The sequence below is a fragment of the Coregonus lavaretus genome (genome assembly GCF_964263955.1).
Source record: "Coregonus lavaretus genome assembly, chromosome: 8".
NCBI classification, from domain to species: domain Eukaryota; kingdom Metazoa; phylum Chordata; class Actinopteri; order Salmoniformes; family Salmonidae; genus Coregonus; species Coregonus lavaretus.
In genome coordinates, this window is record NC_139995.1 from 43341406 (window position 1) to 43413494 (window position 72089).

The 72089-nt window shown below is 44.1% G+C and overlaps 3 protein-coding genes across 6 annotated transcripts; 2 read left to right on the forward strand and 1 right to left on the reverse strand.

The window, feature by feature from the left end:
* Positions 1-20414: 20414 nt before the first annotated feature.
* Positions 20415-35823, reverse strand: LOC311134361 (ADP-ribosylation factor-like protein 8A). Its single transcript, XM_084168013.1, has 7 exons — positions 35364-35823; positions 24584-24664; positions 24342-24415; positions 24045-24138; positions 22865-22932; positions 22697-22767; positions 20415-22594 (listed from the first exon to the last, which is right to left on the reverse strand). The coding sequence occupies exons 1-7, from the start codon at positions 35484-35486 to the stop codon at positions 22539-22541; spliced, it is 567 nt and encodes a 188-aa protein (XP_084024139.1). The 5' UTR covers positions 35487-35823; the 3' UTR covers positions 20415-22538.
* A 470-nt stretch (positions 35824-36293) lies between these two features.
* On the forward strand, positions 36294-42771 carry LOC311134390 (bombesin receptor-activated protein C6orf89 homolog). Of its 2 annotated transcripts, none has more exons than XM_084168069.1 (8): positions 36294-36400; positions 36910-37199; positions 37561-37726; positions 37848-37996; positions 38208-38356; positions 40325-40460; positions 40569-40735; positions 40867-42244. In XM_084168069.1, exons 2-7 carry the CDS (start codon positions 37011-37013, stop codon positions 40725-40727), a joined length of 948 nt encoding a protein of 315 aa, XP_084024195.1. In that variant the 5' UTR covers positions 36294-36400; positions 36910-37010; the 3' UTR covers positions 40728-40735; positions 40867-42244. The 2 variants fall into 2 exon arrangements, with proteins under 2 accessions (XP_084024195.1, XP_084024194.1); XM_084168068.1 differs by having other exon boundaries at positions 36297-36400; positions 40569-40692; positions 40867-42771.
* Positions 42772-49304: 6533 nt separating this feature from the next.
* On the forward strand, positions 49305-57658 carry znf76 (zinc finger protein 76). Of its 3 annotated transcripts, none has more exons than XM_084167310.1 (13): positions 49305-49353; positions 52507-52606; positions 52735-52818; positions 52936-53013; positions 53213-53403; positions 53634-53819; positions 54158-54359; positions 55064-55243; positions 55685-55888; positions 55987-56075; positions 56333-56494; positions 56624-56737; positions 56842-57658. In XM_084167310.1, exons 2-13 carry the CDS (start codon positions 52534-52536, stop codon positions 56929-56931), a joined length of 1653 nt encoding a protein of 550 aa, XP_084023436.1. In that variant the 5' UTR covers positions 49305-49353; positions 52507-52533; the 3' UTR covers positions 56932-57658. The 3 variants fall into 3 exon arrangements, with proteins under 3 accessions (XP_084023436.1, XP_084023434.1, XP_084023435.1); XM_084167308.1 differs by having other exon boundaries at positions 49311-49353; positions 55984-56075; XM_084167309.1 differs by lacking the exon at positions 49305-49353 and having other exon boundaries at positions 52468-52606; positions 55984-56075.
* Positions 57659-72089: the final 14431 nt, after the last annotated feature.

Consider the following 72089-nt stretch of genomic DNA (forward strand, 5'->3'; position numbering starts at 1 on the left):
TTGGAGTGTTCTGGTGACCCACCAAGTGAACAGGTTCTAGCCAGCTAGGAGCCAGTCTGCATGGGAAACAGCTTGGGAAAACAATATGGAGATGGTTCCTCCTAGCTCTCCAATAGCTCAGAGTAGAGATTCCACCATAGAGCTTTCATCTAATCAGTGCTTTCAGATTAGCAAGGGTACAAAAGAAGAGCATGGTTTCAGTACAGACTTCTGAAATTGAATAGCCTAACAGGACAGGACAGGTGAAAGCATGGTGGGATGCCAACTGTCAATGTGCTTTCCCCCTGTCCAGCTCTTTCTCGTCAGTGCAGATTAAGGAAAGGAGATTAGAAGAGAAAAACGGTTTAGACCATTGAGATGCAGTCAGTGTGGAAATATGCCATCTGTGTTTAGAAAGGCCACAGATCCCCACTGTATCACAATAAGGCTGCTTCTCAGCTCAGAAGGGAGAGATTGTGACTGAGACACGTTCAATAACACAAGCTGTCTATGAAGTTAAAGCGGGGTCTTTGTTGGGACACACATCTGTCCACTTATTTATGGTCCTACTCACATGTGTATGTATTTTTGGCAAGTTTATGTACATTTATTCATAGTCGTGAGAGAGAACGGATGGGAGACAATAATATATAGAGTGAGAGGGAGAAAAAGATGGAAACAGAGAGCGCAAGAGTGTGTGTGTGTGTATGTGTGCTCAGCCTCCCCCTATGTGTACTGACAGTGTTAAGGCCCTCTGTTTGTCATGTTCCCTCCAGGCTCAGCAGGCTCAGGAAATACATCCTCTGATCAGAGCCCTATCTACACGTTGCCATGGCTACAGCCTAGCAGCCAGCTCCAGAACGCTGGAGAATGCCAACAGAACCAGTTCTGGGGGTCCAGTGCTCTGCAAGCCTGGGGATAGAATCCTGCAGAGAACCCTGGACCCAGTTCCCAGAGGGGGCAGAGGTTCTGGACTTCTCCGTCTCCATGTGTCCCTTCTGTCAGCAGAACACAGAACCAGCCCAGTCCGCTCTGTCACTGTCCTGTCATTGTCACGGCTGGGGGTGGAACCGGACCAGAGTCCGGACAGCAGGGGGGAACTATATGTGAGTGACTGGGGTTGTTTTTCACTTAGGACTAGTACCAGTGACGGACCACCACAGGACACTTCCTCTGTGAGGGTGTTTGGCTTTGGTTTTAAGGGACATGGGAAACATCAATAAACCTCTGAAGACAACACTGAGATCCCTTACTATCCCAGTTCAAACAGTTATTTCACTGGCTCTATTCACTGGTTCACAGGTTTACATAGTAAGGCCTCGGAAAACCAACATCTATTGAGAGAAAATCCAACAAACAGGCCTTTTAAGATTAGACTGTTGTGGATTAAATGGTGAACAAGTGACATGTTTTCTTTGCTAAATGCCTCTACAAGGCATCTCATCAGCACCCATCTGTGTCGGACATTTGTAATCTTGATGTTCCTTCATTCTCTTGCTCTTGGTTCCAGTGCCAACTAGGCTGGACCCATAAACACTACTTAATGAGTTTGGTGAGTCTATTATGTATGTGAATGTGAGAGAGAGAGAAAGAGAGAAAGAGAGCGCGAGAGAGAAAGTCAGAGAGACAGAGCGAGAAAGAGAGAGAGAGAGAGAGATAGAGAGAGAGAGAGAGAGAGAGAGAGAGAGAGAGAGAGAGAGAGAGAGAGAGAGAGAGAGAGAGAGGGAGAGACATGTTTTCTATTGGCAGTAGTACTGTAGACTACTTTATCACTGACCTCAACCCAGAGTCTCTCAGAGCGTTCACAGTCAGCCCACTGACAGCCCTAACACAGACCATAGCAAAATCACAGTCTACTTGAACAGAGCAATACTCAATCATGAGGCATCAAAGCCAAAGGAACTGAATAACATTAAGAATGCTATAGATGGAAGGAAAGTAGTGTCAAAACCTACCAAAAAAATATTAGGCAACAACAAATTAAATCCCTTTTAGACAACTTCCTGGACAAAAAGTTCCACTGTAATAGTGAAGGTGTAAACTTGACTGTAGAAAACCTAAACAGTATATTTGACCTCTCAGCTTCCCTATCAAATCGAAAAATCTCTAACAGAAAACCGAAGAAAAGTAACAACAATGACAAATGGTTTGATGAAGAATGCAAAAACCTAAAAAATAAATTGAGAAACCTATCCAACCAAAAACATAGAGACCCAGAAAACCTGAGCCTATGCCTTCACTATGGTGAATCACTAAAACAATACAGAAATACACTACGGAAAAAGAACGAACAGCATGTCAGAAATCAGCTCAATGTAATTGAAAAATCCATAGACTAACCACTTCTGTGGAAAATTGGAAAACACTAAACAAACAACAACACAAAGAGCTATCTATCCAAAACGGAGATGTATGGGTAAACCACTTCTCCAATCGTTTTGGCCCTATAACAAAGAACAAACAGCACAGAAATATACATGATCAAATACAAATCTTAGAATCAACTATTAAAGACTACCAGAACCCAATTACATTGAATGAACTACAGGACAAAACACAAACCCTCCAACCCAAAAAGGCCTGTGGTGTTGATGGTATCCTCAATGAAATGATAAAATATACAGACCACAAATTCCAATTGGCTATACTTAAACTCTTTAACATCATCCTTAGCTCTGGCATCTTCCTCAATATTTGGAACCAAGGACTGATCACCCCAATCCACAAAAGTGGAGACAAATTTGACCCCAATAACTACCGTGGGATATGCGTCAACAGCAACCTTGGGAAAATCCTCTGCATTATCATTAACAGCAGACTAGTTCATTTCCTCAGTGAAAACAATGTACTGAACAAATGTCAAATGGCTTTTTACCAAATTACCGTACGACAGACCATGTATTCATCCTGCACACCCTAATTGACAAACAAACAAACCAAAACAAAGGCAAAGTCTTCTCATGCTTTGTTGATTTCAAAAAAGCTTTTAACTCAATTTGGCATGAGGGTCTGCTATACAAATTGATGGAAAGTGGGGTTGGGGGAAAAACATACGACATTATATAATCCATGTACACAATTGGCAAAAAACACACACATTACTTTCCACAGGGCCGTGGGGTGAGACGGGATGCAGTTTAAGCCCCACCCTCTTCAACATACATATCAACGAATTGGTGAGGGCACTAGAACAGTCTGCAGCACCCGGCCTCACCCTACTAGAATCTGAAGCCAAATATCTACTGTTTGCTGATGATCTGGTGCTTCTGTCACCAACCAAGGAGGGCCTACAGTAGCACCTAGATCTTCTGCACAGATTCTGTCAGACCTGGGCCCTGACAGTTAATCTCAGTAAGATAAAAATAATGGCGTTCCAAAAACGGTCCAGTTGCCAGCACCACAAATACAAATTCCATCTAGACACCGTTGCCCTAGAGCACACAAAAAACTATACATACCTCGGCCTAAACATCAGCGCCACAGGTAACTTCCACAAAGCTGTGAACGATCTGAGAGACAAGGCAAGAAGGGCCTTCTATGCCATCAAAAGGAACATAACATTCGACATACCAATTAGGATCTGGCTAAAAATACTTGACTCAGTTATAGAACCCATTGCCCTTTATGGTTGTGAGGTCTGGGGTCCGCTCATCAACCAAGAATTCACAAAATGGGACAAACACCAAATTGAGACTCTGCATGCAGAATTCTGCAGAAATACCCTCAGTGTACAATGAAAAACACAAAATAATGCATGCAGAGCAGAATTAGGCCGATACCCGCTAATTATCACTAGTGGCCGGGGACTTTAATGCAGGGAAACTTAAATCCGTTCTACCTAATTTCTACCAGCATGTTAAATGTGCAACCAGAGTAAAAAAAAACTCTAGACCACCTTTACTCCACACACAGAGACGCATACAAAGCTCTCCCTCGCCCTCCATTTGGCAAATCTGAGCATAACTATATCCTCCTGATTCCTGCTTATAAGCAAAAACTAAAGCAGGACGCACCAGTGACTCGGTTAATAAAAAAAGTGGTCAGATGACGCAGATGCTAAGCTACAGGCCTGTTTTGCTAGCACAGACTGGAACATGTTCCGGGATTCTTCAGATAGCATTGAGGAGTACACCACATCAGTCACTGGCTTCATCAATAAGTGTATTGATGACGTCGTCCCCACAGTGACCGTACGTACATACCCCAACCAGAAGCCATGGATTACAGGCAACATCCACACTGAGCTAAAGGGTAGAGCTGCCGCTTTCAAGGAGCGGGACTCTAACCCGGACGCATATAAGAAATCCCACTATGCCCTCCGACGAACCATCAAACAGGCAAAGAGTCAATACAGGACTAAGATTGAATCGTACTACACCGGCTCTGACGCTCATCGGATGTGGCAGGGCTTGAAAACTATTACAGACTACAAAGGGAAGCACAGCCACGAGCTGCCCAGTGACACAAGCCTACCAGACGAGCTAAATCACTTCTATGCTCGCTTCGAGGCAAGCAACACTGAAGCATGCATGAGAGCACCAGCTGTTCTGGATGACTATGTGATCACGCTGTGTGTAGCCGATGTGAGTAAGACTTTTAAGCAGGTCAACATTCACAAGGCCGCAGGGCCAGACGGATTACCAGGACGTGTACTCCGAGCATGTGCTGACCAACTGGCAAGTGTCTTCACCGACATTTTCAACATGTCCCTGACTGAGTCTGTAATACCAACATGTTTCAAGCAGACCACCATAGTCCCCGTGCCCAAGGACACTAAGATAACCTGCCTAAATGACTACCGACCCGTAGCACTGACGTCTGTAGCCATGAAGTGCTTTGAAAGGCTGGTCATGGCTCACATCAACACCATTATCCCAGAAACCCTAGACCCACTCCAATTTGCATACCGCCCCAACAGATCCACAGATGATGCAATCTCTATTGCACTCCACACTGCCCTTTCCCACCTGGACAAGAGGAACACCTACGTGAGAATGCTATTCATTGACTACAGCTCAGCGTTCAACACCATAGTGCCCTCAAAGCTCATCACTAAGCTAAGGATCCTGGGACTAAACACCTCCCTCTGCAACTGGATCCTGGACTTCCTGACGGGCTGCCCCCAGGTGGTAAGGGTAGGTAACAACACATCCGCCACGCTGATCCTCAACACAGGGGCCCCTCAGGGGTGCGTACTCAGTCCCCTCCTGTACTCCCTGTTCACCCATGACTGCATGGCCAGGCACGACTCCAACACCATCATTAAGTTTGCCGACGACACAACTGTGGGAGGCCTGATCACCGACAACGATGAGACAGCCTATAGGGAGGAGGTCAGAGAGCTGGCCGTGTGGTGCCAGGATAACAACCTCTCCCTCAACATGACCAAGACAAAGGAGATGATTGTGGACTACAGGAAAGAAAAAAGAGAACTGAGCACGCCCCCATTCTCATCGACGGGGCTGTAGTGGAACAGGTTGAGAGCTTCAAGTTCCTTGGTGTCCACATCACCAACGAACTATCATGGTCCAAACACACCAAGACAGTCGTGAAGAGGGCACGACAAAGCCTATTCCCCCTCAGGAGACTGAAAAGATTTGGCCTGGGTCCTCAGATCCTCAAAAAGTTCTACAGCTGCACCTTCAAGAGCATCCTGACTGGTTGCATCACAGCCTGGTATGGCAACTGCTCGGCCTCTGACCGCAAGGCACTACAGAGGGTAGTGCGTACGGCCCAGTACATCACTGGGGCCAAGCATCCTGCCATCCAGGACCTCTATACCAGGCGGTGTCAGAGGAAGGCCCTCAAAATTGTCAAAGACTCCAGCCACCCTAGTCATAGACTGTTCTCTCTGCTACCGCACGGCAAATGGTACCGGAGCGCCAAGTTTAGGTCCAAAAGGCTTCTCAACAGCTTCTACCCCCAAGCCATAAGACTCCTGAACAGCTAATCATGGCTACCCGGACTATTTGCACCACCACCCCATATTTTTACGCTGCTGCTACTCTGTTAATTATTTATGCATAGTCACTTTAACTCTACCCACATGTACATATTACCTCAACTACCTCAACTAGCCGGTGCCTCCGCACATTGACTCTGCACCGGTATCCCTTGTATATAGCCTCCCTACTGTTATTTTATTTTACTTCTGCTCTTTTTTTCTCAACACTTTTTTGTTGTTGTTGTTTTATTTTACTTTTTTATTAAGAAATAAATGCATTGTTGGTTAAGGGCTGTAAGTAAGCATTTCACGGTAATGTCTACACCTGTTGTATTCGGCGCATGTGGCAAATACATTTTGATTTGATTATCAAAATCCAGAAAAGAGCCGTTAAATTCTATAACCACTTAAAAGGAAGTGATTCCCAAACCTTCCATAACAAAGCCATCACATACAGAGAGATGAACTTGGAGAAGAGTTCCCTAAGCAAGCTGGTCCTGGGGCTCTGTTCACAAACACAAACAGACCCCACAGAGCCCCAGGACAACTACACAATTCGACCCACCCAAATCATGAGAAAACAAAAAGAGAATTACTTGACACATTGGAAAGAAATAACAAAAAAACTGAGCAAACTACTGACAACTGTGACTGACCCAAACTTAAGGAAAGCTTTGACCATGTACAGACTCAGTGAGCATAGCCTTGCTATTGAGAAAGGCCGCCGTAGGCAGACCTGGCTCTCAAGAGAAGACAGGCTATGCACACACTGCCCACAAAATGAGGTAGAAACTGAGCTGCACTTCCTGCCAAATGTATGACCATATTAGAGACACATATTTCCCTCAGATTACACAGGTCCACAAAGAATTCGAAAACAAACCCAATTTTGATAAACCCCCTTATCTACTGGGTGAAATACCACAGTGTGCCATCACAGCAGCAAGATTTGTGACCTGTTGCCACAAGAAAGGGGCAACCAGTGAAGAACAAACACCATTGTAAATACAACCCATATTTATGTTTATTTATTTTCCCATTTGTACTTTAACTATTTGCAATGAGAGAGAGAGAGAGAGAGAGAGAGAGAGAGAGAGAGAGAGAGAGAGAGAGAGAGAGATAGAGATAGAGAGAGAGTCAGAGAGAGACAGAGTCAGAGAGACAGGGAGAGACAAAGAGAGAGAGAGAAAAAGAGTGAGTGTTTAATGAACAAAGTTCAAGGATGAGAAGAGAGAGTTCCACCCATTTGACTTTTCCCAAGCCTCTCCCTCCCCTAATCACGCTGCCTCTCCATCTGAAACCTGATCCTATACCTCCTCCTGCTGGCTCTAGTGGAGAATTACATCCATTGCGCAGTAAAATAACTGTTCTCATCTGTGCAACACATACTGTTGGCTACTGGACAAGTGAAAGCAAATGTAACTGTACTTACCATGGAAAATATATTCCGACAAAGAAACTCCAGATTCATTTGTAGAGGGTCTGCACTCAAAAAATAAGTTGTAAGTTCCCTGCAGTCGAAAAGATGACAAATAGTTTAATCTTGTTGCAAACATATAATACAATATAGTCATATGGCGGGGACTAATGTGCAGATAATGTTGTGTTTCTGTTAAACAGAATAAATAAAAGGGAAACAGGAGGAAACGGTTAAATTTGTCACAGGCGTCTTCCTCTGTTGTTAAGGGAGACACAAACTGTCCTTTTTCACGCTCAACAGTTTCCCGTGTGTATCAAGAATGATCCACCACCCAAAGGACATCCAGCCATCTTGACACAACTGGGGGAAGCATTGGAGTCAACATGGGCCAGCATCCTTGTGGAACACTTTCGACACCTTGTAGAGTCCATGCCCGACGAATTGAGGCTGTTCTTAGGGCAAAAGGGGGTGCAACTCAATATTAGGAAGGTGTTCCTAATGTTTTGTACACTCTGTGTATAGGGTAAGTGTAAGCCATGAAGGTGTGGTAAGGTGTGGATGGTAAGTATGAAGGTGAATAGGGCTTGAAAGGTGGTGGGATGTAGTGAGGTGGGAATTCCCAAACTGGCATAGGTGGTGCTCCATAAACCCCCACAGTATTAACTGCTGTGTGTGGTTGGAATGAAGGCTGGCCTAGGAACTGGTATGTCAGTGGCTGAGTGGGCCTTCGGTCTCATGTAGATCTTCTGACTGGGTAAGTCTGAGGGTCATTTGTTGGGGGGATCAGTGTTAGGCTGTATTCCTGTGTAGGTCGGGTATCTTCTCCTCGGTTGCTCACTGGATCGGACAGTGCTCGCTCAGCAGGCAAGTATTCTTCCACTGATTCTCTCCCCTCAGCTTGTTCCAGGATTTCTCTGGATGCTCTTCTAGGGATTTAATTAATCTGTTGTCTACTGGTAGGTTGTGAGTGTTCTGTTCTCTCTTCTCTCCTTGCAGGTATCCTTAGCCAGCACTGTGTGCTTTCATTTTCAGAGTCTGTTGTATCCCTGTTCTGTGTTGTCTCCCTTCCCCTTCTGACTCTCATGTTTCGGTTTCTCGTCCTTCTCTCTCTGGGTGGTGTCTTCGTTGACTGCAATGCAGCAGGCTGTGCAGGTAAGTCAACAGGTAGGTCGTTAGCAAGGTGGTGCAGGTTTCGATGGAGAGTGTGGATCTTCGTGCCACCAGGCTCTGGACATACTTTGTACACAAGGTTGTCACTCACTTGCTCTTTGACAACATAGATGGTTCTTTCCCAGTAGGACCTTACTTTTCCAGGACCACCTCCTTTCGTTCAGGACTCGATCACCTGGGTGGAGCGCTACACCTTTCATCTGTCGGTCATAGTACAGTGATGTTCTTGAGTGACCCACTCCTGTCAGTTGCTGCAGGGTTTTGATAAGATTGTTCTCAAATTCTCTACCCTGGTCTTGGTGTAGCTTCGAGGGGTATCCAAACCTCTGTATGAAGTAGAGACCTTCACGAAATTGACCTGGGGCTTTCCCATCCGGACCCGATATGCATAAATACATAAACAAATATATAGGGACCTGTGCCGAATGGACCCGAGGACAACTAGACCCGTTCCATATAGATCTGGTTGGATCCAGACACTGTCCGATCCGAGTGAGAGAAGCAACAGGAAAGTACATTTTGAAGCTAATTTATTAACCAGAGCTGATAAAGCGCGAGGGAGAGGAGGTAAAAAGGTGACGCTCTAGCAGGGGCCGTGCTGTGTGTAGGCTACTGTGAGTGTGAGCGAGTGACCGGTGACATTATTTAGAATTCTGGATCCGGACCTGCTCGGTTCCCGGATCAGGTCTCAGTTATTCGTGTAGAGGTGGAGCCGTGAAGACCTCTAGTATGGTTTCGTTGAAGATTCTTTCAGCCGCTGTTTTACCGGACTTGTTGTTTGTCGGATAAGCCTGGGCGAACCTTGTTAAGTGGTCTACAACCACCAGGATGTATTCAAAACCACCTCTGCTGGGTTCCAGGTGCCACATCTTTCCTTTTTGCTGCTTGACTCCCTTCCCATGTTGCACGGACCATTTCACCTGGCAGCTCTTTGGTGCATTCAGCCACGTACTTGGTGATATCCAAGGGACAACGAGAGAGGGTGTCTGCGTCGACATTGACTTTGCCTGGTCTGTATCTGATATCGAAAAGGAAGTCAGCGAGTTCTCCAACCCATCTGTGGCCCACTGCGTTCAGCTTGGCTGTGCTCATGACATGCAGTACCAGTCAAAAGTTTGGACACACTTACTCATTCAATGGTTTTTCTTTATTTTCACTATTTTCTACATTGTAGAATAATAGTGAAGACATCAAAACTATGAAATAACACATATGGAATCATGTGGTAACCAAAAAAGTGTTAAACAAATCAAAATATATTTTATATTTGAGATTCTTCAAAAAGCCACCCTTTGCTTTGCACACTCTTGGCATTCTCTCAACCAGCTTCACCTGGAATGCTTTTCTAACAGTATTGAAGGAGTTCCCACATATGCTTAGCACTTGTTGGCTGCTTTTCCTTCACTCTGCCATCTGACTCATCCCAAACCATCTCAATTGGGTTGAGGTCGGGGGATTGTAGAGGGAAACGAACCCACAACCCTGGCGTTGCAAGCGCCATGCTCTACCAACTGAGCTACAGGGGACTAAAATAGCCCTTACACAGCCTGTTGAAAAACAAATGATAGTCCCACTAAGCCCAAACCAGATGGGATGACGTATCGCTGCAGAATGCTGTGGTAGCCATGCTGGTTAAGTGTGCCTTGAATTCTAAATAAATCACAGACAGTGTCACCAGGAAAGCACCCCCACACCATAACACCTCCTCCTCCATGCTTTCCGGTGGGAACTACACATGCGGAGATCATCCGTTCACCCACACAGCGTCTCACAAAGACACGGCGGTTGAAACCAAAAATCTCCAATTTGGACTCCAGACCAAAGGACAAATTTCCACCGGTCTACTGTCCATTGCTCGTGTTTCTTGGCTCAAGCAGGTCTCTTCTTCTTATTGGTGTCCTTCAGTAGTGGTTTCTTTGCAGCAATTTGACCACAAAGGCCTGATTCACACAGTCCCCTCTGAACAGTTGATGTTGAGATGTGTCTGTGACTTGAACTCTGTGAAGCATTTATTTGGTCTGCAATTTCTGAGGCTGATAACTCTAATGAACGTATCTTCTGCAGCAGAGGTAACTCTGGGTCTTCCAATCCTATGGTGGTCCTCATGAGAGCCAGTTTCATCATAGCGCTTGATGGTTTTTACAACTGCACTTGAAGAAACTTTCAAAGTTCTTGAAATGTTCCAGATTGACTGACCTAAATGTCTTAAAGTAATGATGGACTGTCGTTTCTCTTTGCTTATTTGAGCTGTTCTTGCCATAATATGGACTTTGCCTTTTACCAAATAGGGCTATCTTCTGTATACCCTTATCCCTTTACCATTATCCAATCGAGTGTCGATGAGCCTCTCAAGGAATGTCTGGTGTTCCTCCGTCCATCTCACTGGAGTTCTGGATAGCAACTGGGTACCTTTCCCCTTCTCCTTGTGTGGCTTAACAGCTGACACTTCTGCTGTGTGACCTTTCACTTGGAGTAGTTCATAGAGGGGTTTTGCTACTCTGGAGAAGTCCTGGATGTAGCTCCGATAGTAGCTTAGGAATCCCAGCAGTTTGCGAACACCTCCGATGGTGTTGGAGGTTTGATCTCTAAGGGCTTGAACTGCCTCCATGTCTTTTGGGTCGATCCTGACTCCATCTGCAGACACTAGTTGTCCCACGTATCTGATCTCCCTCCTAAACAGCTCACACTTGGTTGGTCTTAGCTTCACCACATGGCGTTGTAGTGTTCTCAGAACTCCACATTCCCTCAACATGATCTTCAAAGGACTTGAGCTAGCAGAAAACGTCATTCGGATAAGGGATACAGCACTCGTCTCACAGTGAGTCCAGCATCTCCTCCATGCTCCTTTGGAATGCTACAGGAGCGTTTGTCAGCCCAAAGGGGATCCTCACCCACTCATAGAATCCCCACGGTGTAATGAAGGCAGTGAGATGGTGGGAGCCTTCAGCCATGAAGCCTTGGTGGTAGGCCTTTCCTTGGTCCAGATACAATAACACTCCAGAAAGCCAAAGTTGGGTTTACAGAGTGGGACATGTTTTATTTCATTCTTCATCTCAAGATAACAATAGCCACATATACAGAGTAGTAGACACTGACAGACAGACAGAGACATTTAGGTAAAGTCACTCGTGTCCTCAGAGAAACCTAGACTTTGTGTTTTATCCGACCATGTCGACCACATCGACAGTTATCAAAGAATACAGTGCCTTGCAAAAGTATTCATCCCCCTTGGCGTTTTTCCTATTTTGTTAAAATTTCAACCTGTAATCTAAATGGATTTTTATTTGGATTTCATGTAATGGACATACACAAAATAGTCCAAATTGGTGAAGTGAAATGAAAAGAATAGCTTGTTTCAAAAAATTCTAAAAAAGTATTAACGGAAAAGTGGTGCGTGCATATGTATTCACCCCCTTTGCTATGAAGCCCCTAAATAAGATCTGATGCAACCAATTACCTTCAGAAGTCACATAATTAGTTAAATAAAGTCCACCTGTGTGCAATCTAAGTGTCACATGATCTCAGTATATATACGCCTGTCCTGAAAGGCCCCAGAGTCTGCAACACCACTAAGCAAGGGGAACCACCAAGCAAGATCAAGGAGCTCTCCAAACAGGTCAGGGACAAAGTTGTGGAGAAGTACAGATCAGGGTTGGGTTATAAAAAAATATCAGAAACTTTGAACATCCCACAGAGCACCATTAAATCCATTATTTAAAAAATGGAAAGAATATGGCACCACAACAAACCTGCCAAGAGAGGGCCGCTCCCCAAAACTCACGGACCAGGCAAGGAGGGCATTAATCAGAGAGGCAACAAAGAGATCAAAGATAACCCTGAAGGAGCTGCAAAGCTCCACAGCGGAGATTGGAGTATCTGTCCATGGGACCACTTTAAGCCGTACACTCCACAGAGCTGGGCTTTACGGAAGAGTGGCCAGAAAAAAAGCCATTGCTTAAAGAAAAAAAATAAGCAAACACATTTGGTGTCAACCAAAAGGCATGTGGGAGACTCCGCAAACATATGGAAGTAGGTACTCTGGTCAGAGGAGACTAAAATTGAGCTTTTTGGCAATCAAGGAAAACTCTATGTCTGGCGCAAACCCAACACCTCGAGAACACCATCCCCACAGTGAAGCATGGTGGTGGCAGCATCATGCTGTGGGGATGTTTTTCATCGGCAGGGACTGGGAAACTGGTCAGAATTGAAGGAATGATGGATGGCGCTAAATACAGGGAAATCCTTGATGAAAACCTACTCCAGAGCGCTCAGGACCTCAGACTGGGGCGAACAGGACAACAATCCTAAGCAATGATTACTTTATCCTATCCCAGGTATTCCTTAAAGAGGTGGGGTTTCAAATGTCTCCGGAAGGTGGTGAGTGACTCCGCTGTCCTGGCGTCGTGAGGGAGCTTGTTCCACCATTGGGGTGCCAGAGCAGCGAACAGTTTTGACTGGGCTGAGCGGGAACTATGCTTCCGCAGAGGTAGGGGAGCCAGCAGGCCAGAGGTGGATGAACGCAGTGCCCTCGTTTGGGTGTAGGGACTGATCAGAGCCTGAAGGTACGGAGGTGCCGTTCCCCTCACAGCTCCGTAGGCAAGCACCATGGTCTTGTAGCAGATGCGAGCTTCAACTGGAAGCCAGTGGAGTGTGCGGAGGAGCGGGGTGACGTGAGAGAACTTGGGAAGGTTGAACACCAGACGGGCTGCGGCATTCTGGATGAGTTGTAGGGGTTTAATGGCACAGGCAGGGAGCCCAGCCAACAGCGAGTTGCAGTAATCCAGACGGGAGATGACAAGTGCCTGGATTAGGACCTGTGCCGCTTCCTGTGTAAGGCAGGGTCGTACTCTCCGAATGTTGTAGAGCATGAACCTACAGGATCGGGTCACCGCCTTGATGTTAGCGGAGAACGACAGGGTGTTGTCCAGGGTCACGCCAAGGCTCTTCGCACTCTGGGAGGAGGACACAACGGAGTTGTCAACCGTGATGGCGAGATCATGGAACGGGCAGTCCTTCCCCGGGAGGAAGAGCAGCTCCATCTTGCCGAGGTTCAGCTTGAGGTGGTGATCCGTCATCCATACTGATATGTCTGCCAGACATGCAGAGATGCGATTCGCCACCTGGTTATCAGAAGGGGGAAAGGAGAAGATTAGTTGTGTGTCGTCAGCATAGCAATGATAGGAGAGGCCATGTGAGGATATGACAGAGCCAAGTGACTTGGTGTATAGCGAGAATAGGAGAGGGCCTAGAACTGAGCCCTGGGGGACACCAGTGGTGAGAGCACGTGGTGCGGAGACAGCTTCTCGCCACGCCACTTGGTAGGAGCGACCGGTCAGGTAGGACGCAATCCAAGAGTGAGCCGCGCCGGAGATGCCCAGCTCGGAGATGGTGGAGAGGAGGATCTGATGGTTCACAGTATCAAAGGCAGCAGACAGGTCTAGAAGGACAAGAGCAGAGGAGAGAGAGTTAGCTTTAGCAGTGCGGAGAGCCTCTGTGACACAGAGAAGAGCAGTCTCAGTTGAATGACCTGTCTTGAAACCTGACTGGTTTGGATCAAGAAGGTCATTCTGAGAGAGATAGCAAGAGAGTTGGCTAAAGACGGCACGCTCAATAGTTTTGGAGAGAAAAGAAAGAAGGGATACTGGTCTGTAGTTGTTGACATCAGGAGGGGATAGGGTCAAGCGGGCAGGTTGTTGTGCGGCCTGCAGTCACAAGTCGCAATATTTTATCTGGAGAGAGAGGGGAGAAAGAAGTCAAAGCATAGGGTAGGGCAGTGTGAGCAGGACCAGCAGTGTCATTTGACTTAACAAACGAGGATCGGATGTCGTCAACCTTCTTTTCAAAATGGTTGACGAAGTCATCCACAGAGAGGGAGGGGGGGGGGGGGGATTCAGCAGGGAGGAGAATGTGGCAAAGAGCTTCCTAGGGTTAGAGGCGGATGCTTGGAATTTAGAGTGGTAGAAAGTGGCCTTAGCAGCAGAAACAGATGAAGAAAATGTAGAGAGGAGGGAGTGAAAAGATGCCAGGTCTGCAGGGAGTCTAGTTTTCTTCCATTTCCGCTCAGCTGCCCGGAGCTCTGTTCTGTGAGCTCGCAATGAGTCATCAAGCCACGGAGCTGGAGGGGAGGACTGAGCCGGCCGGGAGGATAGGGGACATAGAGAGTCAAAGGATGCAGAAAGGGAGGAGAGGAGGGTTGAGGAGGCAGAATCAGGAGATTGGAGGGAGAAGGATTGAGTAGAGGGAAGAGATGATAGGATGGAAGAGGAGAGAGTAGCGGGAGAGAGAGAGCGAAGGTTGCGACGGTGCATTACCATCTGTGTAGGGGCAGAGTGAGTAGTGTTGGAGGAGAGGGAGAGAGAAAAGGATACAAAGTAGTGGTCGGAGACTTGGAGGGGAGTTGCAGTGAGATTAGTAGAATAACAGCATCTAGTAAAGATGAGGTCAAGCGTATTGCCTGCCTTGTGAGTAGGGGGGGACGGTGAGAGGGTGAGGTCAAAAGAGGAGAGGAGTGGAAAGAAGGAGGCAGAGAGAAATGAGTCAAATGTAGACGTAGGGAGGTTGAAATCCCCCAGAACTGTGAGGGGTGAGCCATCCTCAGGAAAGGAACTTATCAAGGCGTCAAGCTCATTGATGAACTCTCCAAGGGAACCTGGAGGGCGATAGATGACAAGGATATTAAGCTTAAATGGGCTAGTGACTGTGACAGCATGGAATTCAAATGAGGAGACAGACAGATGGGTCAGGGGAAAAATTGAGAATGTCCACTTGGGAGAGATGAGGATTCCTGTGCCACCACCCCGCTGACCAGATGCTCTCGGGGTATGCGAGAACACATGGTCAGACGAGGAGAGAGCAGCAGGAGTAGCAGTGTTTTCAGTGGTAATCCATGTTTCCGTCAGCGCCAAGAAGTCGAGGGACTGGAGGGTAGCATAGGCTGGGATGAAGTCTGCCTTGTTGGCAGCAGAACGGCAGTTCCAGAGGCTGCCTGAGACCTGGAACTCCACGTGGGTCGTGCGTGCTGGGACCACCAGGTTAGAGAGGCAGCAGCCACGCGGTGTGAGGCGTTTGTGTAGCCTGTGCGGAGAGGAGAGAACAGGGATAGGCAGAGGCATAGTTGACAGGCTGCAGCAGATGGCTACAATAATGCAGAGGAGATCGGAATAAAATGAACTAAACATCTGGGAAAGGAGAGAGCGGGGCCTCCCTCACCACAACTCCCAAATATAACTCTCCCAACTTCCACCTCAGAAACTATACTTGTTGTAAACTACAGCGGTTCAATGTTTTCTATGAATAGACTAACCTAGTTTATTCAGCTAGCTAACTAGGTGCAGTATTATTCCGTGAAAAACGTCCGGGCACCTCGTCATAAGACGCCACAGCCAGCTAGCATGCCAGTCTCCAACAGCAGGGTTTAGCGCCAATACTCAGCCACAACAACCACCAGTGTATCAACACACAAGCAGATCGTTCGTGTCCGTGTCTAACGTTGTGGGTTAGTCCCGACAGCTTGAGCGAGTCCGTCGTCAACTTATTCAGCCAGTTAGTTAGCTAGAATAGTTAGCAAACTAGCTAGCCATTGCTTTCAGACAAAGAAGAACCCCTCCTTTCACGGCACGAACACACAGAGAGAGCCAAACTAACGTTAACTAGTCACCCATGTCCCGAATTCCTTGAGCGACTCGGGCTATCAATATGTAAAAAACAAAACACAAGTGTAGGTTATGACTTACCCCTAGCAGCTACTGTTAGCTAGCCAAGTGCAAAGCTAGCCACTGAATTGACTCAGCCAGTTCGCGTCTGTTCGCTCAGTCGTTCCAGCTATTGTGTACAAGTAGCTATCCAGGTTGCAACAAGCTTGCTAATTTTCAAGCACAGTAGCCACTTGCTGCCTAACGTTAACGGTTCAGACAATGAGGTTAGAAAACAGCTGAATGGTAGGCAATTATTGTATGTAATTATTGTAGGCAGCCAGCTGGCGTAATTACAGGCACTCTCAGGCGTGAAACAACTATACCGTTGCTAATAGCTACTCGCCAGCTAGTCCAGGTGGTGAGTTAGCTTGCTAGCTAGCTTCGTGCTACACCCGGCACCGCCGAATACAATACTAACCTACAATAATTACATACAATAACTACCTACAACTACCTACAACAACCCACGATACCTACCTACAAAACCTAACTACAATCTAAATACATAGTTTAAGCCTTACTCGACAAAGCCCAAGCTATGTATAAAGCCAAACTTACCCGACGCCAAGCTCCAAGCTCTAATGCCATTTACTAAGTTGTAGAAACATCTCAAGGATGATCAATGGAAACAGGATGCACAATGCTCAATTTCGAGTCTCATAGCAAAGGGTCTGAATACTTCTGTAAATAAGGTATTTCAGTTTTTTATTTTAAATCAATTTTTTAAAATGTCTAAAAACATGTTTTTGCTTTGTCATTATGGGGTATTGTGTGTAGATTGATGAGGAAAAAATGTTATTTAATCTATTTTAGAATAAGGCTGTAATGTAACAAAATGTGGAAAAGGGAAGGGGCCTGAATACTTTCTGAATGCACTGTAGATGTTTTTTTGTAGATTCACACTGGCCTTTAGTTCGACTGGCTAACCATGTATTTTGTCCTTAGGAGCGTGGTTCCACAAACAGCAGGTTGGAGGTCGGGTTCCAGAGTTAGATGAATCACTCTCTCCTTCTTATGCTGGGAGCATGGAGTAAAGATTGCTTTACCGTGGTTCACAAGGTTTACTGTAGTTTACTGGTGCTGCAGAGAGATTCATGAACCATGATGGGAATATTTTAATATGTAACAATATGAGATTATATATTCAATGTGTTAATGTAGCCTTATTGGTCTTTTATTTGTGAATTGGTCTGTTTGGTTTCATTTATATTGTGTATTAATACATGTATATTATGTATTAAGAAAGAGAGAGGGGAAACAAACAGTTTTGTGCTTCTCAACGGCAGCAGTATTTCAGATGTACTAGCAACTGAGAAAGATACACCATCCACTCATCAAAAATCACAAGTTCACTCACAGAAGACAGACACAGAGACAACCCATCATCTCACCTACTAAAAATGACATACACTTTATCATAATGCCTTTGTAACAATGTCACAATGATGACATAACAGCTATCATAACAGATTATTGTGGTCCCAGACAGCTGCTGTAAGAAAAGTGTTTGTATTTTTGCATTAAAAGAATGATCGTATTCTTCAGGCCTGATATTCAGGAGAGTTGTTTTGGTTTAAAGCGGCTATGTACAACATCCCATCTTAAAGTATTACAAACACTTAATACATAGAGTTATGTTTCTTAGTACTGATTCCAATTCATGAGGAATATGCATATTCTCCCAAAAAGCATTGTCAGGTGTATTATAAACATTAACCAGAAATTAATTTTAGAAAATACAGAATAGACTAAATAAAGGCAGAGTTAATTCCAGCAGACAGGAATGATATGAGACAGGGTTGGGGTCAATTCCATTTTAATTCCAGAAAGTTTAGGAAGTACACTGAAATTCATATTCCAATTCTCCTCAATGCTTTTCAATTAGTACAATTTGGAATTGGAATTTGGTTAACTTCCTGAATTGAAATGGAATTGACCCCAAACCTGACTCATATCATCAACCCAACACAACCAGAGCCCAGTTTCCCAAAAGCATCTTAAGGCTAAGTTCATCTTTAGAACATTCATGGGAGCATCGTTAAATCTCAGACATGTTTCCCAAAACCAATCATTATTAACGTTGTAGTTGGTTGTTGAAACGCTCATAATCTAACGCCTGCCTCAGACCACTCGTAGAACAGCTAAGTGCCTCGTTAGATGCTTTTTTGTCCTCCCGCGTCACTTTATACACAGAAGATCTATGCTAAACATAGAATCATATGGTTGATCCGTCTCTCTGTGACTGCCGATAACTTCAGAACAAAGTTAACTACAAATACAAAGTTGCCAATGGCTTTTCAATTGATACAAACAAGTGACGTATAACATTGAAATACATTCATTAGGCCCTAATCTATGAATTTCACATTACTGGGAATACAGATATGCATCTGTTGGTCACAGATACCTTTAAAAAAAGGTAGGGGCGTGGATCAGAAAACCAGTCAGTACCTGGTGTGACCACCATTTGCCTCATGAAGCGCGACACATCTCCTTCGCATAGAGTTGATCAGGCTGTTGATTGTGGCCTGTGGAATGTTGTCCCACTCCTCTTCAATGGCTGTGCGAAGTTACTGGATATTGGCGGGAACTGGAACACGCTGTCGTACACGTCGATCCAGAGCATCCCAAAATTGCTCAATGGGTGACATGTCTAGTGAGTATGCAGGCCATGGAAGAACTGGGACATTTTCAGCTTCCAGGAATTGTGTACAGATCCTTGCAACATGGGGCTGTGCATTATCATGCTGAAATATGAGGTGATGGCGGCGGATGAATGGCACAACAATGGGCCTCAGGATCTCGTCACAGTATCTCTGTGCATTCAAATTGCCATCGATAAAATGCAATTGTGTTTGTTGTCCGTAGTAGCTTATGCCTGCCCATACCATAACCCCACCATGGGGCACTCTGTTCACAACATTGACATCAGCAAACCGCTCGCCCACACAATGCCATCTGCTCTGTACAGTTGAAACCGAGATTAATCCGTGAAGAGCACACTTCTCCAGCGTGCCAGCGGCCATCAAAGGTGAGCATTTGCCCACTGAAGTCGGTTATGATGCCGAACTGCAGTCAGGTCAAGACCCTGCTGAGGACAACGACCACGCAGATGAGCTTCCCTGAGACGGTTTCTGACAGTTTGTGCAGGTATTCTTCAGTTGTGCAAACCCACAGTTTCATCAGCTGTCCGAGTGGCTGGTCTCAGACGATCCCGCAGGTGAAGAAGCCGGATGTGGAGGTCCTGGACTGCCGTGGTTACACGTGGTCTGCTGATGTGAGGCCGGTTGGACGTAGTGCCAAATTCTCTAAAACAACGTTGGAGGTGGCTTATGGTAGAGAAATTAAGAATACATGTTCTGGCAACAGCTCTGGTGGACATTCCTGCAATCAGCATGCCAATTGCACGCTCCCTCAAAACTTGAGACATCTGTGGCATTGTGTTGTGTGACAAAACTGCACATTTTAGTGTCCTTTTACTGTCCCCAGTATAAGGTGCACCTGTGCAATGATCATGCTGTTTAATCAGCTTCTTGATATGCCACACCTGTCAGGTGGATGGATTATCTTGGCAAAGGAGAAATGCTCACTAACAGAGATCCTGAGAGAAATAAGGGTTTTGTGCGTATGGAACATTTCTGGGATATTTTATTTCAGCTCATGAAATATGTGACCAACACTCTACATGTTGCATTTTATTTTTGTTCAGTGTATCTCATGATGTGTAACCTTACGTGCATAATGCATTTTTATTGGGTAGCCTAAGCATTAGCATAAGCCGTAGGTGGTAATATCTTTCTTGGAGCTGATTCGTCGTCAGTATTGTGAAATAATTCTAATGTCAAGGTAAGATTTGAATGGAGAAAGCTGATCCAAAAACAGTGCTCCCTTTCTTTTAATCCTATCTGTATTGACACATGCTCCAACCACGCACTTATCAATCATTCTCTCAGCGCGGTGTTTAGCCGTTGTAGGAAAGATGCAAAGTTAAAACACTCGTAAGCCTAAATTCCATCGCTTTTGTGAAACTGGGCCCAGGCCTGTTCAGCATTAGGCAAAATACTCCTGTTTTCAGGCAGAGGAATAAGACGAAGCTGGTCCTTCACTGTCAACCAATAACACTGAAACACATCACTGTCTGTTACTGTAGCAGCAGGGTAGTATGGCAGGTGCATTGTAGAACAAAGTACACCTTTCACTTCATTTTAGAGACAAGACCATTTTTACTTTGCGGGCATCAAGCCAATTCACTCATTGTACATTCTGTCAGGTACAAACATTCAACTTAAAATAACAAATAGCAATACGTCAATGGAGTGGTGTTGAAATGAATGATGGAACTAGGAGGTTGCATCTCAATATTCTGAAGGGGCTTCCTCTACTCATCTCCTCTCCCTCATCTGCACTGATCTGAAAAGACAGCATGTGTGTAAGCAATATGTAGTTCTGTCATGTCTGTGCGGATGAAGGAAAGGAGGAAAGGATAAAAAGAAGAGGAAGCCACTGTAGACTACTGGGAGGCACCCTACAGCTGCATGACACTACACTAAAGGCGAAGCTGAAAACTCAAAATCCAACAGGGAGGAATTATAGAGGAGTCAATGGCTTGATTCATATTTAGGGAGTGAATTATCAGACAAAACCTGCTGAAAACAAAACAAACAAGTTGGTTATTGTGTGCTTTACATAATCTCTGTGCTCCATGAGATATGTTTAGAACATGATTTTAGTACTGCATCTTTTTCGTGGTTATGTTCAAAGTTCAAACATAAAAACAAAGAAAACCTAACACTAACATAGTTAATAAATATGGCCTTATGAATATTAAACATTGTTATATGAGATGGCTTGTGAATGTCAATGCATGCTAATGTCAGGTGACATAGAAATAGCCAATTAGTTGCAGTTGTCATCTTCAAATATCATTAAATAACATTAGGAATAGCTAGCTAAAGTATCTGAGAAACTCTTCGAAGGTTGCAATGGTTACACTTTCCTTGACCCCTCCATCAACCCTCTCCAATTCCATCAGTTGCCATAAGCAAACATGACTGTTTGACATGGTCATGTAGGCCTTCTAAAGGAAGGTTCAAGTAAAAGGTTGCAATTATAGTTTAAACTGATATTGATAAGAATATGTACAACTCAAATCAGCGTCCAAATCTACCCCAAATAACACGATATCAATCGTATATAACATTGTTTCAATTCCAAACGAAAAACAGACTGACTCTGATATGAGAAAATATGTTCAAATAGAGCAGCATTAAGGTGAATAATATGTTTGTTTGGATAAGATGACCATCAAATTGTTTTACTTATTGTTAAGGATATCAAACCTGTATAAAACATTATTGATTTCTGTTGCATCAGTATGGAACAATTCTCTGTGATGTCTTGCAAACTTGTGAGCTGACCTCTATATATGTCTTTCATATTGAAGCGGAATGCATTTCCTTTCAGTTAGGTAACATGCAAGAGAAATGAGAAATGACTGTGTTCAATAAAATATCAAATCATTGGTCAGAGCTTGTCACCTGATCAGGTGAAGAGACAAAATGGCAACCACGTTGCTATGGGAACAGCTGTGAAGCTGCAGGTTAGTAGACAAGAGTGAGTGAGTGTGTGTGAGTAGTTTGCACTTTGAACAACACATTATTCATTTAAGCAAGAGAAAATAGATTACCTCCTTGTCCAAAACCTCATCAAAATCAGACCCACACTGTACAAATATAGTACATATATATTTAAAAAAGAAACAAATCTATAACAGTCAATGAAAACAAGAGTTGCTCGATGGGTGACTGTCAAGAGTCCACTTTATCCAGTCTGAAGTACATGGTGTAAAAAATGCATATAGGTAGAATACAAAACAATTTAAACAGTGCAAATCATAGTTTTTCACACACTCTTTACAAGAACGGAATCAGGTAGAGAGGAGGAAGGGCTGTTTTTAAAGAGTAAAATATAGGGATCACAGATGGGTAAGAAGAAAGGAGAGCTGAGAATGAGAGGACAGCCCCTTCTCCTAGTCTCTATCTATTCCATGTTCACAGATCTGAAAATATTAGATATGTATACATTTGATTTGATTTGTATAAGCATTGTGATGATGGGTCCATATTCTGACATATTGCTCACACCTATCCAACCCTCTCAGATCTGTTAACACCCAAAGGTGTAGGAGATAAAGGAAGGGGCTGGAAATGGAACCAGGGTGATAAGAGAAGGGAGGAGAAGAGGAAGAGAGAAGGAGGGGTAGGGTTGGTCTTAGGGTAGAGGTCCTGGAGGGGGAGGAAGGGGAGACGGGGTCGTCCAGGGAGTTGAGCCCTCATGTTGTTGTCTTCCTGGTTCTGGAATGCTGGATCAGCCACTGTAGTGTGATGTCTGCCAGAGGATATAAAGTCAATTTGTTTCAGATACTCAAAAGAAACAAAAAGTAATTCTCAGGTAATTAGGTAGTTTTGAATTGACCATTTGTTTTCTCACCAATATTGTCTTTTTCCTTACAGGAGATAGAGTAACAGCAGATCTCTCTGTCCTGGATGGCTGACAGGTTCCTAAGTGAGGCATAGAGGGCAGTGTTATAGAGAGGAAAACTCCACACACACGGTCAGCTTCATTTACAAAAGGAAACATCAGAGCGCCCGTACTCACATCCTCTCAATCAGCTCCTTCTCATCCAAGGCACCTGGAACATCTCTTTTGTTCCCTAAAACCAGTACCTGAGAGAGTCCAAGGGAAACCACATGAGTGTTGTCTTTGCCAATGTACCTGCCTGTAGGCTTTTCTCCTGCAAACCCATTCCATTTCAACTTTACATTCCACAGGCTTTATAACACACTAACTAGAGGTGATCATTACTGTTGAAGGCCAATATCTGTTAGAGTGGAGAAACAAAGGCAGTTCATGAGAATTGCTGTGAGTGGGGAAGTAGCTAGCTAGTGTCAGACAAACTGCGTTACTCATCTTCCCTCTCTCATTTAAAATGGTTGACAGCCACACTCCACACTGCCTTAAATAAACATATCTTCACACTGGTCAGCAGTAGCATCTGTAGTTAGGGTGACAGTATGTTAATGCTACTCCTGCCATCCATTCCCTGTGTGTTAGTCTCCTATCATCATCTCAATGAGAGCAGTGATATGTGTTTAGAGTCGTAAGGAGGATACCTCTCCTCTCCCCTAACATTACTCTGAGGATCATCCTGTATGGATCTCACTGCACTGCACAGGCCTGCTAATGGTCTTCCCCCCAGTCACTACACGTCTGGACCCAGACAGACACACACACACACTCCCCTCCCTCCCTCCCTCCCTCCATCCATCTTTCCAGCAATTCTACGGCACTAGCCTTGGAGATGCTAGTAAAACATGAAGCATCTGCAATGCTCAAGCACCGCCCACTGGTTCTCTCTCTCTCCATTCCTCTCTCCCCTGTCTCTCTTAAACCTTTCTTTCTCTACCTCCTTACTCCCCCTCTACTTATGTCTCTCTTACCATCAAACTTTCCCTCCCTTCTCTTTCTGTCTGTCTTTTCCTCCCTCTCCCCTCCATCTGTCCCTCCCTTTGGTTCGATAAATCAGACCCACATCACTCAGACACACATTCATTATTCATGTCTGGGCTACAGAGAGAGGAGAGAGATAGTTTGTGTGTGTGTGTGTGTGTGTGTGTGTTGGGGAGGGGGTTGTAGGGATGTGACAGATGCCACACACCACCATGAGTCTACAGCTCAGCTCAGGGTGAGCCTCTGATGTCCAATACCTCCACTCATATCTACCTCTTCCGTAACATCAACACTCACAACACACCGATAGCAACATAATTGTACTCACTGGGATCCCCTGTAGCTGGGGTTTGTCTAGGAGGTTGTGTAATTCGTTCTTCGAGGCCTCAATCTTCTCTGGGTCTGCAGCATCTACCATGTAACTGAGAGAGAGGAGAGAAAAGAGAGACACATGGTGAGCAATATGTTTAGAACATCGAATCGCAACAGAATTACAGTATCCGATCGCAATACATATAGAATCGTGAGAATTGCAATACATATCGTATCGGCACCTAAGTATCGTGATAATATCGTGTTGTGTGGTCCCTGGCAATTCCCAGCCCAAGTGTGTGCATGTACTTACACAATGGCACTGACACCTCGGCAGTATCTCTCCCACATGCTCCGGAATCGAGGCTGACCCCCAATATCCCACAGCTGGAGAACGACAGAACAAACACACACACCACTTCAGTCTCAAAAGGTAGGCGTACAAACAGACAGACACACATGATCAGCAATACTATCAGCATGAGTACCAAGGATAAGTGCAGCTCATTATCAAAACATTGAGTGTGCACTCATCATCAAGTCTGATGCTCTGACCTTAATGGTGACATTGCCCTTGGTGATCTTCCTCATGTTGAAGCCCACTGTAGGAATCATGTCCTCACTGAACTGCCCTGACTGGAGGAAGGGGGGGAAGAGAGAGATATACTGTTCAGCAGAGTAACAAACACAATCATAATAATGAGTCACCAATTATGTGGAATTCTGACACATTTACATTTTACAGTTACATTTTAGTCATTTAGCAGACGCTCTTATCCAGAGCGACTTACAGTTAGTGAGTGCACACATCATTTTTTTTTTTTTCCATACTGGCCCCCCGTGGGAAACGAACCCACAACCCTGGCGTTGCAAACGCCATGCTCTACCAACTGAGCTACATCCCTGCCGGCCATTCCCTCCCCTACCCTGGACGACGCTGGGCCAATTGTGTGCTGCCCCATGGGTCTCCCGGTCACGGCCAGCTACGACAGAGCCTGGATTCGAACCAGGATCTCTAGTGGCAGAGCTAGCACTACGATGCAGTGCCTTAGACCACTGCGCCACTCGGGAGAACACATGACAACAGGTCACCTGATCCCAACAACGAGCAGCACCTTCACCACACTCACCAGGCTACATCAAAGTAACAAATAATTAAAGAGCAGCATTAAAAATAACAATAGTGAGGCTATATACAGGGGGTACCGGTACCGAGTCAATGTGCGGGGGCACCGGTTAGTCAAGGTAATTGAGGTAATATGTACATGTAGGTAGAGTTATTCAAGTGACTATGCATAGATAATAAACAGAGAGTAGCAGCAGCGTAAGGGGGGGGGGCAATGCAAATAGTCTGGGTAGCCATTTGATTAGATGTTCAGGAGTCTTATGGCTTGGGGGTAGAAGATGTTAAGAAGCCACTTGGACCTAAACTTGGCGCTCCGGTACCGCTTGCCGTGCGGTAGCAGAGAGAACAGTCTATGACTAGGGTGGCTGGAGTCTTTGACAATTTTTAGGGCCTTCCTCTGATACCACCTGGTATAGAGGTCCTGGATGGCAGGAAGCTTGGCCCCAGTGATGTACTGGGCTGTACGCACTACCCTCTGTAGTGCCTTGCGGTCGGAGGCCGAGCAGTTGCCATACCAGGCAGTGATGCAATCAGTCAGGATGCTCTCAAAGGTGCAGCTGTAGAATCTTTTGAGGATCTGAGGACCCATGCCAAATCTTTTCAGTCTCCTTAGGGGGAATAGGTTTTGTTGTGCCCTCTTCAGGACTGTCTTGGTGTGCTTGGACCATGTTAGTTTGTTGGTGATGTGGACACCAAGGAACTTGAAGCTCTCAACCTGCTCCACTACAGCCCGTCGATGAGAATGGGGGCGTGCTCAGTCCTCCTCTTTTTCCTGTAGTCCACAATCATCTCCTTTATCTTGATCACGTTGAGGGAGAGGTTGTTATCCTGGCACCACACGGCCAGGTCTCTGACCTCCTCCCTATAGACTGTCTCGTCGTTGTCGGTGATCAGGTCTACCACTGTTGTGTCAACAGAAAACTTAATGATGATGTTGGAGTCGTGCCTGGCCATGCAGTCATGAATGAACAAGGAGTACAGGAGGGGACTGAGCACGCACCCCTCAGGGGCCCCCGTGTTGAGGATCAGCGTGACGGATGTGTTGTTACCTACCCTTACCACCTGGGGGCAGCCCGTCAGGAAGTCCAGGATCCAGTTGCAGTCCCAGGGTCCTTAGCTTAGTGATGAGCTTTGAGGGCACTATGGTGTTGAACGCTGCGCTGTTGTCAATGAATAGCATTCTCACATAGGTGTTCTTTTTGTCCAGGTGTGAAAGGGCAGTGTGGAGCGCAATAGAGATTGCATCATCTGTGGATCTGTTGGGGTGGTATGCAAATTGGAGTGGGTCTAGGGTTTCTGGGATAATGGTGTTGATGTGAGCCATGACCAGCCTTTCAAAGCACTTCATGGCTACAGATGTGAGTGCTACGGGTCGGTAGTCATTTAGGCAGGTTACCTTAGCGTTCTTGGGCACAGGGACAATGGTGTTCTGCTTGAAACATGTTGGTATTACAGACTCAGACAGGGAGAGGTTGAAAATGTCAGTGAAGACACTTGCCAGTTGGTCAGCGCATGCTCGGAGTACACGTCCTGGTAATCCGTCTGGCCCTGCAGCCTTGTGAATGTTGACCTGTTTAAAAGGTCTTACTCACATCGGCTACGGAGAGCGTGATCACACAGTCGTCCGGAACAGCTGATGCTCTAATGCATGTTTCAGTGTTACTTGCCTCGATGCAAGCATAGAAGTAATTTAGCTCGTCTGGTAGGCTTGTGTCACTGGGCAGCTCGCGGCTGTGCTTCCCTTCGTAGTCTGTAATAGTTTGCAAGCCCTGCCACAACCGACCAGCGTCGGAGCCGGTGTAGTACGATTCGATCTTAGTCCTGTATTGACGCTTTGCCTGTTTGATGGTTCGTCGAAGGGCATAGATGGATTTCTTATAAGCGTCCGGGTTAGAGTCCCGCTCCTTGAAAGCGGAAGCTCTACCCTTTAGCTCAGTGCGGATGTTGCCTGTAATCCATGGCTTCTGGTTGGGGTATGTACGTACAGTCACTGTTGGGATGGCGTCATCGATGCACTTATTGATGAAGCCAGTGACTGATGTGGTGTAATCCTCAATGCCATCGGAAGAATCCCGGAACATATTCCAGTCTGTGCTAGCAAACCAGTCCTGTAGCTTAGCATCTGCTTCATCTGACCACTTTTTTATTGACCGAGTCACTGGTGCTTCCTGCTTTAGTTTTTGCTTGTAAGCAGGAATCAGGAGGATAGAATTATGGTCAGATTTGCCAAATGGAGGGCGAGGGAGAGCTTTGTACGCATCTCTGTGTGTGGAGTAAAGGTGGTCTAGAGTTGTTTTCCCTCTGGTTGCACATTTAACATGCTGGTAAAAATGAGGTAAAACAGATTTAAGTTTCCCTGCATTAAAGTCCCCGGCAACTAGGAGTGCCGCCTCTGGATGAGCGTTTTCCTGTTTGCTTGTGGCTGTATACAGTTCATTGAGTGCGGTCTTAGTGCCAGCATCGGTTTGTGGTGGTAAATAGACAGCTACGAAGAATATAGATGAAAACTCTCTTGGTAGATAGTGTGGTCTACAGCTTATCATGAGATACTCTACCTCAGGCGAGCAAAACCTTGAGACTTCTTTAGATATCGTGCACCAGCTGTTGTTTACAAATATACATAGACCACCACCCCTTGTCTTACCAGAGGCTGCCGTTCTATCCTGCCGATACAGTGTATAACCCACCAACTGTATGTTATTCATGTCTTCGTTCAGCCACGACTCTGTGAAACATAAGATATTACAGTTTTGAATGTCCTGTTGGTAGGATATTCGTGCCTGTAGTTCGTCCACTTTATTATCAAGCGATTGTAAATTGCCCAATATTCAAGAGGTTTTGCTTTAAACAGAATGGAGACATTGAGTTGTTTCAGACGATCGTTATGAGAGTAAGCTGACAAAAACTAACTGAAATAGCTTACAGGTTCCACGCTGAAACACTGTGTCAAATTCCTGGTTGATGTCTCATGCTAGGTGTCACTGTGTCTGTCTGGATCACAGTGTTGTTGAGGCTTTAAAAAGGTTGACATTTTGGTGCAGGGTGAAGTTGCCCCTAGATACTGATCTTGGGTCAGTTTAGCATTTTCCCCAATCCCCACTAATGGTTAAGGTTAGGATTGGGAGAGGGGAGAGGAAGCTGAACCTAGATCTGTACCGAAGATCTGTACCTAGGGGAACTTCTCCCTGGAGCTGACATTTCTGACTAGTCATTAATCTGCAGAGCACTGACACTAGAGGTCAGTCTAGACAGCACTACTAGACCGTAAACTTTTAGGAAAACATTGTATTTAGTTTTTTTAGTATTTTTAGTATTTATTTATCTGATGAGGAAAATATGGAAATGTTCAAATATATGCAGTGTTAATGTCCTTTTAATCTCCCATTCTAAATCAGTTTACAAATATAAACCTTCCTGTAATATCTGATAGTGAAAGTATGAATTGCATTATCAAAGACTCCATTTGAGGCACTTGTAGGTTAACTCAAGAAGAAAGCCTTCATCTTGTACTGTCAGAATGCTGCTACTGTACTGTCTGTGATGAACAACCTTTTCAAGTTGAGAGCATCACGTGCAGCCATTTCCTCTGCTTCCTATTAAATTAACTCAAAAAACGCCTCCGCTGCTGTTGTCCTTGGGCCATAATTAGAAAACAGGTTATTCCACACCATCACCTGATGTACTTCGTTTTCTAAGTCAGTTCTCGAGGCAAGGTTAAAGCAGTATACTAAGCACAAGTAAGACACTGCTAGCCTATACAGCACAAGGCCATATCTCTACTTGACATCAATATTACACTTTCTCAATATAGGCCTTGAGCCTAGTGCAATTTCCTTCCTCCTGGGCCGATGTGTTGCCCTGATCACATGTTGCCCTGATCGTCCTAATATTTATATATTTCTTAATTCCATTATATTACTTTTATATTTGTGTGTATTGTTGTGTATTGTTAGATACTACTGCACTGTTGGAGCCTGGAACACAAGCATTTTGCTACACCCACAATAACATCTGCTAAATATGTGTATGTGACCAATAAAATGTGATTTGATTTGATTTAGAGGTGTTTCAGACAAGACTAATGCACTGGCGGAGCAATGCAACCAGGAACTATCTTTCAGCCAGACACACCGACACTTTAATACCAAAGAACTGTAAAGCCAAGAGAACAAGTCTCTCAGATTTTTAGAGGCAGGTATGGGGTTCATAAGGTAAATCCATTTGAATTCAATCACTTTTTGAAAGCATCCCATTTGATTTAAACAAAACTTTCCATAAATGTTTCCTCATGTAAGAAGTGGTCAGAAAGTTACTTTTGGGACCTGAATGCCAAAACATTCAAGGGAATGGCTCAAAGTTGACCCATTTGGCAATACCCCACCATACCATGAGACATCCATGTCTTCATTACTGGAAAATATACATTGTTGAGTTTGATATAATTTAAAAGCTTACAAACAGGGTTGTGAAACTATTTTATAATGTCTTAATTTTAAAATATTTTTTTAAATAAAAATGACATTTTACCTTTAACATCAATTTGCATACAGTGGGAAAAAGGTATTTAGTCAGCCACCAATTGTGCAAGTTCTCCCACTTAAAAAGATGAGAGGCCTGTAATTTTCATCATAGGTACACGTCAACTATGACAGACAAATTGAGAAGAAAAAAATCCAGAAAATCACATTGTAGGATTTTTTATGAATTTATTTGCAAATTATGGTGGAAAATAAGTATTTGGTCACCTACAAACAAGCAAGATTTCTGGCTCTCACAGACCTGTAACTTCTTCTTTAAGAGGCTCCTCTGTCCTCCACTCGTTACCTGTATGAACTTGTTATCAGTATAAAAGACACCTGTCCACAACCTCAAACAGTCACACTCCAAACTCCACTATGGCCAAGACCAAAGAGCTGTCAAAGGACACCAGAAACAAAATTGTAGACCTGCACCAGGCTGGGAAGACTGAATCTGCAATAGGTAAGCAGCTTGGTTTGAAGAAATCAATTGTGGGAGCAATTATTAGGAAATGGAAGACATACAAGACCACTGATAATCTCCCTCGATCTGGGGCTCCATGCAAGATCTCACCCCGTGGGGTCAAAATGATCACAAGAACGGTGAGCAAAAATCCCAGAACCACACGGAGGACCTAGTGATTGACCTGCAGAGAGCTGGGACCAAAGTAACAAAGCCTACCATCAGTAACACACTACGCCGCCAGGGACACAAATCCTGCAGTGCCAGACGTGTCCCCCTGCTTAAGCCAGTACATGTCCAGGCCCGTCTGAAGTTTGCTAGAGTGCATTTGGATGATCCAGAAGAGGATTGGGAGAATGTCATATGGTCAGATGAAGCCAAAATAGAACTTTTTGGTAAAAACTCAACTCGTCGTGTTTGGAGGACAAAGAATGCTGTTGCATCCAAAGAACACCATACCTACTGTGAAGCATGGGGGTGGAAACATCATGCTTTGGGGCTGTTTTTCTGCAAAGGGACCAGGACGACTGATCCATGTAAAGGAAAGAATGAATGGGGCCATGTATCGTGAGATTTTGAGTGAAAACCTCCTTCCATCAGCAAGGGCATTGAAGATGAAACGTAGCTGGGTCTTTCAGCATGACAATGATCCCAAACACACCGCCCGGGCAACGAAGGAGGGTCTTCGTAAGAAGCATTTCAAGGTCCTGGAGTGGCCTAGCCAGTCTCCAGATCTCAACCCCATAGAAAATCTTTGGAGGGAGTTTAAAGTCCGTGTTGCCCAGCGACAGCCCCAAAACATCACTGCTCTAGAGGAGATCTGCATGGAGGAATGGGCCAAAATACCAGCAACAGTGTGTGAAAACCTTGTGAAGACTTACAGAAAACGTTTGACCTGTGTCATTGCCAACAAAGGGTATATAACAAAGTATTGAGAAACTTTTGTTATTGACCAAATACTTATTTTCCACCATAATTTGCAGATAAATTCATAAAAAAATCCTACAATGTGATTTTCTGGATTTTTTTTTCTCATTTTGTCTGTCATAGTTGACGTGTACCTATGATGAAAATTACAGGCCTCTCTCATCTTTTTAAGTGGGAGAACTTGCACAATTGGTGGCTGACTAAATACTTTTTTCCCCACTGTATGTTGTAGCTTAGACCCTGCTTCACATCATCTGAGGATTTTGTGTTGTGCCCACCATCGGTTGAGACACAACCTGCTCGTTAATACAGGGTTGGTGTAATTTCAGTCATAGAAATATAATTAATAGAATGGACCTATCACCTCAGACCACTGCAATTTAGCTGGTACACCATTGAAATGTAAATGTACATCTTAACTTCTAATTACTACCACAAAAGATGGTGGCCAGTCCACCCACCGTCGAATGTCAACTTAAAATGGTCATGTCTATTCTATTATTTATATTTCTATGATTTCATTAGGTTTCCTATGGAGGATTGGCAGTATAATTTAAAACAGATATTCCCAATAAGTCAACATTCTCTGATGTGTGGACCTCCAACCATCTTTGTGGCACCATTTTAAAATGTTGACATTTCTATTTGATTCCCATTTTAGTACATTTATCAGCCAGAAAACATGTCATCCGCCCTGTATTTAATAGCATGTTGTGTCTCAACTGATGGTGGGGACAACACAAAAACCTCAGATGATTTAAAACAGAGTATAAGCTACACAGTCACTTTCTGAGCAGGTTTCGTTCAAATCAAAAGGGGTGCTGTCAAAAAGTGATTGAATTTAAATGGATTTACCCCATTCACTTGTGTGTATCTGAAGTGTGTGTAGCCTGTTTGTGTATTTCAAATAATAAATAGCCTGATGATCAATTGGGATCAAAATTGGGATCAACAGACACAATGTGATAAGATTTAGGTTATCTGTTGTGTATTTCCTAATGCAAAAGCTGCATATTTCCTAATGCAAAAATATTGTGCTAAAAGATCACATGGAATCAATCAAAACTGTGGTTTTGACCTAAATCCTTATTTCAATGTAAACTTCCATAACAGTCCAAATTGAATGATACAGAAATCACTTTTTTTTTTTTTTTTTTTTTTTACAATTTCTTCAAATGGCAAACATTCCTGGATATATAAACTCAAGCCTGGGAGTCTATGTAGAAGATCAATAGGATTAGCCTACAGCCAACCTATTGATTAGATCATGGAGTGACCCCATATTATCTTGGGAGGAAATAAATGAGGCCTTTGTATCACCTTCATAACCACTGAACAACAACTGACCTTAATATCCCAGAGTATCTAAGTGTATCTCAGAGCATCCCAGAGTATCTCAGAGCATCCCAGTGTATCCCTCTGATCCTCAGGAGAACACTGAAGTAGGGCCATTGTCCTCACAACACGGTATTAACATCACATGAAACTCATTGTTAAGTCAGATGTAATTGTCTGGATATGATGATATAATCAGGGCCCAGAGTTTCCTGACCATGTGACCTGAGTCTATGAACAAGTGCCTATAGTTTTCCCTGGTCAGGTCACATGCTTAGGAAAGACTCAGGCCCCTAGCTATAACATATTGCATTTATATAGCTCTGTTCACTGGGTCCCAGTCTCACATGCTTTACTTGGGGATATGTCACCGCATCTACCCCATCTGATTTAACTATAAACACATAGCCTATAGCCTAGTCTACAGATCTGTACATGGATTTCTGAGCATCAGTGGGAGTTTGCTTCAATGCTTTCACAACAACCTGGACATAGAAATGTAATGTCTAGAATTGATATGGTCCCCTCTCTATTAAGTGGAACCGAACACCATTTCTACTCTATACATTACATCTCTATCTGAACGTGTCATCCCAAAAAGTTAACGCCTTTAAAGATACACATTCCCACTAAGTGGTCCTACTGCAGTCACCCACTAACTCTGCCTACTGCTCAGAGAATGGCTAAGTTAGCCTCTGGGCTTTCAGTTGTGTAATAAAAGCAGACTGCTAAAGGACACTTAACTGCCGCTCACTGGGACTGTTATGAGATGGATGAGACACCAAAACGCCCAGATGGGAGGATCTGACAAACAAGGACGAGTCACTAAGTCACGGTCTTCCCAAATCCCTGTCTAGGACTCCGTTGGGAGCCAGAGCCAGGGCCGAGCCAACAGCCTTCTCATTCTCACTCCTCCAACAAGACAGCACAACCCCAATCACTGCCATCTGTGGCAGCTCAACAGAAACACCATAAGGATCAGTAACTTAGGTATTGGACTGTCTGTGAAACCAGACGGATATGACCCCCAGACAGTGAATTTGAAAGCCATGAACTAAACAGTGGGCCTGGGGATGGGGCCGGGTAATGGGCTGAGGCTGGGGAAGGGGCAGAGAATGGGGCTGGGTAATGGGCTGAGGCTGGGGATGGGCTGGACCTGGGGCTGTGGATGGAGCAGGGGCTGGGTAATGGTTGAGGCTGGGGATGGGCTGGAGGAGGGGAGGAGGATGGTGATTGGGCTCAGGTGGGGCTAGAGCAAGGGCAGGGTCTGAGGCAGGGTCTGGGGATGTGGCTGGGTGATTGGGCTCAGCTGGGACTGGGCAGGGTCTGAGGCAGGGCTTGGGATGTGGCTGGGTGATTGGGCTCAGCTGGGACTGGGCAGGGTCTGAGGCAGGGCTTGGGATGTGGCTGGGGGATTGGGCTCAGCTGGGACTGGGCAGGGTCTGAGGCAGGGCTTGGGATGTGGCTTGGTGATTGGGCTCAGCTGGGACTGGGCAGGGTCTGAGGCAGGGCTTGGGATGTGGCTGGGGGATTGGGCTCAGCTGGGACTGGGCAGGGTCTGAGGCAGGGCTTGGGATGTGGCTGGGGGATTGGGCTCAGCTGGGACTGGGCAGGGTCTGAGGCAGGGCTTGGGATGTGGCTGGGGGATTGGGCTCAGCTGGGACTGGGCAGGGTCTGAGGCAGGGCTTGGGATGTGGCTGGGGGATTGGGCTCAGCTGGGACTGGGCAGGGTCTGAGGCAGGGCTTGGGATGTGGCTGGGTGATTGGGCTCAGCTGGAGCAGGCAGATGCAAGGAGACGAGGTCCAGGTTTAATTTATGTGCTCTGACTGTAAGGTGTGAATTTATCCACAGATGACCTTCTTCTGCACAGCCTGGTTTTATGTGTGTTCTCAGAGGGAATACTCATCAGCACCGGTAGCGGGGTGAACACACACATCTACAGTATTAACACAAATTCTAACAATAAAGATAGGGTAATCATTTCCTTTTCATTCAACATACCATTCCTAAACCTGTAGAATTTACAAACCATTATACATCCATCAACCTACTACCATACTTTATGATATCACTGCAGGGATATCACTACAATCCCACAAATCCTCATCAAGCCAACAGAAGTCAAATGAGGACCCACACTGACTGTCTGGTGAGAGGATTGATACAGTGTTGCAATGGAGCAGGTGGAAGGGATGTTGTTGTCACAAAGTAGTAACAAATGAGGAGGTCTGGGTGATACAATGAATACAGTCAAAGAGGCGGCATGTATTTGAGGCTAATATATGTAGCAGCCCAACTGTAATCTAGGCTACTGAGATAAAATATTGTACGGCCAAGTGTATCCTGCAGCGTGAACACTATGCTACTACAGCCAATGGCCTTGGTCCTTTCTGGTTCCTAGTCTTGGCCTTTTCTAGTTGCTTGTCATACATTCATGTAAGCAGTCTCAGCATCGTAATCCAAGACATTGGCTTGGACATTCCTGAGCAGATTTAGCCTGAAAACATTTTACACTGCACATAATTATCTAGGTTATGTGTAACTCTGGTGTACAATTAAATAACAGTGCCCCATTTCAAGGTTGTAATGCTCGTATTTCATGACAGCATAAACCAAGATGTCACTTGTGATGTCGTCATCATTACTAGCGAGCACATCATATGATGAAATAGCCAGCCAGTCTCCATCCCTCAATAATTCAAATAGGCCAATTAATTTTGCCTACCATCCGTCCTATTCACAATTAAATCTGGATATTATTCACTCCACACACATATAGTCCATTTGTTTCTGACCAGGACGAAAAGGTCCTGATTATAAATAATACTGCGACACTGTAGCAATTAAAGGGAGGAGCGGCGTTTCAAATCACGGGACCGCTACTATGTGCCACGGTCTATTCCCGTCGTAAATCGATGCACATATGATATGAAGACAGACACAGAGCAGGTCAACGGCGAAATTACCGCTATCACGTTCACGAAGGTGGTCTTTCCCGAATACTGCAGACCGACCAGTGTCAACTCCATCTCTTCCTTCCAAAATAGCTGTTTGAACCAGTCCAACAGCTTGTTAAACAGGGCTATCATCTTGAGAGAGCGACTAGGAGCTGGTAGCAAAATATCAGCTGACTGGCTGTCTTCACCGCCACGGCGCTCAGAAGGGAGGAATGCGAAGATGTAGCCCGTTTCAGTCTTTAATGATCGCAATATAAACGGCAGTGTTTTGATTTTACGCCTTTACTGAATGACAATCGCTTTGAAGCCTCTTATTTTCTTGCGGTCCGTATTGCTTCGCTTCACGTCTTTCCTTCCTCATTGGGTGGGGTTTTAGATCCACGCACAACTGATCCGCGAAACAATGAGCTGAGAGGGGCGCTTTGGTGAAAGGAGGTTCAACGGGTCGAGCTTAGTTGTTGCAATTCACTCACGAAAATGCGCCCTCTGCGGGTTGATAAGATGCATATTACACAAAATATTACATTTTGTGACAAGGCAGATTCGTCAACACATTTCTTAAATGTAATAAAATAAAAAATACTGCCAATACAAGAAAAACAAGTGTATAAATAGAGACTAATTTTAATTCATATAATTTTACAAATTATATTGTTTTTTAAATATCAATCTTGAGTTTTGCTACACGAATCTGCTGTTGAGGCTCAAAACGTGAATCTGTCCAACAGCGAAGTCAAGTGACATCGGCAAATTCTGGTTTCCACTAGTTACCACAGCCACAAAGTTGTTTTAAAAAACATTTGGGTTAGGGTTTAATATAAGGTTAGGGTTAGGCATACGGTTAGCAGTGTGGTTAAGGTTAGGTTTAAAATCTGATTTTTAGAAGATCAATTGTAGAAATAGGCGGGGTTGGTTTATGACTTTGTGGCAGTGGTAACTAGTGACGACCGCAAATTCTCAAGCAGCAAGGTGGGAAAAGGTTGCTTGGTCGACACGAAGCTACATATGAACGAGACAATAGATCTGTAAAAAATAAAATAATGACGGTGAGTTCATGATCACTGTTTGAAATATGACGTTTACTTGATCTTATGAAATCTAGCTAGCTATACCTGTTAAAAGAAGCAACGCTAAGTTAGGATCCTAGCCAATTAGCTAGCTAACGTTAGCTTTGTTTATTTGTTTAACCCACTGCTGTCACTGGCACACTCACTTTATGATCATGGTAAAACGAGAAAGTTAGAGTAACATAACTATCTACAATGGTTAGATTGACATCGAGTTGAACTTAGTAACGTTCTCTGCCTGCTTAGCTTCTGTCCAACGTTTTTTTAACCTCCCTCAATTGTTTATTGATGTTATTCACACATGCAAATAACGACTACTTATTGCTTACAGTTCACATGGGCCTCTGAATGCATGTGTTGACATTGACAAGGTGTCTGTTTTGACCACAGTCCAAGGCCAAGTTCAGCCATATAATCAGGATTGTTTGTGTATATTCTGTCTGGGACTTTGAAAGTGCTGTCTTACCAACCTCTTCAACTTCAAACAGGAAAGACAATATGAGTGAACAGCTGCAACCCGAAGACTAGAGGCACTGTCCCCCTAAAATGAACTGTTGACTGAAATCAGTTGGACCACATATTGGTTGCCATGGGCACCACACTGAGTGAGCCTTGCATCTACGACAAGCTGTCTGAGAGCATCGATATTCTCCGCCAGTCGGGGTATCGCTATGGCATGTCAGAGAGGGAGATCGAGAAGTTTATCAAACAAGTCTTGGAGACCAACGAGCCTCGAAGAGACCCACCACAATTCCCCATCCTTCGAGCCACCATCAAGGTAAGATGCACACACACACTCATGTAAGATCATACACAGGGATTGTCTAAAAGGCACTCGCCCATCGGGCAAGTCAGGAGTATTTTTGGGTTGCCCAAAGATTATGATCACTTGCAGAAAAATCTTAGATGGCTATTTTCACCTACAAGGGAGGAACCAGGAAGAAGAGACTACTGGAATTATTTGCATTTTGTTTGTTATCAATAAAACAAAATCACCTGCCCAATGGAGAAACCACAGAGCAGGCTCAACTTCTGCGATTGCTCTGGTCACTTGCCCTGGGCAATAAGGCAACCCTTAATGTCAATCCCTGCATTGATGAACCATCCTCTCACTAGTTCCTCTTCTCTCCATCCTGTAGTTTGTTGTAGCAGTAGGCTTTCTGTTGGTGGTGGTGCTGGCCTTCACCTACCCCCAGACTCGGCCCCAGCTAGGTGTGACGTACACAGGGGGACATAACTGGTCCTCCCCCCTCAGCCACATCAGACTGCTGACTCTGCCCATTGCCAAGAAATACAACCTGCAAGGTACAGTAACAGGGGAAAACACTATTTTAGACACTATCCCTAGTTGTTCACTATAGACAATGGGTCTTTGTTCCTAGCCAGTGTGTGTAACAGCAGTTTCCCTACTGTCTCTCTCCTATAGGTTTCCATGAGTGGTGGAGTGCAGGGGCTCTGCGACAGGGCCTGGTCAACTGTTCTGGCTGTGCTGAGGTATCCTCTGTGCTGGAGGTCCCTGAGACCCTCAGAGAGTCTGCAGTCATGCGCAGAGGACCACAGCCTGTGCTGGTCAAGGTATGACCACCACTAACAATAGAGAAAGAGAAAGACACTCATTGAAGTTTAGACTGAAAAACAACAATTTCCCTGAAAGTGAGGGTCCAGTTTGCTCATCGTTTACAGATCCACCACAGAATGATCTTTATTGAGCTAGTTCATTTAGCTAATATCAGCAGTTAGTCTTGTCTGTGGCTGTGCCTGACATATGTCCTCTGTCTCTGTGTAGGGTGGGGAGTCTCTGTGTCTGCAGAGGCAGCAGCTAGAGGAGCTCTATTCAGCCCACTCCAGCTCCATGAGTATACTACTGGAGGAAGACAACCTACTGTCACATGATGAGGGTTTTCCACAGGGCCCTGCAAACTTTACCCTGCTCTGGTACATTTACATAACATTTGACGTTTTAGTCATTTAGCAGACGCTCATCAGGGTGGGAAATTAGGGTAAAAATATCACCAGCCACGTTGGCGGCTGGTCACACACAGCTTTTGGGAACAGTTTTTTTCAAACCAAAGCCCAAATGTAGAAGTTGGTCAAATTGACCTGAAAGGCTACTAAAGTGTGGCTTTGTCCTCGTGTTTCTTGGCTAGTTGTTCACACGCTAGGTTGTTTTTCAATATTAATTTGAGTTTGCTGCAACTGTCTGACACAGAGATTCTCAATCTCATCTCTGACAGACACTGAGTGCTGTTACCACAGTAATTCTCAAGCAAGCAGCTGAACATTTTTGTGTCACCTAATGACTCAAATATTTGGGGGTACATTGTGCTTGATTGAGCGTGGAACACTGCAAATACCTTTTTATTCATAAACGTTTAGTCATGTCTTATCATTAAAACACTCACATAATTTAATTGTGCTCCTGAATTTATTTGTGTGCTCATAAATATCAACTTATGTACTCCTTGTAAAAACATTCAGCGTTAGAGCCCTGAACTAATGTATTAAAAATAAAATATTTACAGTATTCAGACCCTTTGCTATGAGACTAAACATTGACCTCCGGAGCATCCTGTTTCCATTGATCATCCTTGAGCTGTTTCGACAACTTGATTTGAGTCCACCTGTGGAAAATTCAATTGATTGGACATGATTTGGAAAGGCAAACACACCTGTCTATATAAGGTCCCACAGTTGACAGTGCAAGTGAGAGCAAAAACCAAACTTTGAGGTCGAAGGAATTGTCCGTAGAGCTCCGAGACAGGATTGTGTCGAGGCACAGATCTGGGGAAGGGTGCCAAAACATTTCTGCAGAATTGAAGGTCCCCAAGAACACAGTGGCCTCCAACATTCTTAAATTGAAGAAGTTTGGAACCACCAAGACTTCCTAGAGCTGGCCGCCCGGCCAAACTGAACAATCGGGGGAGAAGGGCCTTGGTCAGTTCCTCTGTGGCCAGACAGAAGCCACTCCTCAATAAAAGGCACATGACAGCCCACTTGGAGTTTGCCAAAAGGCACCTAAAGGACTCTCAGACCATGAGAAACAAGATTCTCTGGTCTGATGAAACCAAGATTGAACTCTTTGGCCTGAATGCCAAGCGTCACGTCTGGAGGAAACCTGGCACCATCCCTACGTTGAAGCATGGGGGTGGCAGCATCATACTGTGGGGATGTTGTTCAGCAGCAGGGACTGGGAGACTAGTCAGGATCGAGGAAAAGATGAACGGAGCAAAGTACAGAGAGATCCTTGATGAAAATCTGCTCCAGAGCGCTCAGGACCTCAGACTGGGGTGAAGGTTCACCTTCCAACAGGACAACGACCCTAAGCACACAGCCAAGACAACGCAGGAGTGGCTTCGGCACAAGAATGTCCTTGAGTGACCCAGCTAGAGCCCGGATTTGAACCAGATCAAACATCTGAAAATAGCTGTGCAGTAACGCTCCCCATCCAACCTGACAGAGCTTGAGAGGATCTGCAGAGAAGAATGGTAGAAACTCCCCCAAATACAGTTGTCCCAAGCTTGTGGCGTCATACCCAAAAATACTTGAGGCTGTAATCGCTGCCAAAGGTGCTTCAACAAAGTACTGAGTAATGGGTCTGAGTACTTGTGTAAATGTGATATTTCCGTTTTTATTTTTTTTTAATTTGCTTTGTCATTATGGGGTATTGTGTGTAGATTGATGAGGGGAAAATACAATTGAATCCATTTTAAAATAAGGCTGTAAATGTGGAAAAGGTCAAGGGGTCTGAATACTTTCTGAATGCACTGTAATGAGCATGACTTGGTAATTTAGAAAACAGGTCTCAAGGAAGGAAGAAAACAAGGACGCATTTTTGTCTGTCATTGTCATCTGACTACATCCCCTCCTCTCGCCTCCCCACCTCCTCCACCCTCCATTCCCTAGGAGGTTTGCATCTGGGGCCAGAGAGAAGGTGTTGAGGTGGCTGTTCCCCAAAGCTGAGCTATGCCCCCTACTGGACAGCGCTGGAACAACACTGCAGCGTTGCCTGGTCACGCATAGTGCCAACTCTCAGAGCAGAGTGAGTCTGGCCTCTAACACAGCCCAAATATACAAACAAGCCTGTTTGTTGTTATGGTTTTGGGTGTGATTCAGCAGTGTGTTGTTAGTGGTATTGTGTGTGTTTTAGGGGGTGCGAGTGCTGGGCTGGCTGGTGGTAGGAGAGGGGCTACCCACGGTTCGAGTGGTCCCTGTCCACCGCTGTCAAAAACACTGTAGCTCCTTCAACCTCTGGCTGGGACCAGGAGATATGGGTGAGAACGAACACACACACTCGCACGTATGCTAGTATACTGTGTAAGTATACTGTGATTATTATTTGAATCAGATGTGTTTGTGCTAGGCTGTAACAAAAGCTTGATTTTAGACCTATACAAGTTTGCATTTAGTTTGACCTGATTGTGACCTTTGTACTTTGATCCTGCCAGTGTATGCTGACCCGCGCTACTGGCAGATGGAGCTGTTCCCCGGCCGAGACCAGAACATTGTTTGTGACGGCTCAGCTTTCTGAGGGAGGAGAGAAACAACTGAACGAGACAGAATTGGAGGAAGAGGGAGAGAGTAAAGGGGAGGAGGATGGAGGGTTTGGACTTGCCATCCAGAACTCTTAAACCCTCACCCCAGTCCAGACTTCATCCTACTTGCTGAGAATATATCCCTTCCTGTGATTGGACCTTTTAACTGTCCATTGCAGGCTAGTCTCGCCCTCCTCTAGGTCTGGTAAAGTACACTTTCCACAGGCACAAAAGAGACTGAAGAGATTCCCCTAATACTACAAGCATCCCTAGCCCCTACCGTTCTCTTGCCTAATACCAAACCAATCCCTAACCCTTACCCCTCTCTGGCCTAATACCAAACTCATCTCTAGCCCCTACCTGTGCCTCTTCGTTGATATCCCGTCACAGATCTGCGACAACTGGATGGTTATAAGCAGGGACGGACCACTCTCAGGCTTGGAGGTGTGTGTCGGTGAGGAAAAGGCTGGAACGTTCTCCCACTCTTGACTGTTCGCCTCACAGATCAAGAGGTGTGTATCAAGCCCAAAGAGGAGAAATGGAGAGAGTGACTGATCAAATTTTTTGGAACATCAGAAGGCCTTTGCCTCTATGCTGTGTTCAGTTGGAATGTTCAAGATGTTTTCGGTTATGTATTTTAGTTGTGATCAAATCACACTGGTACAATGGGACAGTTTTGTGATGCTGCCCTCCCTCATCTACTCACTCTTAAACTGGCCTGTATTCATCATCTAAGTTCAACATGTCGCTGCTAGTGTAACAATGACAGTTGGTTAGGAGGATGTATAAAATTGATTTATACATTTAAGGTGAATTGCTTTTGATAACTGAAAGTGCAGATATTGTATTTTAATATATAGTTGACGGTAAGTGCTTGTGCCATACTTTTAACAGGAGTTAAATGCTGTTTGTTAATGTTCTTTTCACTGACTGTTTTGTCTATGCTTTTTTCCCTGTCGCCCGTGTAAGCACTTTAACTATCCAGAACTTGTTGACGATGTCACAGTGTTTGATGTTGTGTCACACTGTCGATGTTCTGAGATTTTATCCAGTTCTATTGCTCAACATAGTCATGTCAACATAATATTTATGCAGTTTTAATCTCTCAGAATTCACAATTTTACACATCTTCAGGTTATGACCTTGTTGTTAAGCTATACATTGTCACCATTTAAGTTAATCTGTTTTTAGACTTCCCTGTCACTTTGGTTTTCTGAATGCATCAATAACAACGTGATTATGTACTGGTAACTGCCAAAATAAAGGAAACACTTGAGTAAATGAGGGATACAAAGTATATTGAAAGCATTTGTGGTTCCTGAGTTAATTAAGCAAATAACATCCCATCATGCTTAGTCATGTATAAAATTGCCCAGTTGCCCATTATTTAGCTACCATGGCTAGAAGAAGAGATGTCAGTGACTTTGAAAGAAGGGTGTCAAAGGAGCATAGTTCCAGACACTTGTCGAAATTATGCCAAGGCGCATTGAAGCTGTTCTGGTGGCTCAACACCCTATGAAGGCACTATGTTGGTGTTTCCTTTATTTGGGCAGTTACCTGTATATTTTGAAGGGGATTTTGTTTTTTATCAGAGCTACTTTCTTTTATCAATATTTAATGTGTCATGTTCAAATGATGTCCATGTAAAGTGCCTTCAAAGGTATTCATCCACCTTGGCGTTTTTCCTATTTTGTTGCATTACAACCTGTAATTTAAATTGATTTTTATTTGCATTTCATGTCATGGACATACACAAAATAGTGTAATGAAAAAAATTACTTGTTAAAGAAAATCTCTAAAATAAATAACGGAAAAGTGGTGCGTGCATATGTATTCACCCCCTTTGCTATGAAGCCCCTAAATAAGATCTGGTGCAACCAATTACCTTCAGAAGTCACATAATTAGTTAATGTCCACCTGTGTGCAATCTAAGTGTCACATAATCTGTCACTTGATCTCAGTATATATACACCTGTTCTGAAAGGCCCCAGAGTCTGCAACACCACTAAGCAAGGGGCACCATGAAGACCAAGGAGCTCTCCAAACAGGTCAGGGACAAAGTTGTGGAGAAGTACAGATCAGGGTTGGGTTATAAAAAAATATCAGAAACTTTGAACATCCCACGGAGCACCATAAAATCCATTACTAAAAAATGGAAAGAATATGGCACCACAACAAACCTGCCAAGAGAGGGCCGCCCACCAAAACTCATGGACCAGGTGAGGAGGGCATTAATCAGAGGCAACAAAGAGACCAAAGATAACCCTGAAGGAGCTGCAAAGCTCCACAGCGGAGATTGGAGTATCTGTCCATAGGACCACTTTAAGCCATACACTCCACAGAGCTAGTCTTTACGGAAAAGAGCCAGATAAAAGCCATTGCTTGAAGAAAAAAATAAGCAAACATGTTTGGTGTTCGCCAAAAAGGCATGTGGGAGACTCCCCAAACATATGGAAGAAGGTATTCTGGTCAGATGAGACTAAAATTGAGCTTTTTGGCCATCAAGGAAAACGCTATGTCTGGCGCAAACCCAACACCTCTCATCACCCTGAGAACACCATTCCCACAGTGAAGCATGGTGGTGGCAGCATCATGCTGTGGGAAACTGGTCAGAATTGAAGGAATGGTGGATGGCGCTAAATACAGGGAAATTCTTGAGGGAAACCTGTTTCAGTCTTCCAGAGATTTGAGACTGGGACAGAGGTTAACCTTCCAGCAGGACAATGACCCTAAGCATACTGCTAAAGCAACACTTGTGTGGTTTAAGGGGAAACATTTAAATGTCTTGGAATGGCCTAGACCTCAATCTAATTGAGAATCTGTGGTATGACTTAAAGATTGCTTTACACCAGCGGAACCCATCCAACTTGAAGGAGCAGGAGCAGTTTTGCCTTGAAGAATGGGCAAAGATCCCAGTGGCTAGATGTGCCAAGGTTATAGAGACATACCCCAAGACACTTGCAGCTGTAATTGCTGCAAAAGGTGCCTCTACAAAGTATTGACTTTGGGGGGGTGAATAGTTATGCACGCTCAAGTTTTCTTTTCTTTTTTTGGTCTTTATTTCATGTTTGTTTCACAAGAAAAAATATTTTGCATCTTCAAAGTGGTGGGCATGTTGTGTAAATCAAATGATACAAACCCCCCAAAAATCCATTTTAATTCCAGGTTGTAAGGCAACAAAATAGGAAAAATGCCAAGGGAGGTGAATACTTGTGCAAGCCACTGTATTGAAGCCTAAACTATTAACAGTGGTTATTACTGTTAGACTTCATGACTGCGGATGTATTGGCATGTACTACTGCCATATTGCATATACATACTGTGGATGCAACAGTTCTTTGGTAGGACACATATCCAATTCCCTTCATATGAACTCTGGGGATAGTGCCAAAAATGTCCTTATTTGAGTAAATTCTCTGGGTGGATAATCCAGTCTGAAACCCAGTTGGGGGGTTTTCTATCTCTTCACTCTGAAGCCCAGTTGGGTGGGTGAGATATCTTTATCATTACGTCTTCTTTGCTGCTCAAAATATATATGTGGTTCAAGGCTTCTTTGTGATGAAAACAGGGTAATGTATGTCACTGGCTTTAAAGCTGCAATACGTAACTTTCTGGGCCACATGACCAAATTCACATAGATATGTGAGTTATAGATCTGTCATTCTCATTGAAAGCAAGTCTAAGAATCGGTAGTAGAGCTGTTATGTGCACTATTTATATGCTTCCCGTTCTTACGTTTTGTTTTTGTGTCTTTTACTTTTGGTTTTGTACACCAGATTCAAACAGTTGAAAATACAATATTTGTGGTTATGGAAGATATATTTTACAGCAGTTTCGATGGTACAATGATTTTCTACACTATAGTTGCTTGTTTTGTCACAAACTGAAACTATTAGAATTTTAGCAACCAGGAAATAGCTGAGCGATTTCTGCATAGTGGACCTTTAAATGTGATTGCTTTGGTGAAAGCAGACAATTCAACTTGTTTAAATTGGCTTTGAATAATAGCTTTGTATGATCAAATTGCAATGTGAGTCATGAATTAGACACTTGTTTTGGTGTGTGTGTGTGTGTGTGCCTAATAGGTGTCATGGAAATCAACACTGATTTGACCCTTGTATTTTCAGATATCCCTTGACAAAATGAAACCTTATAAAATGTGCAATAATTTCTGTGTTGGATCTTAAAATCAGAGTGCATTATATCAAATAGTTTGATTTCATGCACTCTTGTCAGATGCTGAAGGTTTATATAATGTTTATAAATAAAAGTTTTCTGCTCTACTCTGTGTGCTGTGTTGCTTGTCAGTTATGCATGCAGAGATTAACAAAAAGTGCAGTACTTTCAGGGCTTTTTCCTAAGTAGCTACTTTACTAATGCTGCAGAGATTTGTTTGAAAGCAGTATCCAAATCCATTGAATGTAGTGATCACAATATAGTAGCCATATCTAGGAAAACCAAAGTTCCAAAGCTGGGCCTAATATTGTGAATAAGAGGTCATACAATACGTTTTGTAGTGATTCCTATATTGTTGATGTAAAGAATATATGTTGGTCCGTGGTGTGTAATGAGGAGGAAACAGACACTGCACTTGACACATTTATGAAATTGCTTATTCCAGGTACTAATAAACATGCACCCATTAAGAAAAAGACTGTAAAAACTGTTAAATCCCATTGGATTGATGAGGAATTGAAAAATGGTATGGTTGAGAGGGATGAGGCAAAAGGAATGGCAAATAAGTCTGGCTGCACAACCGATTGGCAAACGTATTGCAAATTGAGAAATCATGTGATTAAATTGAATAAAAAGAAGAAGAAACAACACTATGAAACAAGGATAAATGACATAAAGAATGATAGTAAAAAGCTTTGGAGCACCTTAAATGAAATTTTTGGGGAAAAGGCAAACAGCTCCATCATTCATTGAATCAGATGGCTCATTCATCACAAAACCAACTGATATTGCCAACTACATTAATACTTTTTTCATTGGCAAGATTAGCAAACTTAGGCATGACATGCCAGCAAAAATTGCTGACACTACACATCCAAGTATATCTGACCAAATTATGAAAGACAAGCATTGTAATTTTGAATTCCGTAAAGTGAGTGTGGAAGAGGTGAACAAATTATTGTTGTCTATTAACAATGACAAGCCACCGGGGTCTGACAACTTGGATGGAACATTTCTGAGGATAATAGTGGACGATATTGCCACTCCTATCTGCCATATTTTCAATTTAAGCCTACTAGAATGTGTGTGACCCCAGGCTTGGAGGGAAGCAAAAGTCATTCCGCTACCTAAGAATAATAAATCCCCCTTTACTGGCTCAAATAGCCGACCAATTAGCCTGTTACCAACCCTTAATAAACTATTGGAAAAAATTGTGTTTGACCAGATACAATGCTATTTTACTGTAAACAAATTGACAACAAACTTTCAGCATGCTTATAGAGAAGGACATTCAACAAGCACAGCACTTACACAAATGACTGATGATTGGCTGAGAGAAATTGATGATAAAAAGATTGTGGGGGCTGTTTTCTTAGACTTCAGTGTGGCTTTTGACATTATCGATCATAGTCTGCTGCTGGAAAAACTTGTGTTATGGCTTTACACCCCCTGCTATAATGTGGATAAAGAGTTACTTGTCTAACAGAACACAGAGGGTGTTCTTTAATGGAAGCCTCTCAAACATAATCCAGGTAGAATCAGGAATTCCCCAGGGCAGCTGTCTAGGCCCCTTGCTTTTTTCCATCTTTACTAACGACATGCCACTGGCTTTGAGTAAAGCCAGTGTGTCTATGTATGCGGATGACTCAACACTATACATGTCAGCTACTATAGCAACTGAAATAACTGCAACACTTAACAAAGAATTGCAGTTAGTTTCGGAATGAGTGGCAAGGAATAAGTTAGTCCTGAATATTTCCAAAACTTAAAGCATTGTATTTGGGTCAAATCATTCACTAAACCCTAAACCTCAACTACATCTCGTAAAGAATAATGTGGAAATTGAGCAAGTTGAGGTGACTAAACTGCTTGGAGTAACCATGGATTCTAGACTGTCATGGTCAAAGCATATTGATACAACAGTAGCTAAGATGGGGAGAAGTATGTCCATAATTAAGCGCTGCTCTGCCTTCTTAACAACACTATCAACAAGGCAGGTCCTACAGGCCCTAGTTTTGTCGCACCTAGACTACTGTTCAGTAGTGTGGTCAGGTGCCTGATGCAAGCATTAGAATCAGATTTCTTTTTTTTAAACAGGTAAAAATACACCTTATTGAACAACGGGACTGTGAAGAGACACACACAAGGGTATAGACACATGCATACGCACACATTGTGATATTGTTGTATGGTGGTATTAAACATTTTGTATTGTAGATAGGTAGTGGTACAGTGGGGAAAAAAAGTATTTAGTCAGCCACCAATTGTGCAAGTTCTCCCACTTAAAAAGATGAGAGAGGCCTGTAATTTTCATCATAGGTACACTTCAACTATGACAGACAAATTTAGAAAACAAAATCCAGAAAATCACATTGTAGGATTTTTTATGAATTTATTTGCAAATTATGGTGGAAAATAAGTATTTGGTCACCTACAAACAAGCAAGATTTCTGGCTCTCACAGACCTGTAACTTCTTCTTTAAGAGGCTCCTCTGTCCTCCACTCGTTACCTTTATTAATGGCACCTGTTTGAACTTGTTATCAGTATAAAAGACACCTGTCCACAACCTCAAACAGTCACACTCCAAACTCCACTATGGCCAAGACCAAAGAGCTGTCAAAGGACACCAGAAACAAAATTGTAGACCTGCAACAGGCTGGGAAGACTGAATCTGCAATAGGTAAGCAGCTTGGTTTGAAGAAATCAACTGTGGGAGCATTTATTAGGAAATGGAAGACATACAAGACCACTGATAATCTCCCTCGATCTGAGGCTCCACGCAAGATCTCACCCCGTGGGGTCAAAATGATCACAAGAACGGTGAGCAAAAATCCCAGAACCACACGGGGGGACCTAGTGAATGACCTATAGAGAGCTGGGACCAAAGTAACAAAGCCTACCATCAGTAACACACTACGCCGCCAGGGACTCAAATCCTGCTGCGCCAGACGTGTCCCCCTGCTTAAGCCAGTACATGTCCAGGCCCGTCTGAAGTGTGCTAGAGTGCATTTGGATGATCCAGAAGAGGATTGGGAGAATGTCATATGGTCAGATGAAACCAAAATAAAACTTTTTGGTAAAAACTCAACTCGTCGTGTTTGGAGGACAAAGAATGCTGAGTTGCATCCAAAGAACACCATACCTACTGTGAAGCATGGGGGTGGAAACATCATGCTTTGGGGCTGTTTTTCTGCAAAGGGACCAGGACGACTGATCCGTGTAAAGGAAAGAATGAATGGGGCCATGTATCGTGAATTTTTAAGTGAAAACCTCCTTCCATCAGCAAGGGCATTGAAGATGAAATGTGGCTGGGTCTTTCAGCATGACAATGATCCCAAACTCACCGCCCGGGCAACGAAGGAGTGGCTTCGTAAGAAGCATTTCAAGGTCCTGGAGTGGCCTAGCCAGTCTCCAGATCTCAACCCCATAGAAAATCTTTGGAGGGAGTTGAAAGTCCGTGTTGCCCAGCGACAGCCCCAAAACATCACTGCTCTAGAGGAGATCTGCATGGAGGAATGGGCCAAAATTGGGCCAGCAACAGTGTGTGAAAACCTTGTGAAGACTTACAGAAAACGTTTGACCTGTGTCATTGCCAACAAAGGGTATATAACAACGTATTGAGAATCTTTTGTTATTGACCAAATACTTATTTTCCACCATAATTTGCAAATAAATTCATTAAAAATCCTACAATGTGATTTTGTGGATTTTTTTTCTCATTTTGTCTGTCATAGTTGACGTGTACCTATGATGAAAATTACAGGCCTCTCTCATCTTTTTAAGTGGGAGAACTTGCACAATTGGTGGCTGACTAAATACTTTTTTTCCCCACTGTATAAAAATGTCATATGATGTACTGTTTTAAATTTTGTTTTATATGTAATGTAAATGCTTTAATATGTTTGGACCCTAGGAAGAGTAGCTGCTGCCTTGGCAGCAGCTAATGGGGATCCCTAATAAATACAAATACATATTTTCCAGAAGTTAGTTTGATTATTTTCGCCTTTTACACATCTAAGCAGCCTGCCTCAGAAATGGCTGATCCTAAAAATGATCTATAACCAGTCCTTCGCACCCAGGTATCAAACCCTAGCCTTTGAGGTCTGTAGAACAAAACTGACCCTAGATCAGTCTGGTGACTGGTGTAATGACCCAACTCGTTTTCACACCATTCAGGTTCCCGGGTGCTTCTGTGGTGACTGGTGCATGGCGGTCTGCTGGAGGTGAGTATCCCAGTTTGCGCTGCAACTTGTCAAGCCGAGGGAGAGATGGGATATAAAAATGGGGGATAGGGAGAGGAAAATAAGAGCTTGTGATTTTCTGGAATTCTTTTGAGTTTGAGAACAAATATCAAGATATAGAAAACGCTTTGTTAGGGATCGATTATCGGCGTTACGGATGGGAGTAACCCGGTTGCGTTGCAAATGTCTGATTCAAGCGCAAACGTGTTGTAGTGAATGAGGCCTGGTTGTATTTCCACTGCCGTTCGCCTTATCTAACGTTAGCTAGTTAGTCACGTCAAAATACATATTGCAAACGTAGTCAATGTTGGGGCGTTAGCTATTTACTATTAGGGATGTTTATGATATTTGACTTAGTTGGCGAAGAAAATGTGTTTATTGAAGTTTTCAAGCTAGCCATAACACCAAAAGCCAGCCAGCTGCTAGCTAACTTTGCCATTCAGTGTAATGGCGACGTTAGCTTGCTAGATACCTAGCTGTCACTCGACCCCTAGTTTGTTGGTTAACCAGTTAGCTTGCCATTTGAAATATACTATTTGAGTCCACATTTATTCTTGACTAGCTAGCTATAGGATTCATGGCATAATGTTATACTATATTCCCAGTAATTATTGACTCGAATGAAAGCTAGCTGTGTGGTCTGCCCAGAATGGCGTTTAGTCCGCTAAAGTAACCAGCTGTAGAATAGTGAATTCAACCATTCACAAATCTATCCCTCATTCCCAACAATGAACCCATCTAAACCGATAGTGACAATTAGTTGTAGTGGTCCCTGTAGTATACACTGAGTGTATAAAACATTAGGAACGCCTTCCAAATATTGAGTTGCACCCCACTTTGTCCTCAGAACAAAACATGTTGACTCCAATGCTTCCCAAAGTTGTGTCAAGTTGGCTGGATGTGCTTTGGGTGGTGGACCATTCTTGATAAACACAGGAAACTGTTGAGTGTGAAAAACCCAGCAGCATTGCAGTTGACACACTCAAATACACTTAAATATTTTGTCTTGCCCTTTCACCCTCTGATTGGCACACATACACAACCGGTCTCAAGGCTTAAAAATCCTTTAACCCGTCTCCTCCCCTTCATCTACACTGATTTAAGTGACATCAATGAGGGATCATAGCATTCACCTGGTCAATCTGTTATGGAAAAAGCAGGTGTTCCTAGTGTTTTGTACACTCAGTGTACACTATATGGCCAAAAGTATGTGGACACCTAATCGTCAAAGATCTTATTTCAAAATCATGGCCATTAATATGGAGTTGGTCCCCTTTGTTGCTATAACAGCCTCCACTCTTCTGGGAAGGCTTTCCACTAGATGTTGGAACATTGCTGCGGGGATTTGCTTCCATTTAGTCACAAGCATTAGTGAGGTCGGACACTGATGTTGGGCGATTAGGCATGGATTGCAGTCGGCGTTCCAATTCTTCCTAAAGGTGTTCTATGGGGTTGAGGTCAGGTCTCTGTGCAGGCCAGTCAAGTTCTTCCACACCGATCTCGACAAACCATTTTTGTATGGACCTTGCTTTGTGCACGGGGGCATTGTCATGCTGAAACAGGAAATGGACTTTCCCAAACTGTTGCCACAAAGTTGAAGCACAGAATCGTCTAGAATGTCATTGTATGCTGCAGCGTTAAGATGTCCCTTCACTAGAACTAAGGGGCCTAGTCCGAACCATAGAAAACAGCCCCAGATCATTATTCCTCCTCCACCAAACTTTACTGTTGGCACTATGCATTGGGGCAGGTAGCGTTCTCCTGGCATCCGCCAAACCCAGATTTGTCCGATGGTGAAGTGTGATTCATCACTCCAGAGAACGCGTTTCCACTGCTCCAGAGTCCAATGGCGGCGAGCTTACACCACTCCATCCGATGCTTGTCATTGCGCATGGTGATCTTAGGCTTGTGTGTGGCTGCTCGGACATGGAAACCCATTTCATGAAGCTCCCAACGAACAGTTCTTGTGCTGATGTTGCTTCCAGAGGCAGTTTGGAACTCGGTAGTGAGTTTTGCAACCGAGGACAGACGATTTTTACCCGCTTCAGCACTCGCCAGTCCCGTTCTGTGAGCTTGTATGGCCTACCACTTCGCGGCTGAGCCTTTGTTGCTCCTAGACGTTTCCACTTCTCAAAACAGCACTTACAGTTGACCGGGGCAGCTCTAGCAGGGCAGAAATCTTACAAACTGACTTGTTGGAAAGGTGGCATCCTATGACAGTGCCACGTTGAACGTCACTGAACTCTTCAGTAAGGCCACTCTATTGCCAATGTTTGTCTATTTTTTAAATATATTTTTATTTTTATTTCACCTATATTTAACCAGCTAAGCCAGTTGAGAACAAGTTCTCATTTACAACTGCGACCGTCTATGGAGATTGCATGGCTGTGTGCTCGATTTTATACACCTGTCCGCAACGGGTGTGGTTGAAATAACCAAATCCACTAATTTGAAGGGGTGTCCACATACTTTTGTATATATAGTGTATAACGTTGCGTTATTAAGCTAAGTGACAACCTGATGGAAATGCACTCAATAATGGCACAGTGACAACCGGATGGAAATGCACCCAATGATGGCAAACTGCTTATGCCATATTCTAAACTTAATCATAAGCAGATAGCTATGTCCATTGACAGTAAAATAATAGTCTGCCCTCCCTATAGACTCATCTTGAACCTAACCTAGGTGCATACACATAATACACATTTTATAATTTGCAATATTCACTGGTTGAGGGTCCATGCCAGCCACATTTTGGGAACACACATCACTCGCCTCCCTTTCTCTTCTATGACGTATCAAGCTACCACACAACCCCTAGGTCATCATCACTGCAATGAGGTCACATCAGCTGACCCAGGGAATCTAACCTTGCTACAGAGCAAGATGTTAGGACAATAGCTAGCCTACATAAATATGAACAATGCAATGCAGCAGGACACAGGATTGCTGGGGATCCTCCATAGCGTGTGTGTAGCAGAAGAGCGTCAGCTCAAGGCAACTGCCTGTCTCGGCAGTGGAGTATCCGTAGCCCTGTGTGTGTGTGTGTGTGTGCATGTCTGCAGTTCAATGTCTGTGATTGCCACTGTTTCAGTAGCTAAGTGTGTGTGTGTCTCCCTCTCTTATTGTCAGATAGAGCATCTGTAGCTGAGCAGAAGGATGGAGAGTTTGGGATTGCAGACTGTTGCCCTCAGTGACGGCTCCACTGCCTACATTGAACAAGCCATCAAAGGTGAGAAACCCACACATTCACGCACACTACTGAAAAATAATGAAACGCACAACTCAAAGCTAACATTCACATGTCCACCAGAGTATGTATGGCTGCCACTGATATCAACAATATACTGATTTCTTCAGATGGCAACCTAGTGGAAGGCGATACAATTCAGTTGGAGGATGGTACTACAGCCTACATCCACCAGGTCACCGTACAGCAGAAAGGTCAGTCTACACCCTCAGAACAACATGTCTGCCGGAGGGTTTGTGAATAACCATTTGTGTCTTCTGTGAGCTCATGTCTCGCTCCTGATGCTGGCTGTTTTCCTGTCCTCTCCCAAGAGCCCCTGCCCTTTGAGGACGGACAGGCAGTGCAGCTCGAGGACGGGACCACCGCATACATCCACCACACACCCAAAGGTATATTAACATCTAACTAGATGCTGTATTCACCACTCTAGTAAAGGTTAGCTTATTGAAGCAATAAGGCGGTCGTCATCTTGTTTTCTAATTGTCCAATCACACATCAATTATTATTACTTCTACAAAGGATGGAAGGAAAGTGATTTCAAACATTTTCAAACAGGACCATCTAACCTCTGACTTCTAACCCCTGCAGACGGGTATGATCCCAGTGCGGTGGAGGCGGTGCAGCTGGAGGATGGCAGCACAGCATACATCCACCACCCCTCGGGCCTGCAGGCTGGCAGCACCATCCTGACTTTGCAGCCAGGGGGTGCCCTGGAGGAGCTGGCTGCAGACGACACTGTGGACGCAGACACCATCACCACCCTGGAGAACTATGCCAAGGTCTCTCTCTCTCTTTTTCTGCTGTTGTATCACTCATGTGTTCTATCACTCACTGTTTCGTGTGAATTCTTTCTCAGTTAATTTTCTTGCAAGCTCTGTTTTTCCCCCCACGTCTCTTTCTCTCTCTCACAGATACTATGCAGTTGTACTTGTTGTGGTGGAATAAGCAATGTAGGACTTTTAATCATTATAATGCTCTCAAACTCTGTTCTCCCCTGTTTTCTCCCTAGATGACGGGGTCTGAGGTGGAGGTGGATGAGACCATGAGCAGTACCAATGGACTCCAGGACATAGAGCCTATTGTACAGGTGATGGGGTCATGGGGTTCCCCTAAGGGTCAGCAGACGGCTGAGAAGACATTCCGCTGTGACTACGAGGGCTGTGGACGTCTCTACACCACAGCACACCACCTCAAGGTACCACACACACACCCTCTACATCACAACACACACACACCCAATACATCACAACACAACACACACCCTCTACATCACAACACACACACCCTCTACATCACAACACACACAACCTCTACATCACAACACACACACACCCTCTACATCACAACACACACACACCCTCTACATCACAACACACACACACCCTTTACATCACAACACACACACCCTCTACATCACAACACACACTGACCTTCCACAACAGTACACCACCTTAAGATACCAGACGCATACACACATTTGTTACCACTTGATAAGATATTCATGTTATATTAACGTTGCCCCTGTCTTGTCAGGTGCATGAGAGGGCTCACACGGGTGTCCGGCCATACAGGTGTGATGTGCTGACGTGTGGAAAGGCATTCGCTACGGGTTACGGGCTGAAGAGTCACCTGCGGACACACACTGGAGAGAAACCATACAAGTGTCCTGAAGACATGTGCTTCAAGGCCTTCAAAACATCCGGAGACCTCCAGAAACACGTCCGCACACACACAGGTAGTAGGACACACAGGTAGTAGGACACACAGGTAGTAGGACACACACAGGTAGTAAGACACACACAGGTAGTAGGACACAGGTAGTAGGACACACACAGGTAGTAGGACACACACAGGTAGTAAGACACACACAGGTAGTAGGACACACACAGGTAGTAGGACACACACAGGTAGTAGGACACACAGGTAGTAGGACACACACAGGTAGTAAGACACACACAGGTAGTAGGACACACACAGGTAGTAGGACACACAGGTAGTAGGACACACACAGGTAGTAGGACACACACAGGTAGTAGGACACACACAGGTAGTAGGACACACAGGTAGTAGGACACACAGGTAGTAGGACACACACAGGTAGTAGGACACACACAGGTAGTAAGACACACACAGGTAGTAAGACACACACAGGTAGTAGGACCCCCTGCTTCTTTCCCCCACTACTACTTTTCCTATTTTTCTGTCATTTTCTCTTTTCTTCAGTCTCCTCATCTCTCCGTATATCTCCACTGTCTAGTCCTCTCTCTTTCTCTCCCTCGTTTTTCTCCTGCCTCTCTTCCCCTCCTTGTTTCCCTCCCTCTTTTTGTTCGATGGGACAATGTTTAGATGCTCTTTCCCCATATCTAATATCCCCCTTCTCTCCCTCTGTCTTTCATTCCTTCTCTCCATATCTCCCCCTTACACTTCTCCCTCTGTCAGGTGAGAAGCCGTTTAAGTGTCCGTTTGAGGGGTGTGGCCGTTCCTTCACCACCTCTAACATCAGGAAGGTCCACATCAGAACACACACGGGAGAGCGCCCCTACATGTGCCCTGAACCCTCCTGTGGACGAGGCTTTGCCAGTGCCACCAACTACAAGAACCACATGAGAATACACACAGGTAAGACACACACACACACTACTAAAATCATATGAAAATACACACAGGTAAGACACACACACACACTACTAAAATCATATGAGAATACAAACAGGTAAGAGGTTACATTACTAGATACTTAAGCAATAATGCCAGAGGAGGTGTGGTGTATGGCCAATATACCACGGCTAAGGACAGTTCTTAAGCACAACGCAATGCGGAGTGCCTGGACACAGCACTATTGGCCATATACCACAAACCCCAGAGGTGCCTTATTGCTATTATAAATGTTTTGTCATACCCATGGTATACGGTCTGATATACCACAGCTGTCAGCCAATCAGCATTCAGGGCTCAAACCACCCAGTTTATAATTGACATTAAATAAGTGCTCCACTCTTTCTCTCTCCCCTGCTCCCTCCCTCGCTCTATATCTCCCTCTCTGCCCCCTCTCTCCTCTAGGAGAGAAGCCCTACCTGTGTACAGTGCCTGGTTGTGGGAAGCGATTTACAGAGTACTCCAGCCTGTACAAGCACCATGTGGTTCACACACACTGCAAACCTTACACCTGCAACCACTGTGGCAAGACCTACAGACAGACCTCCACGCTGGCAATGCACAAACGCACCACGCATGGAGACTTTGAGGCCACAGAGGACGGGGAAGGTATGTAGACACACACACTCATGTAACAAACACCAGATGAGGACAGAATTTACTCTTGAAGGACTGAACAGTATTAATTCATTAATTGGTTGCAGAAGCGATGGATGACCAATCACAGGCTTCCTTCCTGGAGGGGGCGGTGCAGAAAGAGGATGGGTCGGATTCCCAGGTTATCATCGGTTCTCAGGTAGTTAATAATTTCCTATCTAGTAATTAAACTTGTGTGATCTAGATAGAAAAGAGCTTAAGCTCTCAGCTGTCCCACCAAAGACTTTGTGGATGCAGTCAACTCCTGAAACATTCCATTACCATTCTTTTGATTGCAGCATGCTCCGGTTTAGTACATGCTGTCAAAACAGTCTCAAGCTGTTGCATTTATTAGAACTGTATTATAAAAAAGGGTTGGTTCTCTGTCCTTCACTTTGACCGGTTCTGTTCTGGCAGGTGGGTTTGTCGACAGAGGACCTACAGGCACTCAGCACGGCCATCACCATGGTAACACAGGACGGCACAACCATTTCCCTGCCGACCCACCAGACGGACATGACCGCCATGGGACACCACCACATCACTATGGTTACAGGGGAGGGCAAGGAGCTGCAGCCGGTATGTTGCACACACACACACCTTAGCCCACACGAAGCTATCTGTGTGAAGCAGTATTTGCTCTTGCTGTCAGTGTTTGTACTGTAAAGTGGATCATCATGTTATTGGTGGTTTGTCTTTCCTCTCCAGGTTGCCATAGTGACATCGGAGGGTATTATGACAGGCGGCTCGCAGGGCTCTGGCCCTCACTACCAGCAGGTGGCGCTGCTGGCCACAGCTAACGGCACCCAGATTGCTGTTCAGGTCAGTACAGAGTACACACACCGAGATTAACAACCTGTCAAGTGGCACTCTGAGCATTACACTGATTGTTAATACTGTGTGTGTGTGTGTGTGTGTGTGTGTAGCTGGAGGAGCAGCAGACGTTAGAGGAGGCCATCAGCATGGCGACAGCTGCCATCCAGCAGGGAGGGCTGGTTCAGGATGAGGAAACATGAGAGGAGGGCTGCTGAGACACACCTACCCCCAAACAGAGCATCTTTCCCAGGGTACAACACAGCACCTGCTCCCCTTAGCGCCAACCAGCTCCACCCACTCCTGGAGCCCTGTCTCCTGCCACAAACACAGAGTGAGCGGGACTCCTATCTCGGAACTCAGAACCAATCAGAGAGAGAGAAGCCGTTGTCATGGAGACTGGGTTAAGAATGTTCAGATGTGAGCATGAGCAGATCATTCTTTGTTTGTTTGTTTTAGCATACTCATCCTGCTGCTTCTGAGAAGCAGCACCCGCACTAAAGCTAGTTCCAGTTTAGATTTGACCTCTAGTCTTCATAATCATGATACAATAATGGATAAAAGCGTCTGCTAAATGGCATATCATGATACAAGAACGTTTGTTTTGGTTTTGTATTTCTCTGACTGCAAGGAGTTTTCCAGAACCAGTACTGTTTACTTCTGCGTCTACTCACGGAGCTCTAAAACTCTGAAGTTTTGGTTTGGAGAGTTCTCTTGAACAGATGGATTCTTTCAACTGAAACACTTGTGAAACTGTTTACAGAGGTAGACTTTCCGTCTGAGGAGCTAAAGGTTAGCTTGTCTACGTCATTGAAGAAATGAACTGCAAAACTACAGAGCCCAATATCAGTGGTATCAAGCTGTGATGTGTATCTGGATCTATGCTGAAGTTGCTGAGGTGTACATTTGTCAATAAATAGCTTTACCTTTGCTGTGCGTGGATCTCTCACAATGCTTTGCTGGCTAATATTTTTAATCTGATCATTGTCTTTTCACCACCAGAGGGCAGACTCACACCTAAAATACCCTCAACAAAGAAAATGTTTTTGAGGAAGACCTGTCAGCTATTGTATTTTCCTTCTTTCAGAAAGATTAGCTTCTTGTCTTTGAGTATCTTTACTGACTTAAGTCTCTCCTATGAGATGTTTTGTTCGCAGCATAATGTACATTTTTTAAAGTATTTTCTTTTTTTAACAAGACAAAGACAGTAACACACCATAAAACGTCACTGAACACAGTGCATCTTAATGTAATAATAGGTCAAGGAAACAGGAGAGACAGATGAGTCTTCAATGATTCTAGTCAATGATAATTCACTCATTCATGCATGTTTTAATGAAACAACTCAAATCATGGCTAAAGAAAGAAGGGTGGGAAAATAAACTGGGAATATAACATAGAGGGAAGACGAAACATGACATCACCGTTGAATCGTTGCATTCCACCGCTGGCTGTCTCCACCTCTCTCATTTGTTATGAGTTGCTACTTGTTGTGCCCACACCCTCCAGCCTGCCTGCCTCTCACACAAAGAGGCAGATGGCTAAGCAGCAACCCAGCCCAGCCCTCTCTCCTCAGGATCAGTGCATTCCAGCCCCGCCACACTCCAACTATTCCCCCCTTTATCACGACTCTCGTGGTGGTGGTAGTTGTGGCAGAAGGTGGATGTGGCCTCACCTATTTCATATAAGACTCACAGTCAAGGACCTGTGTGTTGTTTACATCTTATGAAATCAGTCCAGGGGAATATGATGATAAACACTGGGCTTGGCTAGGCTCCTTGAAGAGTTGATTGTTCAGGCCAGGAAAATAAACTAAACACAGAGGTATGGTGATCTGGATCTCATCGCTGTTCACAAGGAGGAGGGCCTTTAACTACAGGGTTTTTTGGTCGCATTCCCCTGCTCGGACGTTGCATGCATCAACCAATGGTCATATGCCACGTCATTGACTGACAGATTGCTATAACATATGTTGTGGTTATCTGATACGTAAAATACAGTACCTATCCAGGTGTAGTAAGATCTGGCATGCGTCAGCAACGTCTGGGCAGAGGAACACACCCATAATCTACACCAACTCCCACCCTTCCTCCTCCCCTCTCCACCCCTCCTACTTTCTTTCCTCTGCTTTGTTGCTCTGTTCTCCCTCGACAACAGCACCTGATTGGCGGGGGGTGGCTGTGACATAACGCCTCATCGGGACCAACAGCTGCAGTGAGAGAGAAAGAGAGAAGGTAGAGAGAGCAGAGGCGAAGGAGTGGATGTAAACGGAGAGAGACAGGTGAAAGATGACTGAGAAACAGAGTAAATAGAGAGATTTGAGACAGGAGAACCGAGGAGAGGTACAAAGAAAGACACGTAAGAGGAGGTTAGGAGAAATATAGAGCAGAGCCAGAGAGAGAGGAGCTTTGGACAACCTGCGTTTCCTCTACTCTATTGTGGGCCTCCCAGCTCTCCGTGCTCCCTTGCTTCCTGTAGTTATTGTGTTTACTGACATGTGTTGGAGCTGCCTTGGCTGCATCCTGTCTCTGGGAGAGGAGAATGGGGAGAATAGGACCTACGCCTAGTACCAACACACACAACTACACACACACACACATCTCAAAGCCTAGTACCAACACACACAACTACACACACACATCTCAAAGCCTAGTACCAACACACACAACTACACACGCACATCTCAAAGCCTAGTACCAACACACACAACTACACACACACATATCTCAAAGCCTAGTACCAACACACACAACTACACGCACACACATCTCAAAGCCTAGTACCAACACACACAACTACACACACACATCTCAAAGCCTAGTACCAACACACACAACTACACACACACATATCTCAAAGCCTAGTACCAACACACACAACTACACGCACACACATCTCAAAGCCTAGTACCAACACACACAACTACACACACACACATCTCAAAGCCTAGCACCAAAACATACTCAAATCTCACACACTTTCCCACACACAAACTCCCTGAAGCCTAACACTCAGCGAACGCCCCTTATAGCCTATAATCACCTCCTCCTTCAGCTAAGTGATGCCAGACTAGTTTCCTAAATAGTGCGTTGGGACTGGTGGGTTGGGGAGGATTCCCTTCCGGTTACAATTTCAGACTACTTTCAGATTACTTCCTGACTAACCATTGGTTTTGTTGACTTGGTGGCCTAAAAGCATTAAGTGGGTCTCAGCAACAACAACAAATTTTTTTTCGATTGGGCTGGTTGAAGTTAGAAGACCTCTTATCTGTCGTACTGTGGGCTGATAGGGTGGCTGGCCCTAGCCATAACTAAAACAACAGACCTCTCCGGTGGTATAATCAGCTGTCATCTTGGTTTACTAATCTGATGAACAAAGAGACATTCACAGGAGCTGGCTTCCTGCCACAGGTGTACAACGCACCCTGGGTAGGATGTCGAGTTACAACCTGTAACCAGCAGGAGTGGCCTAGGCTCCTCCCTCTGATGTTGATCAGATCTGAGTGGTATGAATCTGTGTGTTGAAATAATGTGCTGACACACACACACACACACACACACACACACACACACACACACACACACACACACAAACATGTGCAAGATCTCTCATTTACTCATACACAAGCATGCTGACACACACAATTCATTTTAGAAAGGCTTATTCACTAGTCATGTAGGCTTATTCACTAGTCCTGTACGCTTATTCACTAGTCATGTACGCTTATTCACTAGTCCTGTACGCTTATTCACTAGTCATGTAGGCTTATTCACTAGTCCTGTACGCTTATTCACTAGTCATGTACGCTTATTCACTAGTCCTGTACGCTTATTCACTAGTCATGTAGGCTTATTCACTAGTCATGTAGGCTTATTCACTAGTCATGTAGGCTTATTAACTAGTCCTGTACGCTTATTCACTAGTCATGTAGGCTTATTAACTAGTCCTGTACGCTTATTCACTAGTCATGTAGGCTTATTAACTAGTCCTGTACGCTTATTCACTAGTCATGTAGGCTTATTAACTAGTCCTGTACGCTTATTCACTAGTCATGTAGGCTTATTAACTAGTCCTGTACGCTTATTCACTAGTCATGTAGGCTTATTAACTAGTCCTGTAGGCTTTGTCACTAGTCATGTAGGCTTATTCACTAGTCATGTACGCTTATTCACTAGTCCTGTACGCTTATTCACTAGTCATGTACGCTTATTCACTAGTCCTGTAGGCTTTGTCACTAGTCATGTAGGCTTATTCACTAGTCCTGTAGGCTTTGTCACTAGTCATGTAGGCTTATTTACACCTGTACATTTAGCTTATTCACACACCCATACATTTTGGTCATAGTATGGAAAGGGCACCCTAGTTCTTAGGGCTACTTCTTTATCACTGCAAATTAAATGCAAAAAATGGGTCCTAAAACACTTCTGTTGGTCAACCTGATGGTTCCTCATGCTACCTTGTTTACCCCACATCATGACCTCTATTGTCTGTGAGCTGTGCCTTCTCCAAGGGGTGCTTACACACAGACACACTTGCATACACATATACAGTGTGGTGAAAAAGTATTTGCCCCCTTTCTGATTTTCTCTGTTTTTGCATATTTTTGATACTGAATGTAATCAGATCTTCAACCAAAACTTAGTATTAGATAAAGGAAACCTGAGTTTAGAAATAACAATGACAAAAAATATACTTATTTTATTTATTTAATTAACAAAGTTATGCAACACCAATTTCCCTGTGTGAAAAAGTAGTTGCCCCCTTCAAGTCCTGCCACAACATCTCAATTGGGATTAGGTCTGGATATTGACTAGGCCATTCCAAAACGTCAAATGTGTTACTTTTTAGCCATTTTCATGTATGCTTGATTGTGTGTTTTTGATCATTGTCTTGCTGCATGACCCAGCTGCACTTCAGCTTCAGCTCACAGACGGATGGCGTGAAATTCTCCTGTAGAATTCTCTGATACAGAGAAAAATTCATGGTTCCTTCTGTTAAGGCAAATCGTCCAGGTCATAATGGCATAATGGGACCCATGTCATCCAAAGTTTGCCAAAAAGCACCTGGAAGCACCTGGATGATCATGAAGACTCTTGGAAGAATGTTCTATGGACAGAAGATTCAAAAGTATAACTTTTTGGACAACATGGGTCCCATTATGCCTGGCGAAAACCAAACACTGCATTCCACAGTAAGAACCTCATACCAACGGTCAAGCATGGCGGTGGTAGTGTGATGGTTTGGGGATGCTTTGCTTCCTCAGGACCTGGACGACTTGCCTTAATAGAAGGAACCAGGAATTTTGCTCTGTATCAGAGCATTCTACAGGAGAATGTCACGCCATCCGACTGTGAGCTGAAGCTGAAGCGTAGCTGGGTCATGCAGCAAGACAATGATCCAAAACACACAATCAAGTCTGCTAGGAAAATAACCTCTCCCTCAACGTCAACAAAATGAAGGAGCTGATCGTGGACTTCAGGAGACAGCAGAGGGAGCACGGCCTTATCCACATCGATGGGGCCGCAGTGGAGTAGGTGAAAAGCTTCAAGATCCTTGGCCAATCTGAAAAGGTCCACCCACACAGACAGTGTGGTGAATAAGGCAGAACAGCGCCTCTTCAACCTCAGGAGGCTGAAGAAATTTGGCTTGGCCCCTAAGACCCTCACAAACTTTTACAGATGCACCATTGAGAGCATCCTGTCGGGCTGTATCACTGCCTGGTACGGCAACTGCACCACCCACAACCGCAGGGCTCTCCAGAGGGTGGTGCGGTCTGCCCAACACATCACCGGGAGCACACTGCCTGCCCTCCAGGACATCTACAGCACCGATGTCACAGGAAGGCCAAAAAGATCATCAAGGACTTCAACAACCCGAGCCACGGCCTGTTCACCCCACTATCATCCAGAAGTTGAGGTCAGTCCAGGTGCATCAAAGCTGGGACAGAGAGACTGAAAAACAGCTTCTATCTCAAGGCCATCAGACTGTTAAATAGCCATCACTAGCCGGCCTCCACCCAGTATCCTGCCCTGAACTTAGTCACTGTCACTAGCCGGCTACCACCCGGTTACTCAACCCTGCACCTTAGAGGCTGCTGCCCTATGTACATAGACATGGAATCATTGGTCACTTTAATAATGTTTACATAGTGTTTTACTCATTTCATATATATATATACTGTATTCTAGTCAATGTCATCCTATTAAACTATTGCTGTATATATACCATTCTATCCTACTTATTCTACAGAAATACACATGCGCCGAATACAACAGGTGTAGACCTTACCGTTAAATGCTTACTTACAAGTCCTTAACCAACAATGCAGTTTTAAGAAAGATAAGAGTTAATAAATTGTTTACTAAATAAACAAAGTTAAAAAATATATATATACATCGGAAACACCTTGTTGTCACGCCGCCTGGTTCTCAACGATGCTACACCCACACACATCTACATTATTTATTTATTTCTCTCTCTGTCTCTCTCGCTCTCTCTCTCTCTCGCTCTCTCGCTCTATATATACAGTGAGGAAAAAAGTATTTGATCCCCTGCTGATTTTGTACGTTTTCCCACTGACAAAGAAATGATCAGTCTATAATGGTAGGTTTATTTGAACAGTGAGAGACAGAATAACTACAAAAAAATCCAGAAAAACGCATGTAGAAAATGTTATAAATTGATTTGCATTTTAATGAGGGAAGTAAGTATTTTACCCCCTCTCAATCAGAAAGATTTTTGGCTCCCAGGTGTCTTTTATACAGGTAACGAGCTGAGATTAGGAACACACTCTTAAAGGGAGTGCTCCTAATCTCAGCTTGTTACCTGTATAAAAGACACCTGTCCACGGAAGCAATCAATCAATCAGATTCCAAACTCTCCACCATGGCCAAGACCAAAGAGCTCTCCAAGGATGTCAGGGACAAGATTGTAGACCTACACAAGGCTGGAATGGGCTACAAGACCATCGCCAAGCAGCTTGGTAAGAAGGTGACAACAGTTGGTGCGATTATTCGCAAATGGAAGAAACACAAAATAACTGTCAATCTCCCTCGGACTGGGGCTCCATGCAAGATCTCACCTCGTGGAGTTGCAATGATCATGAGAACGGTGAGGAATCAGCCCAGAACTACACGGGAGGATCTTGTCAATGATCTCAATGCAGCTGGGACCATAATCACCAAGAAAATAATTGGTAACACACTACGCCGTGAAGGACTGAAATCCTGCAGTGCCCGCAAGGTCCCCCTGCTCAAGAAAGCACATATACATGCCCGTCTGAAGTTTGCCAATGAACATCTGAATGATTCAGAGGAGAACTGGGTGGAAATGTTGTGGTCAGATGAGACCAAAATCGAGCTCTTTGGCATCAACTCAACTCACCGTGTTTGGAGGAGGAGGAATGCTGCCTATGTGGTCCTCTGTAGCTCAGCTGGTAGAGCACGCCGCTTGTAACGCCAAGGTAGTGGGTTTGAACCCCGGGACCACCCATACACAAAAAAATAAAAATGTATGCACGCATGACTGTAAGTCGCTTTGGATAAAAGCGTCTGCTAAATGGCATATTATTATAACACCATCCCCACCGTCAAACATGGAGGTGGAAACATTATGCTTTGGGGGTGTTTTTCTGCTAAGGGGACAGGACAACTACACCACATCAAAGGGACGATGGACGGGGCCATGAACCGTCAAATCTTGGGTGAGAACCTCCTTCCCTCAGCCAGGGCATTGAAAATGGGTCGTGGATGGGTATTCCAGCATGACAATGACCCAAAACACATGGACAAGGCAACAAAGGAGTGGCTCAAGAAGAAGCACATTAAGGTCCTGGAGTGGCCTAGCCAGTCTCCAGACCTTAATCCCATAGAAAATCTGTGGAGGAAGCTGAAGGTTCGAGTTGCCAAACGTCAGCCTCGAAACCTTAATGACTTGGAGAAGATCTGCAAAGAGGAGTGGGACAAAATCCCTCCTGAGATGTGTGCAAACTTGGTGGCCAACTACAAGAAACGTCTGACCTCTGTGATTGCCAACAAGGGTTTTTCCACCAAGTACTAAGTCATGTTTTGCAGAGGGGTCAAATACGTATTTCCCTCATTAAAATGCAAATCAATTTATAACATTTTTGACATGCGTTTTTCTGGATTTTTTTGTTGTTATTCTGTCTCTCACTGTTCAAATAAACCTACCATTAAAATTATAGACTGATAATTTCTTTGTCAGTGGGCAAACGTACAAAATCAGCAGGGGATCAAATACTTTTTTCCCTCACTGTATATATATATATATATATATATATATATACAGTACCAGTCAAAATATTGAATACACCTACTCATTCAAGGATTTTTCTTTATTTTTACAATTTTTTACATTGTAGAATAATAGTGAAGACATCAAAACTATGAAATAACAGATATGGAATCATGTAGTAACCAAAAAAGTATTAAACAAATCTAAATATATTTGCCTTGATGACAGCTTTGCACACTCTTGGCATTCTCTCAACCAGCTTCACCTGGAATGCTTTTCCAATAGTTTTGAAGGAGTTCCCACATATGCTTAGCACTTGTTGGCTGCTTTTCCTTCACTCTGCCATCCGACTCATCCCAAACCATCTCAATTGGGTTGAGGTCGGGGGATTGTGGAAACCAGGTCATCTGATGCAGCACTCCATCAGTCTCATTCTTGGTAAAATAGCTCTTACACATCCTGGAGGTGTGTTGGGTCATTGTCCTGTTGAAAAACAAATGATAGTCCCACTAAGCCCAAACCAGATGGGATGGCGTATCGCTGCAGAATGCTGTGATAGCCATGCTGGTTGTGTGCCTTGAATTCTAAATAAATCACAGACAGTGTTACCAGCAAAGCACCCCCACACCATAACACCTCCTCTTCCATTCTTTACGGTGGGAACTACACATGCGGAGATCATCCGTTCACCCACACCGCGTCTCACAAAGACACGGCAGTTTGAACCAATATTCTCCAATTTGGACCAAGCAGGTCTCTTCATCTTATTGGTGTCCTTTAGTAGTGGTTTCTTTGCAGCAATTTGTCCATGAAGGCCTGATTCACACAGTCCCCTCTGAACAGTTGATGTTGAGAGGTGTCTGTTACTTGAACCCTGTGAAGCATTTCTTTGGGCTGCAATTTCTGAGGCTGGTAACTCTAATGAACTTATCCTCTGCAGAGGTAACTCTGGGTCTTCCATTTCTGTGGCTGTCCTCATGAGAGCCAGTTTCATCATAGCACTTGATGGTTTTTGCGACTGCACTTGAAGAAACTTTCAAAGTTCTTGAAATGTTCCAGATTGACTGACCTTCATGTCTTAAAGTAATGACAGACTGTAGTTTCTCTTTGCTTATTTGAGCTGTTCTTGCCATAATATGGACTTTGTCTTTTACCAAATAGGGCTATCTTCTGTATACCACCCTACCTTGTCACAACCCAACTGATTGGCTCAAACTCATTAAGAAGGAAAGAAATTCCACAAATTAACTTTTAAGAAGGCACACCTGTTAATTGAAATGCATTCCAGGTGACTACCTCATGAAGCTGGTTGAGAGAATGCCAAGAGTGTGCAAAGCTGTCATCAAGGAAAAGGGTAGCTATTTGAAGAATCTCAAATATAAAATATATTTTGATTTGTTTAACACTTTATTGGTTACTACATGATTCCATATGTGTTTTGATGTCTTCACTATTATTCTACAATGTAAAAAATAGTAGAAATCAAGAAAAACCCTTGAGTAGGTGTGTCCAAACTTTTGACTGGTAGTGTATATACAGTTGAAGTCGGAAGTTTACATACACCTTAGCCAAATACATTTAAACTCAGTTTTTCACAATTCCTGACATTTAATCCTAGATAAAATTCCCTGTCTTAGGTCAGTTAGAATCACCACTTTATTTTAAGAATGTGAAATGTCAGAATGACAGTAGAAATAATTATTTATTTAAGCTTTTATTTCTTTTGTCACATTCCCAGTGGGTCAGACATTTACATACACTCAATTAGTATTTGGTAGCATTGCCTTTAAATTGTTTAACTTGGGTCAAACGTTTCGGGTAGCCTTCCACAAGCTTCCCACAATAAGTTGAGTGAATTTTGGCCCATTCCTCCTGACAGAGCTGGTGTAACTAAGTCAGGTTTGTAGGCCGCCTTGCTTGCACACACTTTTTCAGTTCTGCCCACAGATTTTCTATAGGATTGAGGTCAGGGCTTTGTGATGGCCACTCCAATACCTTGACTTTGTTGTCCTTAAGCCATTTTGCCACAACTTTGAAAGTATGCTTGGGGTCATTGTCCATTTGGAAGATCCATTTGCGACCAAACATTAACTTCCTGACTGATGTCTTGAGATGTTGCTTCAATATATCCACATAATTTTCCTTCCTCATGATGCCATCTATTTTGTGAAGTGCACCTGTCCCTCCTGCAGCAAAGCACCCCCACAGCATGATGCTGCCACCCCCGTGTTTCACAGTTGGGATGGTGTTCTTCGGCTTGCAAGCGAACCCCTTTTTCCTCCAAACATAACGATGGTCATTATGGCCAAACAGTTCTATTTTTGTTTCATCAGACCAGAGGACATTTCTCCAAAAAGTACGATCTTTGTCCCCATGTGCAGTTGCAAAGCGTAGTCTGGCTTTTTTATGGTGGTTTTGGAGCAGTGGCTTCTTCCTTGCTGAGCAGCCTTTCAGGTTATGTTGGTATAGGACTCGTTTTACTGTGAATATAGATACTTTTGTACCTGTTTCCTCCAGCATCTTCACAAGGTCCTTTGCTGTTGTTCTGGGATTGATTTGCGCTTTTCACACCAAAGTACGTTCATCTCTAGGAGACAGAACGCGTCTCCTTCAAGAGGTATGACGGCTGCGTGGTCCCATGGTGTTTATACTTGCATACTATTGTTCGTACAGATGAACGTGATACATTCAGGCATTTGGAAATTGCTCCCAAGGATGAAGCAGACTTGTGGAGGTCTACAATTTTTTTTCTGAGGTCTTGGCTGATTTCTTTTGATTTTCCCATGATGTCAAGCAAAGAGGCACTGAGTTTGAAGGTATACCTTGAAATACATCCACAGGTACAACTCCAATTGACTCAAATGATGTCAATTAGCCTATCAGAAGCTTCTAAAGCCATGACATCATTTTCTGGAATTTTCCAAGCTGTTTAAAGGCACAGTCAACTTAGTGTGTGTTAACTTCTGACCCACTGGCATTGTGATACAGTGAATTATAAGTGAAATACTCTGTCTGTAAACAATTGTTGGAAAAATGACTTGTGTCATACACACTGTAGATGTCCTAACCGACTTGCCAAAACTATAGTTTGTTAACAAGAAATTTGTGGAGTGGTTGAAAAACAAGTTGTAATGACTCCAACCTAAGTGTATGTAAACTTCCGACTTCAACTGTATATATATATATATATATATATATACAGTGGGGAAAAAAAGTATTTAGTCAGCCACCATTTGTGCAAGTTCTCCCACTTAAAAAGATGAGAGAGGCCTGTAATTTTCATCATAGGTACACGTCAACTATGACAGACAAATTGAGGAAAAAAATTCCAGAAAATCACATAGTAGGATTTTTAATGAATTTATTTGCAAATTATGGTGGAAAATAAGTATTTGGTCACCTACAAACAAGCAAGATTTCTGGCTCTCACAGACCTGTAACTTCTTCTTTAAGAGGCTCCTCTGTCCTCCACTCGTTACCTGTATTAATGGCACCTGTTTGAACTTGTTATCAGTATAAAAGACACCTGCCCACAAGCTCAAACAGTCACACTCCAAACTCCACTATGGCCAAGACCAAAGAGCTGTCAAAGGACACCAGAAACAAAATTGTAGACATGCACCAGGCTGGGAAGACTGAATCTGCAATAGGTAAGCAGCTTGGTTTGAAGAAATCAACTGTGGGAGCAATTATTAGGAAATGGAAGGCATACAAGACCACTGATAATCTCCCTCGATCTGGGGCTCCACGAAAGATCTCACCCCGTGGGGTCAAAATGATCACAAGACCGGTGAGCAAAAATCCCAGAACCACACGGGGGGACCTAGTGAATGACCTGCAGAGAGCTGGGACCAAAGTAACAAAGCCTACCATCAGTAACACACTACGCCGCCAGGGACTTAAATCCTGCAGTGCCAGACGTGTCCCCCTGCTTAAGCCAGTACATGTCCAGGCCCGTGCTAGAGTGCATTTGGATGATCCAGAAGAGGATTGGGAGAATGTCATATGGTCAGATTAAACCAAAATAGAACTTTTTGGTAAAAACTCAACTCGTCGTGTTTGGAGGACAAAGAATGCTGAGTTGCATCCAAAGAACACCATACCTACTGTGAAGCATGGGGGTGGAAACATCATGCTTTGGGGCTGTTTTTCTGCAAAGGGACCAGGACGACTGATTCGTGTAAAGGAAAGAATGAATGGGGCCATGTATCGTGAGATTTTGAGTTAAAACCTCCTTCCATCAGCAAGGGCATTGAAGATGAAATGTGGCTGGGTCTTTCAGCATGACAATGATCCCAAACACACCGCCCGGGCAACGAAGGAGTGGCTTCGTAAGAAGCATTTCAAGGTCCTGGAATGGCCTAGCCAGTCTCCAGATCTCAACCCCATAGAAAATCTTTGGAGGGAGTTGAAAGTCCATGTTGGCCAGCGACAGCCCCAAAACATCACTGCTCTAGAGGAGATCTGCATGGAGGAATGGGCCAAAATACCAGCAACAGTGTGTGAAAACCTTGTGAAGACGTACAGAAAACGTTTGACCTGTGTCATTGCCAACAAAGGGTATATAACAAAGTATTGAGAAACTTTTGTTATTGACCAAATACTTATTTTCCACCATAATTTGCAAATAAATTCATTAAAAATCATACAATGTGATTTTCTGGATTTTTTTTCCTCATTTTGTCTGTCATAGTTGACGTGTACCTATGATGAAAATTACAGGCCTCTCTCATCTTTTTAAGTGGGAGAACTTGCACAATTGGTGGCTGACTAAATACTTTTTTTCCCCACTGTATATATATATATATATATATATATATATATATACTAATCCCAATTGACATGTTGTGGCAGGACTTGAAATGAGCAGTTCATGCTTGAAAACCCACAAATGTCGCTGAGTTACAGCAGTTCTGCATGGAAGAATAAGCCAAACTTCCTACACAGCGACGTGAGAGACAGATCAAACACTACAGGAAGCGTTTGGTTGGAGTCATTGCAGCTAAAGGTGGCACAACCAGTTATTAAGGGGGAAATTACTTTTCAAACAGGGGCATTTGGTGTTGCATAACTTTGTTTATGAAATAAATGAAATAAGTATGCAATTGTTGTGTTATTTGTTCACTCAGGTTCCCTTTATGTAATATTAGGTTTTGGTTGAAGATCTGATAACATTCAGTATCAAAAACATGCAAAAGTAGAGAAAATTAGAAAAGAGGCAAATACTTTTTCACGGCACTGTACATACACACTCACACACTCACAGCATCAAGGACCCCACACACCCCAGCCACAAGCTGTTCACTCCCTTACCGTCAGGCAGACGGTATCAGAGCATGAGAATGATACCATCAGGCTAAGAGACAGTTTCTATCTACAAGCCACTTGAAATGAACTGAAAATGAACTGACCACCTGCAGCTGCACCTGCACTGACTCTCCGCAACTTAGCACACAGACACACACACACATTCATGCTACACACACATCACAGCTGCTGCTACCAGACTCTTATTTACTATTGCTAATACTACACAATTTAAACACTTGCCCCCCAATACCCCCTTCCCTGATACATGTATACTGTATATATTGGACTATACATTATACCTTCCTGTATTATACTTAAGCTAATATGCATTTACTTTATGTTCGTAGTCTTATGTTTTATTATTTATTATTGTTGTTGCATTGTCGAGAAGGAACCTGCACATAAGCATTTAGTTGGACAGTGTATACCATGTGTATCCTGTACATACGACTAATACAACTTGAAAACACACAAACACATACTGTTACTCTGACGTAGAGTAGTTTGGCTGTTGTTCGGTCACCTCAGAGGTCTGGGTTTGATCATATCACCCTGACCCAATAAGCTGATGACAACAGCTCAGGGGGGAGATAGGAGGGAGAAACAACACCCTGCATGTCACGACCTGGGGGAACACGACCTGGGGGACCAGCCTAGTCAGTCCAAATCTAAATCCACTCCCTACAGGGAAGGCCCTGCTAAATACTGTGTGTTGACCCACATCTTGTAGCCATTCTGCTGGCTTATTATTGTTTGCCAGTGGGTTAAAACCCAGACGGCTGCTCTCTGATGTCGGAGCTGTTATCAGGGCCAGAGAGGAGAGAAGGGCCTGGGTGTGGTGGCGGGGCCAGTGGTAAGGCCCACTTAAGTGGAGTAGTGTTTGTTTTTGAAGCACTCAACATGCTTGTTTTCCATAAGGGTTCCCCATACCCCTATCCTCCTCTCCATCAACACAGTCAGAGAAAATCTGTCCACCACACACACCTGTGCGCACACACACACATGCACAGACACAAAGGCCCACACCACATTAGCAGGAACACCTTTAGCAGACCTGACCTGAAGACCACCAGTTGTTCATAGACACAGTGGAAGATACAGTATGATATACTAAGAGAAAACATGTACTTGCTAACTTATTTCCCTCTCTCTGTAACAGTAACTCATGATAGCATGTCAAATGATATCTTTTGACGCATATACATAGACTGTCATCTAACCAGGTGTGTATCAGTGGGTTGATGTCACGGTACAGAACATCCTATTTGTTTTCTTCTCAGTTTCACAGCTACTTCCTGTGATTGACAGTCTTGACTCACCACATCCTCCCTCCTCCCCCATGCTGTCTAACATGATGGAAAACCCAGCAATAGAGAAAAACAAACCACACTGTGTGGTTGTTCTTTTGTATGTGTGTGGCTTAGTCGGATTCTGTACATTTAGGTAGTTTTTGTATGAACTTTTTGTAATGTGTGGTCCTCTGTAGCTCAGCTGGTAGAGCACGGCGCTTGTAACGCCAAGGTAGTGGGTTCGATCCCCGGGACCACCCATACACAAAAATGTATGCACGCATGACTGTAAGTCGCTTTGGATAAAAGTGTCTGCTAAATGGCATATTATTATTATTAATGTCATGAGTTTTGTATTAGTATTGTGTATGTCTGTCTATGCATAGGTGTGTAAGCATGTATATGGCACCTTCGTGTGTTTAGGTGAGTGTGTGGGTGCCACTAAGGGGTTAACAGGGCGAGGAGGACTGCTCAGTGAGCTACAGCTGGAGAGTGTTTGGCTAGTGGAG

Bases quoted from the DNA above. Each gene is read 5' to 3' on its own strand.
- LOC311134361 (XM_084168013.1), bottom strand. From the start codon at position 35,486: ATGATAGCCCTGTTTAACAAGCTGTTGGACTGGTTCAAACAGCTATTT. The intron at 24,139-24,341 runs GTAAGTACATGC...CCTCTCTCTCAG, and splicing joins CGAGGTGTCAGTGCCATTGT to TTACATGGTAGATGCTGCAG. The intron at 22,933-24,044 runs GTGAGTACAATT...GGACTCTCTCAG, and splicing joins CCCAGCTACAGGGGATCCCA to GTACTGGTTTTAGGGAACAA.
- LOC311134390 (XM_084168068.1), top strand. From the start codon at position 37,011: ATGGGCACCACACTGAGTGAGCCTTGCATCTACGACAAGCTGTCTGAG. The intron at 37,997-38,207 runs GTATGACCACCA...GTCTCTGTGTAG, and splicing joins CACAGCCTGTGCTGGTCAAG to GGTGGGGAGTCTCTGTGTCT. The intron at 40,693-40,866 runs GTGAGAACGAAC...TGATCCTGCCAG, and splicing joins GCTGGGACCAGGAGATATGG to TGTATGCTGACCCGCGCTAC.
- znf76 (XM_084167308.1), top strand. From the start codon at position 52,534: ATGGAGAGTTTGGGATTGCAGACTGTTGCCCTCAGTGACGGCTCCACT. The intron at 54,360-55,063 runs GTAGTAGGACAC...TCCCTCTGTCAG, and splicing joins ACACGTCCGCACACACACAG to GTGAGAAGCCGTTTAAGTGT. The intron at 56,076-56,332 runs GTAGTTAATAAT...CTGTTCTGGCAG, and splicing joins AGGTTATCATCGGTTCTCAG to GTGGGTTTGTCGACAGAGGA.